The 72089-nt window shown below is 45.3% G+C and overlaps 2 long non-coding RNA genes across 3 annotated transcripts; both read right to left on the bottom strand.

Moving 5' to 3' along the window:
• Positions 1-16679: 16679 nt before the first annotated feature.
• Positions 16680-23712, bottom strand: LOC308041927. The gene is made up of 3 exons (XR_013922284.1): positions 23573-23712; positions 19750-19810; positions 16680-16812 (listed from the first exon to the last, which is right to left on the bottom strand). It is a non-coding gene; the product is annotated as an uncharacterized lncRNA (long non-coding RNA).
• A 12457-nt stretch (positions 23713-36169) lies between these two features.
• On the bottom strand, positions 36170-70402 carry LOC308041926. Of its 2 annotated transcripts, none has more exons than XR_013922282.1 (5): positions 70343-70402; positions 65645-65765; positions 52115-52221; positions 51400-51538; positions 36170-36266 (listed from the first exon to the last, which is right to left on the bottom strand). It is a non-coding gene; the product is annotated as an uncharacterized lncRNA (long non-coding RNA). The 2 variants fall into 2 exon arrangements; XR_013922283.1 differs by lacking the exon at positions 36170-36266 and adding an exon at positions 36910-37036.
• Between the last annotated feature and the right edge of the window lie 1687 nt (positions 70403-72089).

The raw sequence follows: 72089 nt of genomic DNA, 5'->3' as shown, positions 1-72089 counted from the left end.
TCCAGACGAATGGCTAGAGCAGGAGACCAGTAAACAAGATCCTTAAATTCGGTTTTCACTTCTCCCTCTGGACCGGCACATAACACTGCACAAGCCCTGCAGAAAGGCCCAGCCTCCAGAAAAACTCAATGCAAAAGTCCATCTGCCCTTGGGAAAAACAGTTAATGCCGTCCCAGCCTCTGCTTTGTACAGGAGATGTCTCCCAGTTGTCATCAGGGACAGCTGAGAATTGAAACTTCTTCTCCTGCCAAACTTTGCAAGCAGAATTACCTTTCAATGCAAGCATTTCTGATGAGGGTTTAGTTTTGTCCTGGGTTGACAGTTTTTTCTTTTTGTTTTCTTGCTTCTAAGAGCTCCCAGAGAACAATGGCAGTGGAAAAATAGCCACTCAAAATGAAACAGAAACTTGTTCTGCTGCCCCTCCTTTGTATAAGTTTAGCAAATTATTGCTAAATCTCCATGTCCCCAGGTTCTTTGAATGTCACTACTGCTGGACAAGGCTTTCCCTTCATTAGTCTGTGTATTGCAACTCTGACATGGTTTGGCCTAGCAATGTCATATCCATCATGCCTTAATTCCCATCTGACAAAGCCTGTTTGGAGATGGCAATAAAGCCACCAGCTCTATGGATGTGAGTGCTCCCCCAACAGGGATTGCTTTCTGCACCTCCCGTCCTGCTCTCCTCCCTCTTCACACCCTTCCCTTCACAGTTACTGGCACTTAAATGCACTGAACAGGGAATTTCTTCATAAAAATGTGTCCAAAACTAAGCTGAAACTGCCCTATGAGCACATCCACTCTTTCCAGAGGGCTGGAAGGACCAGCCCCACCATCGCTCAGGATGGGACCCTCTGGAAGCTCTCCTCAGCAGGAATATTTTAGGATGCACCCAGCATCTCCATGTTTCACTTAACTATTTAATTTAAGCTGTGGAGCTATTTATTTTGTAAGAGCACTGTGCTTTTATTAGCCATTTATTTACAGTACATGGCATTCCCCACGTGCATGACCTGCTGGTGAGTGGAGAAGGCAGCTATTTATTTTGGAGCCTTGTCCAATTTACACAAACCACAGAGCAGGGACCCATAAAAAGGCAGGTGAGGGAGCAGAGCCAGCCCATGGGCTCCGACAACATGGCCATTATAAGGTCCTACAAATCCCTCCCCCACGAACATGCGCACCAGATGGCCCAGGTAGATGTGGTCTGGGAACAAATCTGATTTAGGTGGGTCTTTTTTTAAATGTACATCCCACAGGGGCGTACTGAGCCGGTGACCCCACATCACCAGTCCCTATTGCATCCCTTCCCACAGGGTGTGCAAAGCTGGGGGAGAAGAGATGCAGGTAAACCTCATTGATGGCCATCCCTCAGGAGGGATCTGGCTGTAGGGACATGGAAAGCACTGGCTTAGGGATGGAAAAGAAGGGTTGATCCCATGTTCAGGTTTGTTTGGCACTGTGGGATGTTGTGCCTCAGTTTCCCCTCCCTGCAATGTCAGATGGTCCCACTTTGCACAGAGCCCCACAAACAAAAAGAAACGATGCACTCACCAAATGCTCAGCAGCATCGTGAGCTCCAGCAGAAACTTGCTGCTGTTTCATCCCACTCTTAAATACTCATCATTTTGCTTTATGAGGACAAAACTAAGATTTAGGAATGGTTTTACGGTATTAATTTCCCTCTGTGGCACCCCAAAGTGCTCTTAGGGAACCCTGAAACACTGAACATCTGGCCACAGTAACAAATGATAAGAAACAACAGTACATTCACTGTTTAGCGGCCCTTTATAATCCATCCAATGATTTTTAAATAAACTGGATGAAAAATAATGGAAATTTCAGGCTCTGTAACCCATTATTCCTGCGTGCCAAGCCCAGTGCCACTAAGTGCAACAAGGACCCTGCAGTTAATGAAATTCCTGCCTGAACAAACTTTTATCATGCTGTTTAGTAAAATGATTTGTGCATCATAAAAGCAACATCACTCAAGCTGTTAAAATGTCTTCTGTGGAAAGTAAGGCAAAGGAGCAGGAGGAATATATTTGTTAATTTACGTATAACCAGTAATACATATTTAAAATACATATTATTAGGTTACTGGAGGATGTTGAGTTAAAAGCACAAGGGTGAATTGATCAACTGCTGTGCCAGCAAATGAAGTCTCCCATTTGAATGGGCGCCTGAACAATTTTAATACAAAATATTGATCCATCACCCCATCATGCCTGGAAAGGCTTTGTTTCCAGATCAGTTTTCTGTTTAAAAATGTTTCTTTGACAGTCAAGTGAGTAAATAACCAAATCACTTCTAATCCCCCAAAGGAGCATTTTGTTTTGAGAATGTATTTTAGACGTCATCTTCCTTCCCGTTCCCAAAATTCCTAATAATCTTCCCATTATGACCAAAGATCTGTCTTGCACGAGAGGAGCCTTGCAGAGAAAAAAAACTTCCAGCCAACCCTAATTAAGTTCTGCTTTGTCCTGATGAAGCACATTTCTAGAGATGGATTTTCAAAGCCCTTGTATCTGCTCCAACTTCCCTCCAAGTGGAAGAGAGACTGAGCCGGCAAGCGCTGATCGCTTTTGGAAACCTCGCAGGTGATATATAGTGATTATTGACCTCCTGTCCTGCTTTTTTGCAGGGGACATATGGGACCTCCCACCTCCCCTCCCTCCCTTAAAGTTTTTTAAAGAATTTAGGTGGAATGTATTTTCAAGGTCACTTATGCACAGTGCCTGTGAGTAATCTACCCTGGCTGGATGGAAAACTTTGGGTACCATTTATCATTTTCTCCTCTTCTTCTAATTATAGAGCTGATTATAGAAGTGCATCCAGAGTCATGGGCTCCCTTGAATTCCACAAGGTTGTGCCATGTTACACCTATAGAGGAGACAAGGGAGATGATACAACCCCAACGTGTTCCCAGAAGGACTCGTTGATGTGAGAAGCCTTCTCCTGCAGGGAAAGGGCATGACAACATCCAGCATCCCTTGGCTTTAAGCATGTGCCTAACCACTAACAAAGTGCAGGGGATTTAGACTCGTGCCCATGTGCTTTTTGAACACAGTTGCACCTGTGCAAGCCTGGATCCAGGCTCAGAAGAGATGCAAAGGCACTTGCTACATGGGTAAGATCAAGGTAAGGATGTTCAGAAGCCTGGAGAGGGTGCGAGGAACAGCCATCTCCCTGACATGGCTTGCATCGGGGTGCTGGCAAGCTTGAGGGCACCTGGGATAGATGATGGGAGGGTATTTTGTGTGAGATGGTGTAAAGAGATGTCTAGATTTCAGGTTGGGATAGAGACCCCCACCCCTCAGCAAACACTCCCCAAACCTGGCTGTTGCCTGTGCCTCTCCCTTCCCTGTGAAACTGCAGCATTTCTTGGGAAGAAAACCATTTCCCCTGGAGAAGGCTGGTCTGCTGTTGAGCAAGAGGCATGGGAAGTATTTTGGTCTAAGGGAGGTTTCCTGGAAAAAGTAATATTTTCTGTTCCACTGACATAAACATGGAGGGGCCTTGCTGCATTTTTTCCCCCCCAATTAACATAATTGGAGTTGTCACTTCTAATCCCATGCCTTGGAAGATATCAGTGCTGTGCATTCCTGGACCCAGCTCCATCCCACCTACAGGTTATTCAGGTCTCTGAGTGTTCCAGTAATGCCCTGTTACCCTTCTCACCTGTCCTACAGCTTGGGATATATGAGCTGTGGAATACAGGCAGATGGAAAAACACCAGCAGGAGGGTGGTCAGTTGATGTCTTTAACACCTGTGGAGGCCTCAGCTTGGAAGACGGGTGGAGGGATGAACACTTTGTGCTGTCCCCGGGCAGAGGCGAGGATAGAGTGTGCCTGAGATCACAACATGGCCATCTCCATGGGCGTCTCTCCAACACATCGTAACTTTTGCCACAGGCTTAACGTACCGGCAGGTCCTTTCAGTCTTCACCGTCATCTCTGAAATTACCTGAGGCTGATATCAAGCAGCCCTCTTTAGAGAATACTCTTAAAATTCCAAGGAAGTTCTACCAGATCACGGGCGATCGTAACCTCCCAGATGACATCTGTTGAAAATAAAAATAAAAAAAATAAAGAAAGAAAAGCAACAGGCTGGGCACATGCCACCTCCAGCAACTCTGGAGCAGACTGCTCTCTCATGGGTAGTGACAATCACATGAAACATCTGCAGCCCAGGGGCTGCTCTGATGGGACCGGTGACAGCCTCAACACAAAGCAGAGGGGCAGTTCACCCAGCCTGTGTTCACCACACACTGAAACCTCTTGTTCAAACAAGCCCTCCAAGATATTTGCTTTTGCAGCAGTGCCTCGGGTGGCTCCCATGTGGGGGTGGTACAATTGCCTGTTCCTCCAGATTTGCCAGCAGTGGTTTAAGTCCTTCTGGGCTCAGTCTTGGATGATTGCTGGGTTGCATTAGAGTTAGCACGAGCCTGAGGCTCAGAAAGAAATCACCAGGAGGGAAGACAAGAAGATGGGTATGTGTTTACATATCAACAAAAAAGCATTGTTGATGCTGCCTCTCCACATTGCTGTGAGCACCAGTCCCCTCTCGACTGTATAAGGCCCAAAACATTGCAGGAATGCCTTGGCTCGCCAGCAAGATGTTCTGGACCTGATGTCAGCTCTGCTTTGCTGCCGGGTCTCCAGTGTAAAGGCAGAGCATGGCCAGGGGGAGCTGAGCTCACTTGCATCCCATCAAGTGGAGGCAGGGCGGCCAAGTGAAGGAAATAATTGTCTTGTTTTCCAGCTCTGCGGGTGAGGGGACTGCGTGCAAAGGACCGTAAAAGCTGACACCAATGCTTCTGAGCAGCTGCTCCCAGGAAAGCTGCCAAGAGCTCGGCTGAAGAAAATGCATGTTTCACCTAAGTTTGAGAAAACAAGGGATTTAGACTCTGTGTTCAATAGGAGTGAGGATCCCTCACCTCACACCAAAATCCAGCACTTTCTTTATTGGGGAAGATAGAGAAAATGCAGTTCTGTGTTGAGTCCTTAACAGGGCTGACACACAGGTCCTTTTGGGGATGGATGGATGGTTGGAGGATGGATGGACCCTAATCACCTGCTGTGCAGCCTCCTGCAAGCCTTGGCTCTCCATGCAAATGTGGGCATTTCTGGGTGTACCCACATATCGCTCAGGTCCCACTGAGGAGTGTCCTTTGAGATGCAATGTCCTGGACATCCCCTCTTTGTACTGGGAAGTAGTTCTGCTGCCCCAAGGCCTGTCCTGCTGGTTACTGGTGCCAAGAGACAACATCTCTCCTCTAGCTTCTTGGTACTATCCGAGTTCATCTTAAACACTGACCACACATAGGTACAACACCTCAGAAAGCACATGGCTGAGAACAAAACTGGGAATACAGTTGCAAAAAAACCCTCCACAACCATACACAAAAAACCATAAAACAAGCCCAAACAAGAATAAACCACCCCCCGCATCAGTGTATACCCAAAACCTTTCTCCATTCCTAGCTGCCTCCTAAGGTTTCTCTGAGTCTTGTCTCCCTGTTCCAAACTGCTGCCTACCTGAACTGACCCCATCCCTGGATTTCTGTTCCCTGATTCTCCTCAGCACTTACTGAACACAGATAAAGTCTGGAGCCCAGTCCTGCCATTTCCCTTCTCATCAGGCCTGTGCCTGTTCTGGAAAGGCAAACGGAGCCCCTTTTTGTGTGCCCAGCTCTCTCTGACTATGCAGAGCTGACCTTCAGGCTCAGCCATCAGACACACTGCAGTGAAAGAGCTGACTCTGTAGAACTTTGCAAGCCATTATCTCACAAGGAGGTTGTTTTGCCCTGTTCTTTTTTTAAAAACAGAGAGCACACGTGGCATTTAATGAAACAGATGGCTGGCTTGGTGCTCGGACCACTCTGTCCCTGCACGTGGGCTTGCAGCAGTGTTGGAGGTTCATGACCTCACAGATGGTCTGGGTAAACACGGTCCAGGGAAGCAGGAGGGATGAAGGGATGGATGGACGGATGGATAGGGGAAATGATCCAGGTCCTCCCTGCCTTGTACATGGTGTCCAAGCATTTGATACTCCATGAATTTGGGGGGAAAAAAGGGCTTCATGTCTCAAGAACTTATAAGTGAAGCAACCAGCCACCATGCTGCAGCTTTATATTACGTGAAGGCAAGAGTTCCAGCTGGGATGTTTCACACTTGCACTGAGAGTCATCAGTGTCCAAACATTAGAAGAGTTTCCAGAAAGGGCAGAGGAGGAGGTAAATGTACTTAAGGTGATCCTGGAGAGCATCAGGTACACAAATGGGGACCTCCTCTGGAGACCTCCATTCTCCCTTTGCTGTTGAGCTTCTTCTCCCATAGCAAGTATGTCTGACAGCACCAGGCAAAGATCCATCCTCAGGCCAGGTGTCTGGGGCTTCCCAGCCTGACCCTCAGCTGTGCTGAGCAGCTCTCCGTGCTGGCTCTAGAGCAGGTGTGCTGAGACAAAACCATTGACCCTCTGCTCTCCCCACAGTCACCAAGGCAGGATCCAGTGTTTCCTGAACAGCATGTTCCCTGCATCAGGGTCATCCCTGGCTTGTCCCAACGTGGCCCAGATTCACAAGGCAGGTCCAGAGAGGGGCCAGCATGCGAAGCGGCTGTGCGGGCTTGTTTCCAGATCGGTGCAGCTGGGGAATGTTTGTTTTTCTAAGCTGCTACTGTCCCAAGGTTATTAAAGGCACACTTGGTGCATTAGCCCCTATTTAAGCCATGCTGGTGAAACACAAGATGGGCCAAGAACCGTGGCAAAGCCAGGAAGAAGTATCTTTTTGTTTGTTTGTGGTTTTTTTTTGCTAAGAAAGCCTTGGAAAGATGCACTGCCCCATTGCTCCAAGGCTGATTCATCTTAGACCCATCACTCATGTTCTTGCCACTGGCACCAATTCCAGTACCCTGAGCAGCCGATTGCAGGGGCTTGGCCCCACATCCCTGGAAATAAACAGCCCCACAAGTGCCATGCTGGGAAATTCACGGAAGCAGCCTCCCCTACATGGGATTCCAGCCCCTGGCACCAGCATGCACTGGCCTGCAGATTAAAATCATGCATCGGACTTTAATTAATGTAACTTGATCCCAGCAGGCTCCAGCACATGGGGAAACTGAATCCCCTCCCTTCCTGCAGAGTGGTTTACACCATCCAGCCTGGGAAAGCCCTTTACTGGTTGCTGCATCCCTCGGGCTTGCAGTGGACTCCAGGGTTGGCTGAGACCTTGCAGAGGCATTGCACTTGTGGCACTGGCACAGAGATGCATTCATTTGCTTGGGGCTTCCTTATCTGCCACCAGCAGCAGGAAGCTCCCAGTGCCGGGGCCACCATGGTGCATGGTCTTGTGGTTGCTGTCACAAGTCTCCTAGGTAATTTTTTCTGTGCTTTTAATGTCTGTGTTAGGACATGCTGGAGTGGCTTACCCTTAGCCCAAACTTTTGCAAAATCTACCTTTTTGAACCATGATTTTATAGTGGCTCATATTTATAAACCCTGTGCATATGGCTGATGCTGCCTTCATCCATAGGAACCTCTGGTTCTCTCCTCAAATATGCTTGTACAAACCCTCAGCTACCTTATTAACTATGAAAAAAGATTATAACAAAGAGTAGATATCATCCCAACAGGACAGCCAGATGCCTTCTCTGACAATCCCTGTATTTGTGTTTTAATCAGTCTATTTACCAAATCAAACACCTCCAACAGCCTACCCCAGGGTAACACCAGAAGTGAGTACAACCCCTTATCTCCATGTAGCACCTGCTTTTAATCCTTCATTCTTGAGCATCTTCAAGTGCATGTGTTCTCCTGCTCTCCACAGACCTGCAGCTTTTGCATGAATATTAGCTATGGGCTGTACAAAGCGCATCCACCACAGCTCAGATTCAGAAGCAAAGAACCACACAAGGTCAGACACTGCAGGAGCAGATCTTCAGATGATGGACACCTTTGAACCCAGATGGCGATGTAAGCAGACAAGCAGATAGATGATAATACTTACAAAGCCACAAGCTTTGGAGAGGAAGAAAATGAATGCTGAGTGACATACTACATCTTAGGCTGCCCGTATCATGCAAGGAGCACAAATCCCACTGCAAAAAAAAAGCAGCTGTAACCATGAGACAGCAGCTATTCACCCTCATTTCAAAGAGGGAGACTCAGAAAAGCCCCTCAGGTAAATACATCCACTGCCAGAATTGGATAGCTGGATACGTGTAAATACATGCCAGGATTAAAGGTAAGTATCTCTGTCTATATATAATAGTTTAACAAATCACTTTGTTTTCTTGTTCTTGCTGCCCTCTCTGTTTGATTCATTGCCTTGTTTTCCTCTCACTTTCTGTCTGCACTGGGGATCCAGAGCTGCTTTACCAACAGAACTATTTTGAAGCTTTTTCTTCAGAAAGAATTTAGAAATGCTAAGTATTTTACCATTGCTGTTTCAGTACATAATATTCCCTTTCTGACTACATTCCTTAAAAAAAGAAAAAAAAAGTAAAAAACCAAGCATTGCGAGTGGGTGGGAGACAGCATCTGTCCCCAGCCTTCGGTCTGGCTGTGGCAGCTGGTATAACATCTCAGTTCCATCCTCACTGTGGGGAAAAAGGGGCTGCAGGAGCTGGCAGGGACCCAGCTCCAAATATAACTTTGGAAACTACTTAGAAACTCCTGTAAATGAAATTTAGGGAAGAAAGCTGCCTCTGAGTCAGTCCTGGCAAAGAGGAACCTATCTCCAAATGTGGCTTCTCCCCCCGTGTTTTCCTTCTGGCATCATTCTAATATGACAGCAATTAAAAGCCCTGAAAAATGGATGGAAACAATTTGGAAGAGGTCTCTATTAGATTCGCTCTCATTAGCACTGCAGGCTATTTTTTCAGCTGCTAATTGACAGCTGCCTTCCATATGCAGTGTCAAAAAAACAAAAGCCCCGAGGCATTATACCAGGGTAATTTTAACTGGGGCTGTCTCGTCAGCCATGGGAATGAGCACAAGAAGGGAAACACCCACATGAGCCCACTGTGGACAAGCTGATGCCCAGCACATCCAATTTCAGGGATGCTACAGCCTGGCAAAGCAATGAGATGGCGTGTGCATGGGGACTCAGGACATGCCAGCTCATCCCACCATTTGCGGGACCATGCTTGGGGGCACTGTGTGTGTCCAGGCAAAGAGGGGATGCCCACAGCACCCAGAGGATTTTGGAGCCTGAATATTCAACAGCTCCCATGAAAGCACCAAGCATGGCTCCAGGGATTTGCCTGGCTGCCCTGGGGCTGTCAGGGCAAGTGTTATCATGGTGGCAAGGACCATGACCACATTCTAGACTTGCCCTACCTTGTGAAAGCCATGTAAGACCTCCAAAGCCAAAGGTTTCCACCTACAAAGTGGACCCAGGATCAATTGCTGCATCCAGGCAAGTCCTTTGAGCTCCTTTGATCTTGCAGCGGTGGTGCTCTGCCTGTCCCCACCACTCCATGGTCCTGACACCTTCCCCAATTCTGCAGCAAGGGCACAGCACTTGGCCAAAAGAGTGCCCACCCAGCAGCACGGTACGGTAAGGCAGATAGCACCTCTGAAGCAGAACCAGCTTTCTTTTGTCACCTGGAAAAAGCAATGAAACTCTTGTGTTGAAAGTCAACAAAGTCAAAACCATAATTTTATTAAGAGCGCGGTGGAAGGAAGCCCATGTTACTAAGCACTGCCACCATTTCTCAGCGAGATGAAGAAAGAGAGAAAAAGGATTAGCCCTTTCTGTCATGACTTTGCTGGCTGTTGTGCTCTCTGTGGGTGTCATGGATGCTCTTTCCCATTCCAAGAAAAACATGGGACTACACTGAATGCAGCCAAGAGATGCATTGCCTTAAGTTTTTGTGAGGGATGCTTACTTTGCACTGTAAATACACATAGAGGGATTAGCAAGCAGAGCTGGACCTGAAAGGGAGATGGAGGCATCTGGATGGATGTCCAGACTCTGGGATGTCACACAGTGAGCAAGTGGGCAGTCACCAGAGACATTTGCTCAGTGGATTTACACAGCAACAGACTTGGACGCGACTGAAAAGCCAGAAAATGGAAAAATGACTGTATGCCAATGTGGGCATTTCACTTACTTGTTGTTTAAACCAATCATTCATGAACTGTTGGTTTTACTTTAGCAGCATCTCTCTGGCACCCAACCCAGACTTAATGCTTACCAAGAGCATTGATTGCAAAAGATTTTTACTGAAAGGGCTGACAATGTTCCCAAATTTCAGCATGGGAGCCCACACCGAGTGTCTCTTAGATACAGAAAGCTCCTGGACAGCTGAACTTAGATCTTCTTCCTTGGGGCAAAGGTATTGGACATGCCCCACGAGGATGTCCCTGCATTTGGCTGACATTCCATGACCTGGGAACTTTGCTTTGGTTTTTCTTCTAGCTGAACTGCATAGGTCAACAGTGGTAGGAACAGGGAGGGAAAAGCCACCAGTTTGGGACAGTGATAATCCAGCCCAGTTCTGGTGATGCCCTAGGAGATATGTCAGGTCAGTCTACCTTTTCTTTGGAAAGAAATGAGACTGGTATGGGAAACGCATGCTGAAATACTCCAGCTCAGTGTTAAATAGCTGCTGTCAACTGTGCCTTTGATCTTCAGAAAATTACAGGTCTGATCACAGCCGCTGACTCCGTTAAGCAAATCCCAGCATTACTGCGTGTCTCTCATTTCCCCTTTGAGCTTTCTAGGTCACCCCCAAAAAGGGAGGGTTCTGTCCTCAGGCTATGGAGTGACCCCCAGGTGTCCGAGCCGTGGCACCATCACTTGTCCCATTCCTTTCCAGACAAGAGATGACTAAAGACAGATGAAAACCTGGAGGAGCAGAGGAATATGGACGGTGAGATGAAGACCACCATGCACCTAAGTCAGGGGTGTCAAACTCATTTTCACCGGGGGTGACATCAGTCTTGCAGTTGCCTTCAAAGGGCCGAGTGTAATTTTAGGACTGTATAAATGTAGGAGCAGTCACATGAGTTGGACACCCCTGACCTAAGTCAATGCTCCATCCCCAGGCAATGCATCCTGGAAAAATTCCCTCCTGGATAAGTAATGTTTTCAGATGCTAGTAGAAGATCTTTTTTTTCCACCAGAAACTACAGCACCACCGTAGAAAATCAGGTCACTCAGCACTTGAGCATCTACAAACAGGCTTTTTTCATCCACTTGGAGTGATGCAAGTTAGTTTTCAGGCTCCGAGCACTCACTTTTGGCCCATCAGCACCAATAACCACAACCTTTGCTGGTGGGTGGGAAGAGCCCATCAGCCCGGTGCATGGGGCTGGTTGTGATTTACGGATAGCCCGATGAGTGCAGATCTCACATTACTTCAAGTAGGAATATTTTTTACTGTTGTTCCACACTGTAAATTTGTCTTCGTGTGACATAATTAACAGCATCGCCTCATGCAGGCAAGGTGATTTACAGGCATGGAAATAGCTGCAGTAAGGTCATCGCTGGGGAATTCAAGGAGAGGCGATGCAGGGGCAGACGAGCAGCCTGAACCGCATGGGTGGCTGAGTGTCCACGTGCTGCCCCACGCTGTGCCCAAACAGCCACGATTTAGGTCCATGTACCACAGCACAGCAAGAAGAGGGCTCATAAGACCTGGATACAACCTCTGCCACCTCAACCTATTATTTTATGGTAGTTATTAGATGAAGAGACCATTGCATTAAACAAATCATTTCTTGGGCGTAAGGGAGCAATGAAGGTTTTCCCCAAACCGAGGTCAGGGATTTATCTGAAACATAAATAACCACTATGTCTGTCGAGGGCTCTGTTTCTATTAAAGAGAAATATGTAAGAGATCAAATTCTGCAGCTAACTTAGCTAATAGTTGGCTGCATCGCTGACATCTCTACACAGACTCACCCCTAAATAACTGAGTTTCAGAGCTGCCTGGGAGTTCTCCTCTGAAATAGCTCTTTGGGGCAGGCAAATGTAATTTCTGAAAACTTTTAATTTTCTGCAGGAAACCATTTTGGAGAATCCATTTTCTCTTGGGAGCAAACAACAAAAAAACCCACATGCCAAGCAATATTTCATTTCAATTCAGTTTTCCTGGGCTGAAAGCCCTGCAGCTTGTGAAGTTGAACTGAGATGCTAAGTTTCATCCATTCAGCATTAACCAGAATTGGCAAAAATTTTGCTGTGGTGCAATTCCTGAACTGTTATTTGGGTTAGCTTCATTTTCCATGATAATTTGTGTAGTTCTGTTTACTTGGGGTCCTTCTGACTTAGGACAGACATAGTATATCCCAGGAATCTGATGTATAGGGGATATTTAGCAAGGTTTGCAAGTCCTTCACTGCTGCAGCCTGGGGATACAAAGGAGCCCATTAAACTTGAGCCTTCCAATTTCCTAATTGCTAAATGATACAGAATGTCAAGATGTGATGCAAAGAGCCAGACACGATGGGAGTGCTGGGATAGAGACTGTTTTATTATGTTTAAACAGACCCACAGTCTTGAGAAAACTATCTAAATCAGCTGATAGCAACACTATAGGAATCACACACTGGTCCAACAGGGCCACAGCCTGCCAAGTAGGAAATTACTGTTATTTAAAAATATATAAGCAATGAGTAACAAGAAGAGGAGCCATAAGACACTATTTCAAACACAAGTAGCCTCATTCAATGTACACAGAGTAGATGGGATGTCATCTCTGTGTACTTGTCTATATGGATTAGCTAAATATTTTCATAGATCACAGAACTGATCTAGGACGTGATTTCTTGGTCCTCTGGATGTACTGCTGTAACTTCCCACATGGCACTTCCATTCTGGTATACAAATACCTATTTTCATGCAGATGATCTCAGTTTGGTGGAGTTTAAAATAAAACTCTATTCCTACCCTGGAATGAGCATTCCCCTGTGGGACTCTATTTATACAATTGGCCTGGATTAGCTACCATCATAACAAAGAGGTGCCTACTTTTGGTGAGGAAAATACGTTACACCGATTTGTAGCCCAGAGAGCATTCCTAGGTGCCCGGAACCAATATAAGGTAACATGCCTACTCCAATTGCCACTTGTCTCCCTATTACCCTCTGTGAAACCAAGCTCAGGTCAGAATATGACCCATCAGTCACTCATGTTTAACTCTCTAAAACACAGAAAAAGCGCTGTCCCTTCTAGTTAATATCCCTAACGCAACAGACAGAAATCCTTCACACCCTCTGGAAAAGACTGCTCCATTAACAGCATTTGCTCAGAAAGCAGTTTGCATTAAGAGCAGGTTTTTCCATTCATGGCAAAGGAAACCTCACTAACTCCTAGCCCACAGCACAGGCTGCCTGCTCAGTACTGACCAGCAATAAGCACTCTATACATTAAATAACCACCAGCTACTCCCAGGAGTCCCATCACCCTAAGCATGTATTGTAAAGTCCTCAAAAGCTCTGCCAGCGGAAAAGTAACCTCATCTGGGCAAGCCCCAGCTCAGGGCTGCCTAGCATTTTCTGATAAAGCAAGTGGGAGAAAATCCAGTAGAAAATCAGTGCTTCAAGCTCACTTTACCTACCTAGTTGCATCTGTCTGTCTGTCTGTCTATCCATCCATTGTTGCTTGTTGGCTTCTGCAAGCAGCCAGCCTGCCTGCCCAGCCAGCCTTTCATAGGCAGCTGCAGCTGCCAGATCATCTCTGCCCAGCCCTGCCTTCATGCAGAGCACCTGGATGAGGTGCTGCCACCTCTCCCCTTGCTGCTGCAATGGGGTTTGCTGGGTCAGACACCTAAGAGCACTGCTCATGCTGGGGTTTCTACAGGACAGCTATCAACAGTCTCCCAGGGGCTTGCTTGGCAGTGTTGTGCTCAAGCATACTCACAATTGTCTTTTTGGTGCTTTTTAACACTGCATTCTGCTTCAGAAAGCAAAGTCCTTTCATGGCCACCAAGAAGCCAGTCAGCTGGAGAGATGAAGCATGTTCATGGGGTCCCATCATGCTCAGAAGCCATGGTCACATCAGTGTTGCTGACCCACTGGATTTGTTGTATCTACTGTCATTGTGAAATGCACACACTGGAATAATCATATATCTTCCTTTAATAAATGATAATCAAACAGCCATGAGGCTGTCCTAGTGCTTTGAAAAGCCAGACTTCCCCTTCAGCTCTCTATCCAGCTTCCACCTTTTCCCTCAACACCTGTCCTCCCATACAGATCTCTTGACCCATGGTCTTTGCATTGACCAGTTCTGCAGAGAGGCTGTGAGTCGGCACCACCCCTGTGTTAGGTTAGTGTGATCAAACACGCAGCCACAACAGGCCTTGATCATTAACAGGTTGGTCCTATTTTGCTGCTCTTTCCAACACTGCACACCCCAAGCAGCTGCTCAAAAAGCAAAGCCAGAAATCCCTGAGTCATCTCCTTCCCATCTTCCCTACGAGTCAAGTAGCGCTCACCACCATGTTGCAGACTTGCATCTTCCAACAGCTGACAGAGAAAAATCAGACCTGAATCTTCTGATAGTGACAGATCAGAAAGGGCTTTGGGCTCTTTGTTCCTCAACCATTATAATGATGTTTTCTTCATCATCCCTCTGAGACTTTGCTGGCTGGGTCTGCGAAGGCTAATCCACCAGACTTCTCAGGCAGGGGGTTTTGAAAGAATGACTTTGTTGGGCTTTTTGTAATCCCCAAACCATGAAGTTTTGCAGGACATGCCATGGCAATTGCAACAACACATGATAACTGGGTGTAGCCTGAAGATTTTACTAGCACTCCCTCAGCACAGCTAGCAAGAGTCAGTGCTGCCAGCCTGTGAGTTTTGTAGCTGTGGCTCATATTTTTGTAGAAACCATCTATTGTCCAGTCACTTTGGTTGCATGGTTACCTCTCCTTGTAGAGATTTCTTCTCCAACTGGGAAATGTGGGGGAGGAGAAGAACTGGAAGGTAAACCTCACTTCCCTGCATTTTCAAACTTCCTTACAGAAATAGCAGGATGTCCCAAGACAGACATTTCTGACCAGGAAAGTGAGGGTTTCCCGTAGAAATTTCCATGAGAAAATCCCCAGTTTTCTGCTAAATGTTAGCAGCAAGTTGTGTAAGAGGATGATGCATTTTCTCTGCTTCAAGTAGGTCAATGGGCAGCGGAAGAAGGAATGGGCTCTGGCCGTGACTCTGCTGCTGGGTGACCTTGGAGAACTGGCTACCACACTGTGTTCCCATCTGTGAGATGGGGATAAGACAGTGTCATACAATAGCTCGTCAGGTTATTAATAGAGGCCTCTGGCTGGGATTTTGAGACAGCCCAAGGGGTTGAGAAGCCCATTTATTCTTTACACTTCAAAGCAGGCAAGTGACTCAGATTTCCTTGACACTTTTGAGCATCAAAGTTAGGAAAAGGCACTCTCAAAAGTATTTGTCTTCTGGGAAGCAAGCATACGAATACGTGACTCTTTTTTCCAAATACAAATGAGAGCAAATTACAAAAGAAGCTGAAATGTTTGGCTTGGTTTGACTTTTACACTAAAAAACGTTGGATAGAAATCTAAGCATCAACTGCTCTGCATATTATAGCCCTGATAGAAAAACAGCCAATGCAGTGGTCAAAATTAAATGTTTTGACTCTACGGGATGGAAATGTTTCCATAATATCCTGTTGAAACTGCAGGTGAAATTGATACATTCTCTCAAAATGTTTGTATTTCATTAGATTGCTATTTTTAGGTCAGATCCAATAGTAGTCGCAGTGTGGGTTTGGTTTAAAAATCTAATAGATATAAAAGTGTTTCTTCAGCATTGCTATGAATTACTTCCTAGGTCGACTGGCAAAACCCTGGTTAGAAAGTGGGTGATGAAAATGCCATGGGAAGGTTGTGGCAAGATCTTGTGTGGGATCAGGACCGGAGCAGAGCTGGAGCCTGGAACAGGGACCAGGGCAAAACCACCAGAGAACACCTCATGGTGTGGGATGGGACACTCCAAGGCAGATTTATAATTGTGCATTTCTAATTCAGGTCAGCTAAAATCCAGAGGACCTGAGGGCATGTAACTTGCAGTAGCAAAGTGATGTGAAAAGGGAAATTGCAGTTTGGGAGAGCAGACGAAAGCAAAGCAAAAAGGAATGTCAACATTTCTTGATGTTTTATCCATAGCCTGAAAATATTGGATCCCAAGAAGGGGCAAGGGAATGGGCTGTATAATCTTCCTTTCCCACTCTGTTTGTAATGGCAAAAGGGATACATCTTGTTTCCATTCTGGTTTGTTTTTTTTTTTTTAAAAATCTCATATGGTTCTACAACTTCATTAAAAAGACATTTGGAAACAAACAAATGAAAGAATCAACCAAAATCTTTGTGAGCTGATTTTTCATTTTTCTCCTGGAAAGTTTTCATTTTGACAAAGGATAGCTTACCACAGGGGTGAAAAAAAAATCATTCCCTTGGAAAGCATTCAACCACTTCTTGCTTTCCTCGGCTGTGTGGTTACTGCAATCCCAGGCGCAGCAGCAGCACAGCGTGGAGATGCCAGGATTACACTTCCACGCCACTGCTGCGTTGACCCCTTATCTCACCCGTAGACCCACGTCTCTGCTGCCCAAGCTGTGAAGATAGTCTGTAGCCCAGGCTGGGTGCAATAACACTTCACCCACCTTGTCATGCGTGTGTTCAGCAGATGTGCTGCTGCTTCCTAATCGAAACCCCACGACTAAGTGGAATTCAAGGTAAACATTTCCTCCCAGCCAGAACGGGCAGCCGTGATAATTGGTTCTCGCATGAGATCATTTTTATTCTGCAGGCCATTGGGCTGATGTATTGGAAACCCTAAAAAAAAGACGAAAGACGAAAGAACTCTATTTGCTAGCGTCAGAGAAGCCAAACTGGGATGGATTACTTTCGCTTGGATGCAATATAATTAAAAGGAATTTGTGAAAGAGAGACACACGGGGAAATTCCTAACAACATAAAAGGGAAGAAGGGATGGCTCATAAAAGAGTGATTCGCTCCGTTTTTTTTGGCAGCCCAGTCAAGCTCCCTAAACGCAAGGTTGTAAAAGGACTCCACGCTGAGCAGAAGACAATAACAGGCAGGTGTTATGGAAAATGACCCTTCCCTGAGCAAACAGATTTGATATTCCTGCCATTGCACTGCATCCTTCATCTGTTTCTTAAATCTGTTTTCAATGAGCAGATGCAGCCTTCACCTCAGGTCCAGCAAACGCTGCACTCAGCTGTTTTTGCAGCACAGCTTGTGTCTCAGCACCTGCACCACACCATAGACTTCTACCCACCACGACTTGGCCAAGGTGCCCATCACCTGGGACATCCATCCAGCAGCCCATGCTCCTTGCATTAGAAGCTTTGCCTCTGAGTCTGCACCAAAATCAGTAACTTATATCCCCCAAAAAAGATGGGTTGAGAATGAATTCCCCAACTTGCATAAACACCTCAAAGCATACAAGGATTTCTATTGTTATATCCAATAGGGGCAGTATGAGCACAAAATAATCAGAAAAATATTTTCCTGCCCCATGTCAATGTAAGAAGACTTTAAAAATGCTGGGTTTTCTCTTATAAGGAAGCAGCTGACCTTGGGTAGAGGCTGGTTTTGAACATGCAAAACGTGAAACTAGACTTAGTCCTAATCTGACTAAACTCAAATTTTGAGTTGCCCGATATTCAGGTTTGATTTTTACTCTTCAATTCAGTATCACTATGAAACATAATTCAGTCTCAGGAAAAAAAAGCAAAGCGGAGGGGAATATCCTGGTCTTGCAGAGCTATGCAAAACTCAATTATACTCAGTCCTAGTAGTGAATGGAAACCTTCTTAATCTAATTTAGCTTTTTCTTATTACCAAGTTTCCCTGTTTTTAAAATAAAAATACCAAAGATGTAACAGCAATTGGAATCCAGAAAAAGGAAGACCGGCCAAAATTAGCAAGTTTGGCTTGTATTCATGCTGCTGCTCTCTTTTCCAACACTTTCTCCTGAAAACCACAAATTAGCACGACACAACTGGAACACCCGCTCCTCAGACGGGATCCCCATGGCAGTGATGTTCGTGCAGCCTGGGGGATGAGCTTCGCAGCAGAAGCTGGAGCAGAACAGCCCAGCATGCTGACTCCAAGTGTCTCCAGTCCCAGAAATGGGGGAGATTTGCTTCCCGATCTTCCCCTCCCTTGTGCTGGCTCTGCCCAAGGCAATAAACTAAACCAGAGGGATGGAGAAATCTTCCCTCTTCCTTTGCTTGGTCCAATGCTGTTTTTTGTTCCATCACAGCATAGACAAGAAAAAATTAAATCAATATTTTTGTTATTTTTATTGCATCTGAGGAATTTGAAAATATCTTCAAGGCCATGCCTTTAAGGTGTCCTTGTCTGCCACTGAGCTCCTAGGAAAGGAGGACAAAACCTTTGGACTAAATGGGAAGACCTTAGTTGGAGGCACAGGCACAGCTATTTAAAATGAGGGTTGTGTGACATACAGGTGGAATTTGCCTGGAAAAAAATGAGGTTTAATGGAAAAAAAAAAATAAAGTGTGGTGGGGGAAAGGGCTTGAATAAGCCCTGCATTGCTCTAGGACTGGGTTTCTCAGAAGCATCCAGGACTGTCCTAAGCCTGCTGCAATCAGTGACAGCCCAGCTATCAGCATCACTGGGCACAGAGTCAAGCCAAGGCTGAACACTTCTCATTTTTCTGGGTTGGGTTTCCATCCACTTCCTACTCAGCCCCGGCTGCTTATTGTTTTCCTGCAGTCCACACAAGTTTTCTCATTCATGTGCAATATCCCTCTTTCTACTGCGGAAATAATAATCATAATTAAGAACCAAAACATGAACAACAACAATGAAAAAACAACTGCTAAACCCAACAGCAAAGCAGTTCTTGGAGGAATCTGCTAATCTTCTGAAATCAAAACATTCCCACAAGGTGGGATGATGAACCTTTGACAGAACCAGGCAGGTTTCTGCCCAGATGGCCTGGTGGCACCTGCTCAGCAGCCAAGAAGGGGAAATGTCATCTGCCCTCGTGGTGACCCCACATGTCATGAACCCTGCATCTCCCCATCTCAGCAGACCTGGGGACTAGGCCAGATCTGGGCACTGCAAAGCAATTTAAACTTTTAACTACTGCGCTTCAAAGGTTGGTTCCGGTGTGGGTTCAGCTGCAAACTTGGTTGTTTCGCTGTGGTTGTCTTTGAGTTCAGTTTCCCTTCATGGGGGAAAAAAACCCGTGGTTCTGTCTGCATTTGCTTTGACTCATTGCATCAATTTTAGTTTCTGCGTAGCAGGAAATCATGGCGAAACAGAGCTGAACACAGACACTTGGGCATTCCCCACCACAACTGCACCACACTCATAACCTCTCCTGCCCAAGGTGCTTTTTCAGGAAACAGCCCTAATCCTGCCTGTGTTTATTTGACACAGAAGCTTAGATCACACTAGAGTCAGATTTAAGCATGTGCTTAAGTGTGCTCAAGTTAAAACAACAACAAAAAGAGATACTGTGCAAGGACTAACGCACTCCAGGTCCTGTCAGCTGTGGGAGTTTATGCGCTGACAAAGGTTAAATAGATGGAAAATAAATCATCAGGCTGTTGAATCTAGAACAAAACAATGAAAGTACCTAAAAATCAGAGGAAGGAAGAATTTGGATGGAAACAGCAATGTTAATTGCAGTCAGCTTGGTTAAAGTACCTAGAAGCAAAGTTTTTTTGTTTTTCATTATAAAAAGCGACAAGTGTTCTGAATTGCTTTTACCTGAAATGAGTAAGAATCACGCACAGGTTTTAAGCAATGAGATGGTTTCACTATGAATAATCTGTAAAAAAAAACACACAGAAAATATTGTTTAAATAAACTAAAAGGCTACAGAGAACCTTCAGACAAAGTTGAAATGAATCTGTCAGAAATGTTCTCTTTGGCTCCAATAACTCACAGAAATGAGGAAATTTGGGGTTTGGAACAAAAGTTGAATTATTAGCCCAAGGTAAGTGGTTAATGAGTGCTAAATATACATGTCAGTGAAAGATACACAAACTGAAAGTGGCACTTCTCAGAGATTATGTAGGGCAGGAAAAGTTGTAAATGAAATCTATTAAGCTGCCTTTTGGGATAGATTAGCGACATAAAATCCAGCAAACTGGGGTCGTGGTTCCAACACTTTTCCTATCCCTGCACCCACAGCCATCACACGAGCCCTGCCCTACACCCACCCAGGGCTGAGACCACTTCTGAGGGCTTCTCTGCTCCCCTTCTGTATTTTAAGAAGGGCGAGGGATGGGTTGGAAACACACACCATCCTCCAGTCCAATATTCCAGCTGCTGCAACGCCAGCTCCTTTGAACTGTGATTTATTTGCGGAGAAGGATAGGAGACCCCTCAGCCACAGTGTTTAAACCAGAGCTGCCAACCAGCCTTTCGTTTCGGCTCGCTCTGCCCATTAGACTAAACAGGTTAGGGCTCGGCTGAAAGACATTGCCCACGCCAGGTGATTTATCATCATCTGTGGAGCCCAGGGAGTCCAGGTCCCCCCCCGGCACAACCACAGCTCCCAGCTGAAGCCATGTGCAGGGTAAGGGGTAGAAGGACCTCAGGCGTTGTTTATTTTGGATGTCATGCAACAGTAATAAATAAGGCCAAGAAGCAGCACATGTTAGCACTGAGTCAGCTTTGGACGCCAGCAAAACAGATGATCTCAGAGCTGGAGGGGACCTCATGGGGGTGGCTCTGCTGGTTTCTCCAGGGCAGGACACCACAGCAGCGTCCGAGGACCCTGCCCATCAAAACTGTGGCCACAACTCCCAGGGACATCAAACCCACAGTCACAAGAGCCTCGCAGCTAATGAGATTAAACACGGGTTGGATTTGGGGACACTGATTTCTGCCTGTTGCTGTCTTACATCTCTCCTGCACTAGATTTTCAATGTTGTCTGAAGGATATGGCAAAAATAACTTTACCTGCTAACTAGATAGGATGTTCTCACTGTTCAGAGAAGGGCTTTTCAGCCTTTCAGCCCCTGTGATGTTCAGTTTGAGGATGAGAGGCTATTTGTACTACCACCCCCTCTGAAACAGAAAGGGAAAAACAACATTTACAGGCAGAAAATTATGACTGGAATTTTTCCAGCAGCAATCATTTTAATGGGAAGTGCCTGACTACTTCCATTTCAGGCTCACGACAAAACATGGTATCTCAAATTACCTGAGATTTTAAGATGATCAGAGCCAGCAAAGTGCAGATTATTAACTGTAGTAAGGAAGCCAGGAAACAGATCTACTCCAAAGGCGGGTTTTCCAGATCAGTTTTGAAACTGATTTTTGAGGTCCTTCAAAACTGGTAGAAGCTTTCAAATGAAAGAATCAAAAAGAATTACCCCAAAACAGAATATTTTCAAATACAAAACTGATATCACACCATCAAATGAGAGGAGCTGAGAGAGGGCTCCATCAAGCATCACTTGCCTGCCTGCACAAGTACGTAGGATGTCAAGCTTTGCCATCCCATCAGGAAAACCTTATATTGTGGAAGGTAAAGTCTCCAAAGAAATGCTTCCTCCCCAAAACACAAAGCTGCCGCCCCTGGGAAATGGTACAGAAAAATCTCCCCTGTGCATTGGAGGTTCAGGAAAGAGAAGCAGTAAGCAGGGACACTTTACTGCCCAGACTGGGAGAGACCTTTGGCCCCAAAAGTCTCAGCTCCAGTAATGGTTGTAAATAGGAGCAAGGAGTCAAAGCACAGCAATTTTAGTTGCTCCTTCTTTATTTTAAGGGTAGACACCTCTGTGAGCAGCCTAAGGAGGTTTATTTTATTTTTCTTTGTCTTTTTTTTTTTTTTCCCCGAAAGATGTAAGGGCAGAGTAGTATTACTCACCCTAGGTAACTTAACACAGAAGGGACACACTGGAAAGAGAACAGCACATCTGGTTGTGGTGGGAGAACTGCAAAACACTCACCCCTACATCCTGGCCACCTTTGCTGCACAGGAAACCTCCCTCTCTTTTTCAGAAAAAAACCTATTTACAAACCTGGTGTGGGATGTCACACGTAATTCATTAAGTTTACATGAAGGAAGGGGAGCTGAAAGGGACCTGCCAGCACATTGTCATTGCACTGAGTACTGACCCCTCACCATCTATGTGACATGTCATCTTGCCCATAACCACGGGGCTGAGATGCCCCAGGTTGTGCATCTTGTGCGCATTGTGCATGGGGCAGAGCTGGGGACACGCAGAGCCTGGGCAGTGACAGGTGATCCCGCAGCAGCGATGGGGACCCTGGCAGCATTGCCATCCTACAGCGTGGTTCAACATCACACAGTGTCAGGTACAGGATAAGAAACATGATCAAAACCCACCTCAGGCTCCCTCCATGCATTCTCTTTTTTTTCTATATTAAATAGGATTTTGACGTTATTGTAGTTTTCCTACTAAAGCATGACTCTTTAGCGAAGAAATCAGATGTGGTTAGAGTTTAAAAACATGAGCTAAGAGCCTGAACTTTTAATTTATGGAAGGGGTTTAACCAATTAAATTGGTTAAGTCTGTATTTTCCTGCTCTGCCCTCCAGGCTGAGGACCCCCAGTGTCAGGCTCTGCGTAAACCACGGCTGAGCAGCTGTAAACTCTTCAGAGCTGGGGAGGGGGGCAGGCAGCCATCCTAATAGTGAAGGGAAGCAAAAGGTGAGAGAAAGGAAATGTTATCCTGGTTTGGAGCTTCGGGGATTAGCAGCTAGGCAGGATTCAAGAAGGAGCTATGGTGCACAAGTAGCTACTTGCCTCTCCTGTAAGCACCTGGGGTGTGCGTGGTCTCACGTCCTCCCAAGGGAATAATGCCAGAGTGCCTTTCATAGGCTGCAGGGTAGGCAGACAGGTAATTCAGGTAACACACAGGGCCACTGATATTATACAGGGCTATGCAGGCTACAAGTGCTCGAAAAGTGTGTCTGAAGCTGGCTGCTGAGAAATAACAGCCCTGACTGCTTTCCTCCCTCTTCCCCAGAGCTTAAGCATTTTAGGGACTGCACTGCTTGTCCTGTCTTATGCCGACTAGCAGACAGAACAAGAGTTTGCATCATGTACGTCACAGGCTTTTAGGTCACTAAAGCAGGTGTTCCTCATGTTAGCTGAATTAAAGCATCACAGCTGTGCTGCTGTCACTTTGCCATGTTGAATAAGGCTCAAAGTCTGCAAAGATCCCTGGGCTGCAATGCCAATCTGAGCCCAGCTCTCCTGAGGTCCACTGTGGTTGTTCTATGTCCCTCTGCACCCTGCCATCCAGCCTGGGAAACCAATCCTCAGAGCAGCCCTTTGGTCACCAGCACCTCCAACCAGCTTTCTCGCATCTCACTCAGCCTCGTCACACCCAGTGTTGGGTCCTCTCCTCAGGAGCACTTACCCAAACATGCACCCAGCCTGAATGTCCACTAAAGGACATTTTGTCATCAGCTATGAACACCTCAGTGCCAAACCATTGTTGGTAACCATACTTGGAGCCTCTCCTTGCCTTGCAGATGATGTGGCTGCAGCAAGCAGAGCAAGGCATGCGTGGGAACTGGCAGGGGCAAGGGAAGAAAGCATACAGACCTTTCATCTTCGGAGAGGCTGAATTTCCTTAACTTGTCCCATGAGCCGTTTTGGTGGAGACTGCCATCACAAACAATGTGCTCTGTTTTCCTGACCAGGGTCCAAGTCAGAGTTGAAACCCCCTTTGTTAGCAGGCTGGGTTTTCTCCTCCTGTTTTCAGGAAATAAAGAAGAAAAGTAGCCCAAGGGCACACTGTGACAAACTGAGTCTCTTCCATCTCTCTTCCAAATCCTCCAGAGATATTATTTCACCCTCATCATGATATAGAAATAATATTTATCTCAGCTGCAGCCAATATACATCATCTGTAATGTGGTGCGTGTGCATGTGACACATCTGGATGCTTGGGATGATGGAGGTGAGTTCAATCACGGCCCTGTAACATGAGTCTAGCAGGAACTGCTGGCCATCACCCAAGGTAAATGGCCAGGACCATCCATACATGGAGCAAAGGTGGTGGTCAGCTGCTCATCTAACAATGCTCATGTCACACTTGCCAAAGCAAACGGGCTGCTTTGATCCTGACTGAGATTCCCAGCACAACCCCCTTCCTGCAAGACACAGTGAATCTTGAATTATTCCAAAACACAAAGTCCATGAGATGGGAAAGCTCCAAGAAAACATGCTTCATGCTGAATATCGGACAGTTGTAGCCTGGTTTGTACGCCCTCCTTCCTGAAGATACTCATATTTTCTGTAGCAGATTTGAAAACAACAAAAACCTTGAGATGATAAATGCTACACAGCTTTGCAAACCTGTTGGTTTTTGTATTTCTTTTTCCAGTAAATAAGAGGTACTCATTGGGTTGGGGGAAGAAATTACATATCGTAGGCTATCAATGCTAGTCAATACTGTTCTCATCAGAAAGTTTTCTACTGGGAAATGATGTTCTATAGAACTACCTTGCTTTTTGAGAGCATTGTGTCAGTACAGCTTGATTTTATCAGAGTTTACAGGCTTGATTTTATCTGAGTATTTTGGCTTTTTACTGTAAGTTTTGCATAAGCTTGGATAATTCAAACTAATGTTAAAAATGTAATTCAGACAACTTTTATCAGTGAATTATTTTTTCCTCATTGAAAATAAATCACTGTGTGCAAATCTGATAGTCCATTTTGACAAAGAAGTGAAACATTTCTTCCTTCAAATTCCTTTTCAGATTATGAAAATTTTCATAGAAGATAACATCTGCTTCCCACATGTATCTGATTTTTACCGTGGCGAAGCCTTCAATATGGTGTCTTTTCACATCACACAAGATTAATTCAAAGTGGCTTGGATGGGAATGGTCCGTGAAGGCTAAGAACTAGGTGGGAGAAAAAGCAAAAAAGGCAACCAATGGAGTATACTGTTGGCAGAGGTGGTAGATTCCATTGGGAGGTCAGTGTTAGGTCTGACTTTTTTTTTACATCTTTATTAATGATATGAAAATGCAACATGAGATGCCAGTAAAACAAGGAAAACAGAGGGAAAAAATAAAATTTAGTGAAGCCAATAGCAAAAAATAGTGTTTCCATGAGTTTACTAGTTAGATAACACCTGAAATAGCATGGTCCTTTCTGGGCACCCAACACTATGATTTGGAGGGAGTTCATAGAAGAGCAACAGAGATGGTGGAGATGGAGGTGTTGAATTTGGCTCAAGGAAAGGCTGGACAGAGGAACTGGCTATGAGTCCTTTAAGAAAATAAACACTCAGGGAGAAATCCTGACCTTGTTGAAGCTGATGTCAAGACTTTAATTGACTTCAGCTGAGCCAGGATTTCACACCATGGAGGAAGAGGAATTATTCAGTGGTGGAGAAGGCAACATGCAGGAACCATGGGATGAAGAGAGGAGGCAAAATGCAAGTTCAGTATCAAGGGAAGAAGACAAGGCAAGAGACTTCAGTTTGGTTTAAAGGCAGCAAAATCCAGAGTGCCAGCTAACTGATGCAGAAAGAGCTAACTGCAGTTTTATAACCCTCTAATTAAAACGAGGTTAAATAAAACTAGTGTTACGTATTCAGCTCTGATGAGAGAGGAAAATTTGATGCTACCAAAAGTGACGCTACACCCCCTGCAGCCAAACTCCCAACTGCAGCAAGAGACAGCATCTCCCCAGTTCAAACACAGATGGTTTTATATGGGAAATGTAAATAAGACATTACCATCTGGTTAATAAAACACACATCTACGCTACATTTGACTACATGTCCCCAGATGTAAACATTTAAAAATAAATTTTCAATGTATTTTTTAAGGTTTTCATCCAGAATGCCCACTGAGGAAGAAGAATTCCCAGTGACATCAAAAGTGTCGAACAGAACCATAAAAATGTCCTATAAATTATGAATTTATATTAAATCTCACTGCTGTCTGTGCAGAAACATAACCAGGCTTTATTTCCAGAATGCACAGCACACTGCTCAAGATCTGAAGAAACCTAGAGACTGTTGGAGAAGCTGGCTTCTCAAATGTGTAGCATATGTAAAAAATAAGGCATAAGTCAAACTATTTTCAGAAAATTTTAACTTTGCTGGAAAAATCTGCTTTGGAGATGAAATGTATTCATGCATTTGAGTTGAAATTGTCAATCAGTTGCGTGTTATAAAGGGAAACACAGTCTTGGGGAAGCGGAAACACCGATGGTTATATTTTCAAAAGTTTTTTTATTCTCAAATTGACATACTATTAAAGGAAAACTCAAAAGGTTTACTTCAGGTTGCACAGAAAGTTTTGAGTAACTTACTTAAATGAAAGGTTTTTGTCTTTCTCATTTTCTTGCAAAGAAACCAAGGAATTTCCAGTTTGGCTTGGCCACCCACCCAGGTAGTCCACTACATCCATCTCTACAGTGAATGATAACTCCAGCTCTGCCAACATCTCCTACAGTTCTCCCCACTACTCCTGATTAACATTGGAATAAATGAACAAGATGAAAAATAGGAAACCATTTAGATGAAGGAAAATGGGCATCACCCAACACCTTCTCAAGTCAGAGGAGAGTCAAAATGATTGCAGGGGCTTAGATTAAGTTGGAGGCAACCAAACAGAAATGAGAAAAAACAGCCCTGGACACCCACTCCTACCACACCAGCAAACTAGCTGTTGGAGTCCACTGCCAATTTTTATCTTTACAAAGGGGCTGATTTAGCAGGAGGACTGCCAGAACGCAAAAGAAGGTAAGATAGCATCGCTCTAAGTCTCCGTGTGCATGCAAAGAGGAAACACACTTCAGCAACAATATTAAGAACCTGCCAATTTCACATGAGCTAAACAACTTGTGTTTCCCTCTGGTATGTGTGCTCTGGAAGTAGCTTTAGCACTACATATATCAGCTTTGCCTGTTATAAAACTCTTCCCTTCCTACTTAAGCTCTGTATTGTATGACTAAGTTTTTATTGTCTTTCCAATCACCATGAGTGGCAAAGCTGTGGAATAACAGCTTGTCTCCTCTGTGTGTCTCAGGGACCTTCACTGAAAATGAAGCAACAATAATTTGGCTGTCCAGGTGAAGAAATCAAGAGGAAGATAAGAGGTTACTTTTGGGGACCATACAGGAGGTTTCTAGCAAGGTTTGATTCAAATCCAGACCTTCTGATTCACCAACAAGACCACCACAATCTTTTTATCTCTTTGGAGATGTAAGCTTTATTACTGTGACACTATGTTACCAGGACAGGACAAAAATCAGATGCTACTGAAGACTCTAGCAGAAAGACATAAGTAATCAATGCTGCCTATTTATCATATTTGTAAAAATATCCTTCAGGTTTATTTCCTTTTCATACACACAATTTTAAAGCTCAGAATAGCACACTGAAATAATTCTACTGCTTTTAGATATAAGCCCTCATGTCTACAAGAGGAACTAGTGAGGACCTCAGGCCTAATGGTCAAGAGTTGGTCAAAGGTTGGACCTGGTGGCTCCAAGCAAACCTTGGAGAGCTCCCAAGAAATCATGGCACTCCAGTGCTTGAGCTGGTGGTTTAGTTCTCTCTTTTCAACAAAAATCTCCATTTAGACACCAGAACTTCAAAAGGAGACCTCTAAATAATCCAACAATACCATCCTCTCAGCTGAGTGCACGGTTTGTTAAGAACAGTGGGAAAGAATCCAACAATACAACAGTTGCCTGGAAGCATGGGTAGCGTCCAGCAGAAGTCCATCAAATGTCAGGACCTGCATTTCTGGCTGGAGCTCAAAGAACCACTGCAATGTCACCAGCTCTCCTTGGATCAGGCGAAACACTACTGATGGCTTGCTGCTTTTGATCACTCAGGATATTTAAAGATAAATCATGATGTGAAAAAAACCCCAAACCTTACTCTTGCTTTGCTGCTGAAGTGGATGAAAACATTTTTCAAGACCAAACTGCTCTTTGAGCCATTCTACATTTACAGAAAGTTTTTATCTTTTGCTTTAATTTTTACAGTTGTTATCCTTTTTTAAAAAAAGGAAGTTGAAAATGTTTACTGACACGAACCATACTTGCTTTGTGCCTTTTCAAGTACCAGAAATGTTCCATTGCAGGCACTCTTTGAAATGTTTTCCTTTTTCCTGCACACTCTTGAAGGTTATGTCAAGCTTCCTCATTAAAAGTAAGAGGTGATTTCTTATCAGCTGCCTGGCGTGGTGCAATGTTTGCATTACACAGCAAGATGGATATTACATTTTATTTAAGTGCTCAAGACTGTGAGAGTGGATAGGAAGACTGGGACCAAGGGACTGGCATTATCGTGGGGTCGTCTTCCTGCCTTGGTCCCAGCCAAGGACACACACAAGCTTCTCTAGTCTTCCCCAAAAGAAAAACTATTTTTTAGTAATTCAGTCACACAAGAACCATGGCTAGACTGAGTAACCATTTAGAGTACCCATTTACCTTCCTGAGCAACACAAAGAAATCAGCCATTCTAATGAGGGGAATTGCATCCATCTCTCTTTAACAGTTCCCAAGCTCATCTTCCTTTTCACTCCCATGTGTCTCCCCAGAACGTTTCACCACCCAGTGTCCCTTTTTCTCCCCAAAGCCAGATCACTTGAGATGGGGGACCCTGGCTGGGTGTACTGCCAGTGGACAAGTTTGGCCCTTGCGCTTACCTTCTCAGGAGATGCTCCCCCTCACCAAGCATCACCAGGACCACAGATCTTCATGGGCCTCCACAAGCTCATTCTCTAGAGCTGTTTTTTGGAGGGAGGTGGTGAGGGAGGAGATGACGTGAACTGTTTTCTGGTTCCTTCCCCTTCCTCCAGCAAATGAACCCCAGTCTACATATGGCAGGGTATGAGCAAAAAGTCCTTGTGAAGCAACTCAGACAATGCTGGAGCACATATGGAAAGAAAGCCTGGAGCTATGTGCAGAAGAGGCATGGAAAATGTAAATGAAAAGAGCAAAACAGGGAGGGGAAGAGGAAGGAGCACTCCCATCTTGACTGTTGAAGCTCTGTGTGTTGGCAAAGACTACAGACATCTGTGCCCAGAGAGAGAGGACATGGACAACCACCTCCAGCTGTGGAGGGGAGGAAGGGTTCGTGGAGCATTTCTGCTCTTTTAGTCCCGTGGCCAGTCACAGCACGCCTGCTCCCCTGGCGTGCTCATGGGGGGGTGATGACAGTTTTCAGTGGTACCAGCTGGGTTTTAAATAGCCTCTCGTGGGGCTGCGAGTCAAGACTATGGGGCCTTCTGCTAAATTTATGGGACTAACATCTCAGGTGTAGACAAGCTGGAGCGGAAACGGTGAATCTGAAAAAACAATTAGGAGGGGAAATGGGCTGCTCTTTCCTTAATTAGGGGGAGCATGAGGACGGTTAGTTCCCCTCTCCCATGAAGGCAATGGTTACTAACGCACATGCTTGCCAGCTCCTCTCTGGGGCTGATGTGCACAGAAAAGAGGGAGTTTTGCTGCATTTTGAAGTTGTCCCAGCACACTGAGCTCTACTTAAAGGTCCATGCTGGGAAGCACTGGTGGGTTAGGTGGATCAGGGCAAGCAGGCCACCAGCTGACCAGGGCACATTGGACTGAGCTGGGGATGGCTGCTCACTCAGGTACCCACTGCCACCCAGCATCAAGCAAGCATGGTGGTGCAATGGCAAAAGCTATAGTTAACAGAGACAATGGTTGAACCCTGTTCCTAGAAATGCAGCAACACACAAGGTCCACATGGTGACGGTGCACTACCTCAGTTTCCTGGAGGAGTTCAAACCAGCCCCCAAGTGTTATTTTAGTACAGTTCCTTGTGTATAAATATTTATAAAATGTTTGCTTCAAATACCCCTTAAAAAAATTAAATAACCCTCCAAACCCCACTATTGCTTATTGCATCTTCAGCAAAATATTTTCTTAACCTTTCCTATCTTCAGCCTGGGGCTTTTGCTAGCTGAGCAAACCTTTCTCCTCCCCACACCCCAGCCTGCCTGTTCTGCTCCTGCAGGGATGCAGACGGCTTGCTTCATGGTTAATGAAGTTACATAGCATGGTAGGAATGTCAGGATTTGAGGGTAAAATGAGATGGAGGGAAGAAAGTAAACTTTTCCAATTTATATTCCTACCGTAAGTACTTGGTTTGCACCAACAAGGGTCAATGGAAGCAGGAAAGTTCGTAGATGGTTTACTAAGATGCAGCATATTTGACTTGCAAGGCTTGAGACTTTGTGCAGGGCTGAAGGCCTGCTCTGGGTGTCCTGGCATGGGAGACCTCCATTTTATCTAACTCTGCCAGCTATCAGCCAGTTCTGCACTGGGAGTGGGCTGGACATCATAACAGAAGGGCCATGGGGTGATTCCTTTTTTCCTTGGGTCTGGGCTACCTATGCAGTTGTCCCGATACAGGAGAAGTATCACACCACCCCAGAAGCACCAAAGGTTCGGCCCTGAGGGCAGCAGAGAAAGCATCTGAAAGGGTCAAGTTCAATGATGAAGGTCCTATGTCTTGCTGTACGGCTGGAGAGTGCCACAGTGAGGAGAGACCTATTGGGAAGCTTTCAGGATGTGGAAACAGCATTACTTACGTGATGCCCAGAGGTGCACGAATCTCTCAATCCTCTTTTTCCTCCTGGCTGGCTACCGTCCCTGGCTGAGGACTCTGGTTCTTCCCAAAGTGACCACACTCCTAGCTCATCCAGGGCAGCAGGGCTACAGACTGTGGCTGGTGAGACTCAATACAAACTGAATCAGCCCATTTTTAAATTCATCTTGTTACTTGGGATAACATAACTCATTTTATGTCCGTAGCATTTGCCTTCTTTTGTTCCTAAAATCGTCTGGTTAGCAAATCCCAAGATAGAGCTGTCAGTCTGCCCCTGGCCATCTCTGCTGCTGCACATGAATGGGGACAGACTCATTTTGAAGTGTTCCTGGGGTAAGGGCGACCTACTTTCATGGCTGTGGTACAGTTCATTACAAATTCCTAATGATCTCATTGTTCCATTAAATGAAGGTTGCCACCTGTCCTGAAGACTTTAGATCAAGCTGGGATTAACATATCTGCTGACCCATTTCCCTCTTTTGTAGGACACAGCTTCATGATCAATAGGGTTTTTTTTTTCAGACCATCTAGGGTTGAACTTTAGCAGCGATGTGGTGCTGTGTCCCATTAGCAGGGGATGTTGAGCAGCAGGGCTTCTGCTGGTGCTGAGCACTGCTGAAAATCCTGCCCAACTGATTTGGGCATCAGTTTCCACCTCTCTAGATCCCACTAGAAAAATAAAGTCAAACCTTGTGAAAAATTTGCTATGGGGAAAAAAAAAGTTGAGAATTGCCAAGGTTGCATTTAGGGCAAATGAAATGCTTCCAATTTAAGAGCAAGTCTGTAAGAGACTCCACCAAGGACCTGGAGGTTGCCTGCAGTTTTGCTCTGGGCAGTCATCCCTACTGCTACACAGGGTGTTTTGAAAATATGGACCCAATTTGAAATCACCATGCTTTGAAATCAGGTCCATCTTTTCAAAACACCCTGTATTAATGTAACAAAAAATCCGGGGTTTGCACCCAGCAGCCATTCTGGCTTGCAGACCCTCGCAGGGATGCTTGTTCAGACAGTGCATCCTGGTGCGGGCAGCAGCCGGTTCCCTCCTCGCCCCTGCCAAGGACAGAGCCCAAAAGCACTGGAGGCAGCAGGTTGGAAGCACAAGCCATGCAGTATGAAGAATAAAACAAATAAAGAAAGAAAGTGAGGAATAAATTCCCATGGACAGGCTCAGTGAGCGCATTGCAGCCAAATGACCTCAAGTGCACTGCTTTCTTCTCTCGCTCGAGGAATGCAGAAATACAGCTGCGTTTTTCATAAATAGGAACACCCTAGCTTGATGTTTTTTAAAGCTGTCTAGACAGTAGAGCAAGACCTTATTTCAAGTCACATAATCACTTTCCCATTTTTCTTTGCAGCAGAGGACGTTTTCCAAGATTAGATAGAAGCTGGTGGAGCAACACGTTATTAACCTTGGGTGTGCCTCCCTGCTTTAGGCTCTCCTTGTCCAAGCTGGAGGTGCCGTTCTGTCTGATCACGTCTCCCCTTTGTTCATGCCTTGCCCCTTGACAGAAAAGCTGCTTCTTTCACTGGCTCGCAAAAGTGAGATAAAATTACACACGGGTTGCAGACAACTGGGAACACAGAGGGTGCTGCTGTAAACTGCTGGCTCCCTTTGGCAGGAAGCAAATATTTTGTACTTCTCAACATAGCACTGATGCCTCCACCTGAAAACAGTATTAGAGGAAAAAAAAATTAAGAACTTTGTGCTGACCTGCACCAGGCCAGTATGCCCCAGGCTGTTGGAAGGAGGTAGCCAAAGCTGCTAAATGTGAGAGATTTGCTGGGAAAAGATGCTTTCGGCAGAGACATATCCCTCAGCACACCTTGCTTCCCACAGCCTACACCTTCCAGAGCTGACCATCCCTGGACATTTTTCTGTACATTTCTCAAGCCTTTTTGCTTTTCTGTGTTAAGACTGCAGCCCATTCCCATGCAGAAAATAAGGCAAATAAAATACTCATGTGCCATTTGACTGCAGCACGTGGCCTGACCCAGCAGCAACGGCTCAGCCCCGCTGCCTGGGGATAAGGGGATGACATGGAGATGTTGCATCAGGCACCTTTGCTGCAGAAGAAGTTCCTCTAAGACCAAGGATGAGGCTTTCTGAGTGTGGATGGCATGATATGGGTGTGCAATTAGCATCCTGTACCCGACATGGACCATTTTTTACTGCAGTGATGTGCAGTGATCTGTGCTCGGGTTATCCGAGGGAAGCAGATTCCAGCTTGGCTTGTTATGTTGAATTAAGTCAGCAAAAGCTGAAGACAAATAGACCATTGCAAATTAGATTATTTCAGTTTAAAGAGCCAGGCTAAGAGGTTTGCTGCCTCACCAGAGAAGCGCCAGGTCAGTAGGATAGAAAGTTAAGCGGTTTTGGAGGAAGCAAGGAGGTGTTTATAGCTGAAGCGAAAGACTCGTTGCTTGCTTGGTGTTACAAGAGCGATGTTGACCCTTTTCCTGAGCACTGTGTATGTAGGGTCACCCATCAGGAGTAAAACATACGGACTGGGAGAAGAGGAATGGCCTCCCTTAAATTAAATCCCACCTCTCTACAGGATTGCCACGTCTCCCCGTGGCTGTTAAAGTGATTATCCATGCACAGTAGCAAGCCTGGGCAGGGATCTCTCTTCTTTTTGCTTGCTTAGCATTTTGCTTTAGAGGACGCAGAACCTCACTTTGGGAATAATTTCAGCTTGAGAGTATCCAGTATTTCTCTGCTCCCTAAAATAAGCAGTTAAAATCATCCAAGGGAGCTGCCTTTCCTTAAACAGATTCTCTACTGCTATGCAAAAAGTGAATACATGAGCTGCCTGTTATTAATGCTTCACTTCACAGTTTACATATCAAGTGCTCTAATGAATTGTTTTCAGTATCATTGTCCCTACCATGAATAAACTTAAAAGTAATGGATTTGTAATTAATTAAAATTTAATTACAATAGTTTGTCATTTTATTATTTGCAATTATTACCATAAAGGTAATAAAAATCGCAGGATGTCACAACTGAATACAAATCCCTAATCAGAAGCAATCAACTCACACTGTAACCTTGAACAAGGGTGATATTTTATTAATGCACCAACTCTGGGGCCTGAGCCGCTGCCTTGCCCTGGTGTCCTCAATGGGCTGCATGGTGCTTCAGGTGATCCTGGTGGGATCCTCTTGCCTCAAACCTTGGGCAGCCCTGGTCATTCGCCCCCTTTGAATCTTTCTCCACAAGCTGGACAGCCAACTAAAGATGCCTTTGCCTACCTTCCCCTCAAAGACACTGATTTACTAAAGCAGTTATCTATCATAATTCTCATTTAATTATTAGCTGTTGTTTCTTCCAGGTCCCCTGCATGAATTTTTCATTTGTATCAAGTTTAAAACTTTGCATTAAATCCTAATTTGTGCATCGTACTCTTCTAATATCAGATTTTCAAACAAAACTTTTTAGTATTGTGAAAGGTCATTCCTAAACAACTCCAGTACTCTGCCTCTGACTTGGTGACCCCTGCAGCAGAAGTTCCTTTGCTCTGAAGTATGAAGGATAAAAGGAGAAGGGTTAAATTATATCTGTGCTTGCTGCTGCTTCTGTCCCCATGACTATTTTCAGGACTCACAATGCCCATGTTCACATGCAGTTAACTCTTCCCACTTGAGGGAGCAAGATATGCGTTTCCTCATCCCTGCATCTTGATAGGCTCCAATCATACCCATGACTCCCTGGCATATTTCCTTTGGCTTATCCCTCTATCTTAAAAAAACATGTTTTAGAACAGTTTTCCACTGGCCAATCTCAAGACTTCTTCAAAAGGCATGAGAACTGAACTCAGAGCAGCAATTAGGTTGTAATTAAGCAGAGACTTTCCCAGTGAATGCCCCCAAGGGGCTATATCTGTGATGTGGGAGGGGGTCTTCAGGTTGGCTCATCCCATCCTGCTAAATTTATCTCTTCTCACCATCCTTTGCCAATCTTTTCCACAGCCCAAGCCCTCGGTCGGGTTTGTTCTTTGAAGTCCATTTACTGGTTGGGAAGGAGTAATTCCACTTTTAGCTTTGTTTCCTAGGCAAAGCCTATGTACATCTGCTTGTCTCCCCTTAATCATTACTGAATGTATTGGCTAACTTCACGCAGAACTCAACAGAAGGAGAGAGGTCTTTTTAGCATCCTGGGCCTACAGCTCACACAAAAAACAGGCAGCTGGGAAGAGGCAAGAGAAACCCATTCAATGTCCCCAAATCAGAGGGTAACTTTCACAACGCTTGAGAAACCCAGCACACGTACAGGCTCCAGGCAGACCGCACGCCTCCCAGCCATCATATTTCAAACACAAAACATCTCTGCTGCTTCTGGTTGGGAACTCAGCCACCACTTCATAAATCAACAGCCCTGCTATCGCCTTTGCTCTGCCCGCAGATGGTTTGACATGAAACAATGCTGTCCTGGAGGCGTCAGCTTCCTTGTGTTATCTAAGTGGAAGGCCAGTATCAGAGACACACTTTATCTACTGGGACGGTGGTATTTTCAAGCTCCTCACCTCAAACTTAAATCCCTTGCATGACACCTTGAGAGATCTAAACGGCCTCTATTTTTAAGCTGTGGTACAACAGCATTTTCAAAAAGCTTAAGATCTCTTATATCTCCACACCTCCATCTTAGAGAGGTTTGGAGATACGTTCAGCTTCAGGCATGCAATGTTTCAATTGCCTTAGCGTGAGTCGAGCCTTGAACATGTACATAAAACCTGCAGGATTAGGGGCTAAACTTACGTGAGGAGTAGAAAATAAACCACCATAGTCCTGGGGTATTTGCATTTCTTGTAAACTTGCTTGCAAAAGCACTTGGCAAATGAATGTTAATTGTTCTGCAGAAATCCCACCCTGTTCAAAGTAGAAGTGGAAAAAAAAGCCCTGGGTAAATGTTGCCAGTTTTTCTTTTGATTCCCTCGAATAAAATTCAGGTGATCTCATCTCATATTGATCAGCAGAGACTGAGTAACAAAATAAAAAGGAAATTACTTCATCTTAAGTTCCTATTAACTGATGTTAAGCAATAAAACCAAAAAAGCTGCGTTCAACAGTAAAAATTCATGTGATGAGCCCATGAATGCCAGAACAAGCTGGGCATAGCTGGAACTGTCAAAGGCATGTAACTGCAAACCTTTAAACCAATTTAAGTTGGGTTGGTGAGACAATTACATCCTGAACAAACATTTACATGAAAAAGGCTGCGGGCCTCTGCTTTTGTTGTATTTCCAGCCCAAGGCTGGCTGAGCTGTGAGTATTTTACACAGACTGCAGCTGCTGGGGTAGCAGAAATAGATAAAACTTGACAATTTAACACAGCATATACCAAACAAAGAGACAGACCTTTGAACTTCAGCCTTGCGGCCACAAGGATACTGATCCCAAGCTTAACTCAGAGCTGTGCTCTGGCTTTTAGACTTGCCCCCACCATTGCATCTGGTCTCGGTAAGGTGAAATACAGCAGAGATGCTGGTTGAGAGGCCAGGAGCAGGGACAGATTTGAGAACTATCCTTACCTGAGGCACAAAGCAGAACGAGCCCCAAAAAGTAAGTGCATCTCCTGGGATTCAGGGGTTGTCATGATGATTCAGAAACCCTCACTCCAGAAACTTGTTAACTCCAGCCCTTTTGCAGTGGTTTCAGGCATTGTTTCCTCAGAGCAAAGTAATTATGCTGTACAAAAGCAAACTGAAATTATTATCATAAGCCAAGGCATAAGCAAGAACACGGAGTCACTTTGGGGAGAGTTCAGGCATTAACAGCTGAACTTGGTTTGACCTACTGACTGCATGGACCAGTGACTCTCAAAGCAGCCGAGGACGAGCATCCCTCTGGGTCTTTTTTTCTCAAACCTTCCTACAAGCTGTCCTCAATTTTTTAAAGCCTTCCTTGGTGAAGGTGAATTCTGCCTGCCTTTTGCCTTGCCCAGCAGCCCCACATCAGGAGTTCTTAAGACAGGAGGGAAACCTCTTCTTCCCTCATTTTTGCAGGGCTTTCCGTGCTTGTAATACATTAGCTAATCCATTGTTCAAGCCATAACCTTGGCTCTTGTTGTGGAACAAACAGGAACTGGGGTGGCTTGACAGCTCTGCTGCTTTCTTCTCTCCAGATTTAGACTTTCATAAATGGCCCTGTCAAAGCTACGCCTCGCAATAACACAATGCTAATTGTTTGCGGTATGGATTAATGATACCGTGTCAAAGCCACTTGGCAGGGATAAGGTTTGACTTTTTGTGTTCAGATGAGCAGCAGCGTGGATGCTCCAGCAGAAAGAGCATCACCTGGCTTGTCTCCATATCTGGCCACCAGCGCTTCCATAAGCAAACATCTCTGTGGTCGAGTGCATAGAATCATCTCAGGGCACCCTGGAAAATTTTCTCCTTCCTGAGATAAACCTTCTGTTTCAGACCTTCTTCTTTATATGGAAATACTCATCAAGTTCCCTAAAATATAAACAAACAGGAAATTCTTTATATGCCACTAAAATAGAGTAAAAATTCTCACTAGATTGACACAAAGGTAAACAAAACGTAGGCTATGTTAAAAAACATACTGCAGATCTCACCAAATAACTCACTTCTTTAAATTAAAATACTCACTGTTCCAACGAAAAGTATTGTCAAACTTTGTGGCAGTTCTCATTTTCAAGAAAGGGACCCATATGACCATCTGTTCTTATTTTTTTAAACCAAGTTTTGTGCTCATTCCTGTTCTGTAACATTTTTGGTTTACCCCCTATGTCATTCAGTTTCCAAACAGAAAAAGGCAAAAAGAGAAGATATAAGCACATCACCCTCTCCTGCCAAGGGAAGGTATGACTGGGAGGGGTTGCACAACAGCAGATGGAGGAGACGGACCAGCCGCAGAGCCGGGGGGGGTCTGGGGATCCTCCCACTCCTCATGTCCCATTACGTCTCTCAGCACTACACACTTTGAGCGCATGGTGGTCATGCTGTGAGGTCTGGACAGATTCATGCAATGAGGACTCTGCTGAGGATTAGTAAATACAGAGCAACTATGAGACCCAGAGCAGATGTTTTTGTGGGATAATGCCTTAAAATCAACATCACCCCTTCAAGGTCATCCCCACAGGTCCTACCAGCCTTGGCAGGGGTAGCATGGACTGAGGCTGGGTGTTTCTGAGAGTCACCGTAATCCCACAAAGACTCTCTTCTTTCTTTCTTTTAAGTCTCCTCTGCCAAAACTACGTGAGGCTTTCACTTATTTTCGGCAGGGAAATTCGAAGATCTCTGCAGGTTCCCTCGTGCCGTGCTGAGAGAGAGGAGCGATGACTGATTGATCTAGGTTTCTCCCATCAAGAACACCAAAGGAGGCACTGAAAGTATCCGTCTTCTGGAAGAAGGTTAATTACAGAAGCTCAGCTTGCACACAGGAGTCCCACCAGTCAACACAAGATAAGCAGCCTTGGGAGTATAAATTATTGCAGATGATAAGGCAGAATTTCCCCTTATACAGCTTTGTACATACGTTCCTAAGATTGACTCCAGAGATGCCTGTCATCGGATGTCAAACAAGAAGCTACAAAAATTACAGCAAATCAATTTATTGTATTTTTTTTTTTTAAGCATATGACACTTTTTGCCTTGTTTAGATTAACTGAACAATTTCAGATCCTAACAAGGTGTGACTAGATGATGGGACCCGGGAAACGGAACTGATGGGCGTCACCCATCACAGCAGGTGGTGAGAGCTCCACCACTCCATCATGTTTGCAGAAATGGGGGCTGATTTTAGCCCTAAAAATAAGATAAATCACTGGCACCAATTGCTACGATTTTTGTTGTGACTATCTCTTCTGCAAGCGGTGTATAAACAGGAAACCATGGCCAAATGGCAGGGAACTGACTCAATACTGGTGAATACTGATAGAAATCAGGTCATATTGACATCCTTTGTTTATTCACTGCTTTGTTAACACTGTTTATCCTTAGTGTCTTGGCCACATATTTGGAAGAACTCTCATTTTGCCACCCACCTGCCACTCTTTCGTCCCCCTCAAACTGTGCCTCTCACCATCACCAGTAGCAGATCCTTCAGACCCAGACCTAAGGGGACATGTGCTTTTGGGGTACAAACCAAATTACTTCACTCTTCCAGGAAGTTTTCTTTCTGATGCCTAGGAGCTTGCTATTAGCTTTTGCCTGCAAGCAGGAATTTCTCTCCTATCAAGGAGACAAATCTATTCTAAGCGACCAACCTGCTGAAATGCAGCCCAGCACAGGACAAATCTGCAGCCTAACTGTGCATCAAAGAGCAGCCTACGTTTGGCTGTTGATCTCTACCTGGTACTTTATTCTAAGCCTGAATTCATCCTACTGCAATGAGGAGTTTAAATGCATTATAAATTTCTTCCAACATTATCGACATGCCAACATCTGCACTATTGCACTATTGAGATTGCACTCATTCACAGTGTTCTGTATTTTACAGCAGTAGTTCATCTGTCCCTAAATGCTCTCTTCCTCCCCACTCCAGATATACCGGAAATATCAAGGTAGCATTCCCACCATCAGCTCAGGGACATCAGAAATAGATGACACAAGGAGACCCCTGAATTCCTGCATTCATGTTTGAGGGATTTCTTTACCCAGCTGAGTCCATAGCAGGTCACAGGCTTCTGCTGGTGGCTCCTTCTTTGACATACCCTTGGCCTTGGAGGAGGAAGGATATTGCAAAAGCCAAAACTTTTGAGCTGAGAGGACAAAAAGATTTTGAGTCGAAACTCTTATTATTCCACCCTCATTTTTACCAGCTAAGAAGCTCCTCCTCCACCCCTGCATTTCTGCTGTATCGCATTAGCTCTTAGTCTTTGCAAGCATTTTTAAGTACTGCTTCTATCAAGGAAGGTTTTATCATCCACATAACACGAGGAGTTTCAGGTTTACTGTGGGTTAGTTGCAGGCTGAATTCCTCCCTGCAAAGCAGCCCCCGTCCTCTGCATTTACCATGAGTTAACCAGGCTCAGCCCTGGGGATCTGCCCTCTGCGGATGCGCAATGTGTTGCACGTTGGCACCCAAAGGCATGGATTGCATGAGGAGGACATACACCCGATTATTGACTGGGGTCACAGAGCCCAGCCCCAAAGCAGAGAGTTTGGTACTAAACAGCTCAATGCCTCAGGGGTCATAGGATAAGGAAGGGGATGAAGGATGAAGTTTTCCCAATATATGACACTGGGAGATTAACTGGACACAGAATACCTTGAACACCTTGCAGGACTTCATGGTGGATTTTTAAAACATAAAGAAATATGAAGAACCAGCAAAGTTTGGAAAATAAACACTAAGACCTCTACACTTTAGCATTCAAAAATAAAGATGCCACCTCAGGCTTGAGGACTTAACATGTGAAATGCCTTAGTGGTCCTGGCCAGCACAAGGCCCACCTAGTCCAGTGCTCAGTCTCCCACAGCAATAGAAGCTGGTTTGGGTGGTCTGTGAGCTCTGTTTCTCTCTGCTGCCCTTCCCCTCGGATGCCTCTGGCAGCCCCAGCTCCCACCTGCATCCGTCGAGGAAGCAATGTTGCCCCGTTCGCTTTTCCCACTGCCATCACAATTTTGCAAACCCCCACCATCCCCTCCAGTCTGAGCAGCCCCAGCATTTCAGCCCCTCCTGGAAGGGCTCTGTCCCCTCTGCGGTTTCAGCTGCCCTTCCTGGTCCCTGCTGTACTTTCACTGCCCTCCTCAAAAAACTCCACCACTATTGTAACTCTGAGTTGACATATTCTGGGGTAGGGTCTTTCAGTTCTCATGGACAACCACACACAGTTAAAAATCTTACGGCTGTCCAGAGCAGCCAGATGTTACTGCTGCAAGTTTCCTCAGCCCTGTGTTCCTTCGGGGTAAGGGGAAAACTCTGGCTTGAGCTGCAGCCATAGAAGGGTCTGCTAAAGATACAGGGTGGGTTCGGTTCTGTGCTCCTCCAAGGCTGTGCTGGCAAGAGCAGCTCTGCAGATGCTGGGGTATTCCCAGCTGCATCCCAGCTGAAACAGTGATAACTGGGAAGCCAGGCTCAACGGGGCTGTGTCCAGTCTCCATTCTGAGCATCCAGGAAGGTTAAGAAGGTCCATGCCACCATGCAGGGCAGGGTTTCATCCTGTCCTCAGTTTGCCTGTGGGATCCAAAAGGAATTTTTTCCTATTTCTCTGCCAGGCAGGAAAAAAGAGAACAAAATACTTTGTTGTTGTTGTTTATACTGGACAGGATTAAAGTTTTCAATATTTGTTATATTTAGATGTCTTTCAGACCCAGATTCAGGGAAACATTACACATGATTCTTGCTCTGTTTACCCTTCACTCCATTCCCTTGCTTTCATCATTCTTCCAGTTTATTCCTCTTCCAATTTAGGTTGCGTTTCCCAAGGACCATGGCATAACCCCAGTTTTCCCAGGGAAAACAGTACCTCTCAGCAGCAGCAAGCAGTTTTGTGGCTCCAACCAGACCACCTCGGTCCTGTCTAAAGTGCAGTGCATCCTCATGGCAGAAGTTTTATTGCCAGCAATCAGCCAGGCAGAGACAGGGCAAATCACTCTTTCCTGAATCACAGCCTAAATGACCCTTAAAGTGGATAATTCACCCCAAGACAAAGTCATCTATCCACTTGAGGATGGTGCTCTGCCTAGGATCCACCAACCTGCCCTTGCTCCCCCCTCAAAAAGGGACTCCCAATGCCTGCAATGCCGCAGGGTTGGAACCAACCCTGGCTTCTCCAGGGACTGAGGAATTGTTGTTGCTCTTTGCCCTGAATTTCTTGAGGAGAAAGTGATGCTGATCAGCCCTCCAGTGAACGACTTGTGAGCAGAGCCCAGGCTGTAATATATTGTAAAAACCTAGCCAAACAGGAGGAAGTGAACGGTTGCTATATAGACAGGTTGGATGGGAGAGAAGTTTACATCCAATGCCCATTTACCGGTAAATTACTCCCTTCAATCTAGCTGAAAAAGCAAGTTTTTTTCTTCTGAACTCTGTGTCCATTACAGTTTTCCAGAGCAGACACATGTTTTAGTGAGCTCTGCTTTCACCCTCCCTCACAGGCGAGGCTGGACCGCACGCCTGATACCCGATCTCTCTGCTGTGCCCTTGTTAATAGGAAAAAGCTGCTTCGCTTGGAGCTGCTCTGATTTATTCTGTAATAATCTCTCAAGCGAGGAGTCTTTGACCTCCCCACAGAGTCTCCATTAAAACTGAGCCTGGTAGCTGGTTAAGGACAGGTAGTTATTTTCTGCTGATAGCAATGGTTGTGCACAGTAATGTGCCATTTCTGCACATCGTCTTCACCTGAAATATAAATGCAGCCATTGCGGCAGAAACGTATTTATTAATTTTTTAAGATCTGGTCCAGAACCTGTCATTTGCTTTAGCTCAAACCCTGTACGTGGATCCCAGCAGAGCTCCTGCATGTGTTTAATTTGAAAAGCACAGAGTATCCATGCTCTCAAAGCTGAGCTTGTGCAGAGCTGCACAGAGAAGCAGGATGCAAAAGGCACTTTGACTCCAGCTAAGCCTGACCTATCCCTTCTGGCCACGGGAAACTCAGGAACAGATGTTTGGTGCTGGGATTTTTCTCCCAAAATATCTCTGATGTTTAATTCACATTTTACAAATTTGCTATTGCCATGTATGGCCTGAAGAAGAACATGCTATCGGTTTGCAGGGCAGCGAAGAAGGTTCATCCCCTTTTTAAAGATGACTCAAGAGAAGTTTGTGTTTGCAAGCAACGGGCCATTTTTCAAACATATTCACTACTATTTCCTTGGAAGTCTTTACTATCTTCCACATTTAAAACAGCGTTATTACAGTCTGAATAGCTGAGTGTTGAGCTTTTACAGAGAGAGCCCAAATGATGTCACTGGGTAAAATAACCAGATGAGCTTTCAAGCGCAAAATTCCTTCTGCGGGTCTTATGTCCGATTGTTAGTCGAAAGATCACTGGATTATTTGGTTGGTTTGTTTGTGTTTTTTTCCCCTTCAGTCTTTACACTGATTAAGTTATTTCAGACTAGATTTTTGCCAGCAGCTGGTTGTCGCATTTGAAGGAGTCTCTGCTACCGGCAAATGTTGCAATTTTTAAGACCTCCCCACTCGCTGCATCCCATGATTTATTTCATTTGTGCAGAAGCCCACCTCTAAGCTGGCACAGAAATATTAAGGTGCCTGGCTGGTTTTCTTCCTTTTTGACCCAGGAAGGAAAACTGGCTGCGTGCACTAACAGTGACGGAACGAAGCCAGAGTATTCAATCAGAAGACAAATGATGTGCAGGAAATCTCTTAGGTGACCAACTATTTACCGCACTAACGAAACTCCACTCCAAAAAAAAGTTCTCACTCAAAAGTACTTGAAATTATCAGACTTTTTCCCAATTTTTCTCTGCATGAGTAGTCAAAAAGTTTCCTCTGGGAAGTTCTCACAGAGCTGCAGCTGTGTTCCCCTCCTGCTGAACAGCCGGGAGCATCCTCTGGACATGGACCAGGAGGCACAAAGAGGTGCAGGACTTCACGCTTCTGCTCCAAACCCGTCCCCCAAGGACAAGGGAGTCTCACAGCCCTAGCTGGGTTTCTAATTTCCTTCTTTTTCTTTTTTTTTCTTCTTTCTTTTTTAAGGTAAATAAATCAATGCTAAAAGTCGCTGAGGGTCAGATAGAGCCTTGCTGCACCTTCCCATCAGGGTTGGAGGGGGTGTAAGCAGCAATGCAGAGGAGCGCTGGCTGGGTGGTGGGGCGCTTGGACATCCTGCTCCCCTCGTGCAAGCAGTTTCTTTCCAGCGTGTGAATCTATGAGTGTTGTTTTCCCAAGCACTGCAAAAAGCCAGTTGTTTTCACGCCCCTCAGCTCTCCGATCAGGAGAATACCACTGTCAGAGTGACCGCCATCCGCCTCCGCGCAGCTCTTGGCTCTATTTAAAGCCCCTGTTGGGCTACAGATGTGCTTTAACCTCCATGGCAAAGGCACCAAGCACCCATTCTGCTGCCACTTTGGCTACCCGGCTGCTCAGACAGGCAGTTCCTGTTCCCAGCATCGCTCAGGCTCCTCACAGCCATGCCAGCACACAGCCCAGCACCAATGCTGCTGCTGGGCCCATGCACCCTTTGCACACCTTTGCTCTTATTTGCAGGTATCTTTCAGACCATTAATTCCTCACGGGCTGGACAGGCTGTCTGCAATTACAACATTTTTGCAGGGCGTGAAAACCGTTTTCTGTCAAACCCTGGGGAGCACAGACGTCAGCGCTGCTGGGGTGGCTGGAGTTGCGATGTTTCCTGTCATTCCCTGGCCAGGGGGCTGCTTGTTTCGATCGCTGGGCTCCAGAGAGGGCTGACTTGACAGCTTTTATGTGCTGCATTATCCACACAGAGCTGAGCCGCTGGGGATCAAGCCAGGGGAACCCCAAAGCTACACCCAGGTGCCCACAGGAGTGACAGAGCAGCCAGAGGAGTTGCTGCCTGCCTACGTGCCCTTTGCTGCTCCCCACAACAGCTTTTGTCAGACTGATGTGCGGGGGGGATGGATACAAGTGCAGGCAGCTGCCAGCACCCGTCACAGCTCCACTAAGGCTTGGAAACTTGCTAAGGGTGTTTGAGCCTTGACAGCCAAAGGTGAGAAAAGTAGGGGCTGCTCTTCTTTCCCGGCTGCTCCCATCAGACAGCTGGCCATGGTTCCATCCCTATGGACGGTCTCACACTGGCTGCTGCTACAGCCTGCCCCTGCCTGCTTTGAGGTGCCCAGGCTGCATTTCCTTCAGGACAGGGTACTGACTCTTCACCCACCTTCAGGATCCTAAAGCCTCTCACAAACGTGCCCAGACACCCATGACCTGGCTTCACACTCCCCTTGGACCCTGCAAGCAGAGGAGCCCGGCATAGCCAGCCAAAAATGTCTGGACCCAAAAAGCAACTAAATACACCCAGGATCAGAGCAGCTATGCCAGGAATGCTCTGGTGGGCTGCCAGCCAAAAACGTGAACTCCTCTGGCAATGTGGTACTTGATAGTTTGAACTGGGTGTTTTGCTGCTTCGATCACTTTTTTTTTGCCTCAGTTCTGCTCCTCAGTAGTCCAAGTGTGCTCATCACCTCTTTGCAGTTCCTGTATGCAGGTGATGGACCCATATTTCCATTGACCAGAGTGAGAACAAATCAGAGTTAAAAAGCTCGTATTGTGCATGTGAGCAAACGCAAAGCAGAGAGCAAGGGAAAGCCTCAGCCTTCCTTTGCTCCATGGCATGACTATAGGGATGGGACCTTACAGAAAAAGTCTTTGAAGCTTGGGAAAACACAGGATTTGGGGACCTAACCGAAACAGAAGACAACAGCAAAAGCCAGACCTCTAGTTGTGAGGATCTGAGCTCAAAGCTGGGACACCAAGTGCCACTGGGAGCCATTTCCCAAGGGAATTAATATCAGCCCCATCACAGCCCTGCATACAACTGAGCCCTTGCTGTACATCTCACTCTGCAACAAGGAGAAAGATACCACTTAAGGTGATGTACAGATGTGGAGATTAACACCCTGATCTCCCTCCATCCCAACAGAACATCTGTCCTGCCAGAGACGTGCACAGTCCTGCCACCATAACTCCCACCCCGGATCCTCCACTAAAAGTTTCACCCCCTAAAAATGCTGCATTTCAAAACAATTCCTCCTGCCAGCATGTATTTATCTAGTATCAAGCACTGATGCCATTTAACAACCCCCTCCCTTTTCTTGACATTAGCTTAGACTGTATTGCCAAATTAAGCAAACCCACTGCCCAGCACATGTTATTTCTCATCTTTTCTCTCCTTTCCCAACTAACTGCCACCACTGCCATTCCTCAAAGGGACCGAGTACAAATAATTCAGCCTCTGCCACTCAGACTGGTTTTAATCAAAGCATTTGCTAGGTTTCTACCATGTGGGACACCTCATTAACAACTTCACACCTTTAAGAAGGAAAAAAAGTGGCGTTATCCATTTCAACATTGCTGCACTTAATGCTGGTACCCGGCGTTTTGCACCAGGGTCCCCTCCCGGGACAAGTTTTATTTTGGTGGGTAACAAAACAACAACAAGGTTTTTAAAAAGAAGCATTGCTGGGCTGAAAGGGCTTAGAGATCGGCAGGAGCATATTTGTCAGAAAGGAGATTAAAGCCTAATGAAGTTTGTCTTTGTGCGTGTGTCTGTTTCTCTCTTTTTTTTAGGGGGGGGTGGCGGGGAGGGCTTTGTAAAAAGCGAGGCTTATTAAAATTCAGGGAGAACCCCACACAAAAGACATTTCTTAGGGACCAAAGGCGCGCTTATTAATGCAGAAGTTTTCGATTCAAATTGTACAGAGCATGTCAGTTTCAGGAGATTTTGGGTATTGTTTGGGGAGAAGAAAGCAAGCCTCACTAATAATTTTCTTTTCCAGTTTTAATCACAGCAGCTGAAGCAAGCAGGTGCTGTGATTCAGAGCCCACAGAAAGGGGCAGGAGATGGGTAGGGGGTGGGAAGGGAAACGTCAGGGCTAAAAACTCATCTGCATGATGGATTTTTACTATTTTGGCTCATCAAACTGCAGCACAGTGATGCTGTGTTCACATTCCTCACTTCCTCTGTGAGAATGGCAAGAAACTGCTGGTGAAGCATTGCAGGGGCACAGCACCAGAAGCCAAAGCCTGCTTTAACAGCAATAGGTTGGCATCCATCACCAGTGATTTTACCAAAAGCATTTGTTTTCCCATGTACATCTCTGATGATGCTAAACTGTTGGTATAGAAGAAAATAAAGGGTTGTGGCCGAGATACTGCACAAGTCTGATTTCTTTCATCCATTTCAAAACACGCTCCACTGCGGCAAGCACATGTGAATGCTGGTGAGCAGCACCCACAGCAGCATAGCTGTAGAGGGACGGTTTATTTTAACAGGTTTACCTTAATAGGGTCTTAACGATGGGAAAATATGACAGTGGCACTCTGCACATAGAGCTTTTGCACAGTCATCCATGACAGAGCGACTACAACAGCAATGGCAGCCCAAGAACATTGGCATAGGTGTGGGAAAAAATGGATTTAATCCTCTCCTAAGGAGGACTCTGGCACAGGTCCAAGAAAAAGTTTGCACAGTCACTCAGCTCTTGGAAAAGCAAACCCAGGGGTGGGTTGTGCAAGGGGTTGGGACTCCCCCAAGTACTCACTTGCAAGAGGGGAAAGACTTGAAAGTCTCCACAAGGCACGTCTAGCGCTTCCCATGACTCTCAACCCAAAGGGAAAAGCCCACATCAACCTTCAGGTTGGGAAACCTGCCAGAGGCTGCCACTAACAAGTGCTTCTGGAGCGTGACTTGTTTGCTATCAGCAGCAGAGCCCTTGGGAGTGTTTACTCAAGAAGAGCAACAGTAGGAGTTTCTATTAACTAGCTTTTGACACTTTGACAACAGAGTTGGGTCCACCCAGCTGGCTTTTTTTCCACCCTGCTTGCACATTTCCACCTGCTTTGCTATGAAAGCTATGAGAAAAATGTCATGTGTTTTCTTATGAGATTTTTCTTCTCAGAAAACGTAGGAACCGGTCCCATTCTGTTTCAGCTAAGAGTGTATGGAGGGTAAGCACCAAAGAGGACACAAACGGAGGATGGAGCAGCGAGCCCTAGGAACCAACCAGCACAGAAAACTGACAGAAAAGCATCCTGGAGAGGCACAGCTGCAAACTCATACTAACTTCGTAATAATTTTTCTCTTTATGCTTGATCTAAGCTCATTGCAACAAAAAACAGCACCAATGTTCAGTACAAAATACCATAAGGTACCGCTGCTATTGAATAATTCACATGAATTCTGATTCTATGAAGTGTCTGATGGCTGTGTAGAAACACAGCGAGTAATGACAACAAAATTCACTGTATGTGTGTTGCGAAACATCATCCAACTTGTTCTGCAGAGCCCCAGAGACAGTCACAGTGCATGCTCAGGAATGCCACCCCATTAAGATATAACCAATTTGTGGGTTATGTTCACTTATGTCTCCAGTCAAACTTCTGCCAACTTCTCCTTCACCTCTTGCAGGTGCAGGAGCAGATAAGACCATGGCAAACATCTTTGTTTATTTTCTAAAAGGAAAGAACACCCTGCCATCACTCACCCGTTGCTGCCAGCCGAACAAGGCACCCCATGAGCAAGGGAAGCAGAAAGATGAGGCTGGGCTAAAATTGCTTAATAAGTCTGATTGTTTTCACCTTTGCTCGGAGGATATTTTAATGGAAATCAGATGGACTGAGTCTGGGGATAGGAGTTCAGCTCAGAGAAGCAAGAGCTTCTCCCCCTGAGGCTGGAGACGGCTCGAGACCTCACAAAATCTTTATTGTTGTTGTACTCCTCACATTGCAGCCCAGCTCAAGTTCCTCCCCTCAAGCCGATGCCTCCAATTTGCACCAAATTGCACAAGTAAAAAGAAAGAGGAGTTCCCTGACAGCTCACACATAGGAAACTCTTTGATGGATCAGAATTTATATGGTAATATTAATAGACTGAGGTCTTAAAAATGGTGCATTGTTTGCATGGGGTTTGTCTGCATTTTGAAGGTCACCCTTTCTAGGTTCTGTACAGGACAGAAAATGTAGGGTCTTTGTAAGAGTTAATAGGATATTACAGGGCTCTGGACAAAACCATGAGGACCAGCAATATCGTGGCTGGTGTAAGTAACTCAGGCCCTGCTAAGTTCCTCTCTCACAGGGAAAGGCTACAGATGGTAGCATTGAACATCAGCCAACTTAAAATGGATATATATTTATATATACATGGAAGAGAAATATATATAGTCACACACATATATATACACAAAATCACAGACCCATGGAACTTATTGCCAAACAGAACTGATTTTAAGATTTTATCCATATTCAAAGAAAGGATGGATATTTATGGTAGGAGCTCAGTCATCCCAGCTGGGGATTTCTCCACACCTCAAGAAGCACATCAAGGTCTGCCCGCTCAAAGGCAGGAAGAAGCATTGTTTGTTGATCTCTGCCATAGGAATTATTTTGTGTTTCTTGCGGCTGCCAGCTCGTGGCTGTGGGAAGCCAGACCAAGTGGGACACAACCACTTGATGGCCTTGACCAGATGCACTATATGTGTTGCTTCAGGCCCCAAGCCCATCCCTGGCTCCAACCTCCTGCATTATCCAGCCCTGTAGCCCACCAGATGGTGCTCTAGGTATTAGTTAATACCGAGTTAATCAGCACCTTTTCCTTCTGATGAGAAACTCCAGCACAGGTGGGGTGTGGAGAAACACCACCAAGAGCAACAGATTTCTGCACTTTCCTAGACCACCACGTGGCTTCATCCTAGGAGTAACATGGTCCAAAAAACAGTAATGTATTTTTGAAGCATCTGGAGGCAATGGGGGGTTATGGTCACCTTCAAGCCCAAATGTAATGCCTGGGCCTTTGGATATACCACGGTGTTGAATCAAAGCACTGGGAGAACTGGGAGAAGCAAAGGTAGTGGGGAATATGAGCACTCCCCAAAACTCTGGACATTGTTCCACAAACTAATGGACCTCTGAGCCCACTGAAAACCCTCTGATGCATTGTTTCTGTAGGCCTCCTCTACGGGACCATTTTCATGAGCTCTTCAGGAGTGATAGCTCACAGCTGAGAGAGCTGGCTGTGAAGTCAGTGGACTTTGGTTGCTAGAGATATGAAACATGTGAGTTTTGACAAACTCTGAGGGCCCTTTCAGCCTTTGTTTCTCCCCAGTTTTCTACAATAGGAAAACCTGCAGTTCCCATGCCCTTTGCAGACTGAAATGCCCATATCAGATGCAGAGAACTGGGCTAATGTCACATGGCTGATGCTGAGGCCACCTCTTCGGCCCAGCAGGACAGACTGTTTTTCTTCCTTGTTTCCAGTTTAACAAGTCTTTCTTTAATTTCTCCTTAATAAAACTTGGGGCAAAGAGGACCATTTAATGTGCAGTTAAATAAAAAACAGTAAGTGTACCATACTGCCTGACTTCCTAAAAAATAAGTGCATTTTCTACAGTTATCCATGGGACGTCAACAATGAAATAAAACCTCAAGCACAGAAGCCTGACTCTAAAGCAAACTGGCAGCTAAATCTGCGGCTTTTGTTTTTTACCAGTAACGCATTTTTATCGCTGAGAAGCCGGAAAAGGGAGAGCATTAAAGGCTGCCTGCATGGGTACACGGGAGCGCTCTGGCCATTTACGCCCATAATGAGTTTTGCTGCCTCTGAGCAGAGCACAGGTAATAACAGATCATAAAGTGGGTTTACCACCCGAATTGCCAGTCTCTGAAGGTTACTAAAAGCCCATTCAAATGAGCACAGTCAGATCCGCCTGGCTGTTTTGAAATCACCACTTCCTCAAAGGTTTACTGGAAAACTGTTTCTGCCCCCATTGAAATGGGTGAAAATCAAGAGTAGAGCAAATGAAGCCAATCTAGTTCTACCAGGTCTGGCCAAAATCACTTAAATTTGTCTGATGATGCTATTTGTTTGCTTTGTCTCAAGCTAACCCATCAGCTCACTGCCTAGTTATAAGGCTTCTCTGTTTTAAGAAAACTTGTTATGAAGTAGTTCCACATTGGACAGGGTTAATCCAAGCCTGGAATGTATTTTTCAAGCATCATGGCTAGAAGACCTTGTGGTGCCCAGAACCTCCTTGCGGCAACAGGGGTGCCCCCCTGTCAGCAGGAGTGATGGAGGCTCTTTGGATAAACAGCTTCCCACTCTCCTTGCTCCCCCTTGCAGAAAACTGCCCCAAAGGGCAGTCTATCATTGGTCTTGAATTAACGGAAGAGGTAGGAAGGCTACAAGGTTCCAAGACACAGCCAGAAGGGTGTTTGGCCTGAGGGAAGATGTGTAGCTAGTTCAGAATGAGATGTTTTTAGCATCAAGTGGTCAGTGAGATTAAGGGCTCAAGCCTGGTCTTGCCCCAAAGGATGGTGCCCAGAGCCCTGGACCACCTTTGCAGCATCCCATAGTGCTCTGGAGGCAGGGCAGGGTATGCGCTTCTGTGCATTTTATCTAAAAACAATTTCACCTTTTGGAGAACGCAACTCCATCTTGTGCACATGCTTTTTCATTTACAGCCAAAAGAGGGAAAAAAAGCTGCATTTCAATTGTTCATTTAGTGCTTTGATTTCTCTCCATTTTCCCTGCCTTTGTCTGTGTGGGAATGTGCATTTGTGGGAACGCATAATATAATTTAATGTTTTCGTCAGTTGTTTAGTGGGTCCCCTTCTGAAGCCTTATGGACCACCATGGGCTGAGAAACTGGGATGGAAGATCCAGAGAGACAGCCTCGTGCAAACCCAGTGTCTTCCCTTTGAAGTCCTTGGGGCTTCCACAGCAGCCAGAAGTAATTAGTGAGAGAAGGGGATTTTAAGAGCCGCTCTGGCTGGCCGTCAGGGCTTCCCGCTGACTTTGAATAAAGCGGAGCTGAGCCAATACTGAGCACTGTCGGAATTACGATACCAAACATCCAACCTATTTATCGAGCACATTGTGGGGCTTGGAGATGGTTCTCCATGGCAGGACTCGTGCTGTCAACCTTGCACCACTTTAGTGTCATGCCAAAACTACTGAGACAAAACACACCAGGTGTTCAGGTGCTGTGGCTGAACGAGTCACATCATCTCTGCTACACCACTGTCCCTTCAAGTCAGGGGTGGCTGTAGGCTCCAGTTTCCTGAACAGACCAAGTCCAAGGGAGACCAGCACAGCTACCAGCACCAGCAAGAATTACCAGGTGACCATACACATCTCCTAGACTTGCAGAGAAAGTCACTACTGGGTAATCAAAATGTTCTTTCTTACCTTACTAAACCTCTCGATCTGCCGTGTTCCCTCTGCCATGGGGTGCTGAGCCTCAGCAACTAGGACAAATCCTCCCTCTTGCTTCATGCAATGGCTCCTGCCATGTGATTTGGTATTTCTGCTTGTTGTTTTCTCTCCTCTGTTTAAAGCAAAGTGGGTGAAATTGAAGACACTTGCCTATTGTTTAACTAGTCAACTTTCCTGTGCCTTTCCCATTAAAGGATGCTCCCTGCAGTCAGGGAACCTAGAAAGATACATGTACTCTTCTTGCTTTTTCCACTCTAGGCATGGCTTTGAGAAGCACATTCCTCCCCCCATTATCTCTTAGCAAAGTTACTATTTTCAATGGCAAAGACTGTGAGCATCACTGAGGTAAGAAGAGACCTCAGGAGGCCTCTAGTACAAAACCTTGCTCAAAACTGGATCCCAAGTTTTGTGTGTGGTTATCAACTCTGTGCTACAAAGACGAGCACAGACGCAACAATAACCTGTGTTTGGGACAAACTGCTAAAATTCCCGGAGCAGTTTTTCAACAGTAAATTCTGATTCATCCAAAAATAATTTGACTCGTAGGAAAATTTTGACTTTGAAGGAGTTGGACAACAAAACCTCAGAAACATTTAAGTTTGAAACCAAAAGCTTCATCTCAGCTTTTTAATGTTGGTTATTTTACTCTTCCCTTTCATTCTGACACATGTGTTTGATATCACTTTACCTGGTGTTTAGACTGAAACTAAATGGTCTGCTTCAGGTCGCTCCCACGTTTCTGACTCCACACTTTACAAGAAATTCCACTCAGTGAAAAAACTTTGACTTTTCTTCCTGAATGGGAACAAAAGCAAAGAGAAAAGTGTCAGAAAATTCCATTCCACGCAACGGGAATTTGACTTTCTAGATAGCTTTCGTTGCTGTCAAGAAGAAGAGTGGCTGGCTGAGACAGCTCATGAAAGCTTTGAAAGTTCATACAAAGGCTCTAAGCTGGCAACGTGTCCCCCAGTCCTTGCATCGACTGCCAATATTGTGTGGATGGGATTTTTCAGGGTCCTCTCAAAGAACTGACTATACGGCTCCCAAGACGCCTGAGGTCTCTAGTTCTGCTAGGCTCCTTTTGAAGAGTCCTAGCCCCTTTTTTATTTTTTCCTTTTCATTCTGCTTTAGATAACCAGAGTGGGCCTCTCACTCATGGGAAGCATTGTTCAATGTGTCACCTCCCACCAAGAGAAGCGAAGAAAGGGGGGAAAAAAAAGCCACATGAAGATATTAAAATAAGAAACTGGAATGTCTACAAACTGCTCGGAGAGTTTGTTCTTAATTCATGTATCCCTATTTACTATTGAAAATGGCTATTTAGCTATTTATGGCATTGTAAGCTATCACTCTTGGTTTCCACTTAGCCCCAGACGGATGGTTGGCCCATATGTCTCATGTTGTACATTAGCAGAATGGAGAAAAAAAAAGAAGAGAGGGTATAGAAACGAACAGATCTTTTTGGATGGCTACATCTGGTCCCCATGTGTTAGTCCAGCCTCACAGAAAGCCTGCTGACAGAGAAAAACTGCATGCTGTTGTTCTAGACAAGCTTCTTTTATAGATATATTCCATACACACACACATCCATTTTATATATATGTGTACATATTTATACAGATAGATATTGAGCAAGAAAGAGCTTTCAATATTTTCTTTTCTTGGCCAGATGTGGACCACTGCTAAGCACTGATTTATTGTGAAGCAAGGATACTATTCCCATCACGCTGGCAAGAGGCTGAGGAGCAGAGAGGATCCATGAACACCCTCGAGTTTGGCAGGGAAGAACCCGGGACAGAGAGCAGAAGGACTGATGTGAAGTGTTGGATAGGTTAATGTGAACTTCCTAACCCACATTCCTCTGCAGAGCACAGGTCCTGGGGATGAGTGAGATGAACTCTTGGCCATCCAGCCAGATGCACCAGCCCATGCCCTGACACCCAAAAAGCAGAGATGGTGCCACATTTTGGCCAGGAAAGTCCACGCTGCTTCGCTCCTGTGGAAAGGGGATGTCTGGAGCTGCTTCCACTTAGTTTCAAAAACAGCATCAACATATATGTACCTCCTTCTTTAACTCAAGACCTCCAATTCACTTAGAATTTTCTGGATGTTTGCTTTTCAGCCATCTTGCTCTCATCAGCTGGGGAAATCCACACCACCAGTCCATTTTTTAAGGCTACTTCAGTGCTGACACCCCTTAAGACCAGAAGCCTCTCCCTTCTCCATCTCCATAGCAGGGTCGGTATCTTCCTTCCTGAGCACCCCAGGACCCTGAACTCGACTGTGACAGAACAAATAACACTGCTGGGATGTTTTGGCTAATCAGCAGGACATCTTTAACCTATTATTAATTTGGACGGCAAACAAAATAAACAGCAACAAAACCAACTTGTCTCCTTGCTCCAAACATTTGTGTCCCAAGGAACTCATGCTCAATCGATATTAAGAAGAGAGCAAGCCATGAATGTGCAAGCACTGCTGATGACCTGGTGCTTTACTGAATTGTGGCAAACAGCCTCCTAAAATTAAAACCTTGTCAGAGGAGAAATTGCTGCTGAGACTGAAATACACTTGGATAAATTGGAGCATGAAAAGGGCACTTAAAGGAGTATTTTTCCTTGGCAAGACTGTAGATTTGTCCATTGAAAGGCCAAAAGGGATCCACATATCTCTGTAAATTGGAATTTTTGTGGCAGTCCAGGGGAGAGTGGGATAAAGCACTTCTTTCCCTTTTTGCCTTCATGTTGGAGATGGATGTCTGATGTCCCTCTGTCTTTCTGAACCCCTGTCCTCAGCAGACCTTCTGCATGGCCCCATCCAGTGACCCCTGCAGCAGAGAGAATTAATCCTCCATGCCATACAAACACACACACAGCAAAGCTCAATAAACCAGCCCTGAGCTAGCAATTACACTTGGAAGGGCACATCAAGCAACGAGCCCAGCAATCCCAAGTGACGGAGCAGCCTCCAGCCCCCAGGGAAGCTGACTCAGGAGCTATTTACGCTCGCACTATCAAAAACATTTCATCTCATCCTCCAGTTCTCCAGGCGCCATGGTATGGAAGAGGATCTCAGCCATCTCCATGGAGGGAACAGCTCCTGTGGATGCCATGAATCCTCACCCCAGCCTTTGGGGACAGCTAAAAGCATCAGCATGAGCTCCTGTTTTCCCACTGGAGTGCAACAGAATATTGTGAGTTCTTGCTACTTTGGGAAATATTTTTTGGTCGGATGGGGATGGCACAGCCCAGCTACTACCCTTTGCAAGGGCAGGGATGTCACCAAGCTCCCGTCTTCCAAACCCAAAATGGGATGAGTGGAAGACTTTGCAAGCCCAGGGGACAAACAGAGACTCTCACATGGGAAAGAGAATAGGCAGAGAGTAGAAGGGGTCCGGCAGTTGGAAAAGAGTGGAAAATATAAACAAAAATAGCGGAATTGGTGGAAAATATTACAAAACACCGCCCACTTCCTTCCATAGCCAGTGACAACAAGACTTTCTTCTCCATCTATCACATTAGCTGGGATTTTTATTCAGCAACCCATCCTTGAACTGTGTGGCAACATCTTAGGGCAAGATCTCAGGAGGACCGGGTTTGAGTGGGCTGGTTTGCACTATGCCCAGCGACTTGCTCCAACATGGCAATACTTGCCTTACCTTCGCACGCACCGAAGGGCCAGCCTGCCCGCAAGGCATTTTCTCCATCTCCAGCAGCTCTTTTGCACTCCTGAGCAAGTCTGCTATGGAAACTGGGTCAGGAATTCACATCAGCGAGGATGCAGGCTTATCCATCACCTGCTTTTTTGGGAGAACCCTGCTCACAGAACCTCTTTGTGCTGTATTGGAGCAAAAGGGCTGATAACCGACCCGGTTTTCTCTGCACCAAATATATATATATATATATATATACACATACATATATATATATATAAATTAAAAAAAAAAAAAATCATATCTTCCTGTGAAAAGCTGCTACTTTGAGGCTCCAATTTAAACCAGAAACCTTTTTTCCCTCTCGCCCTGTTTTTTAAAAGGACCTGAAAATAATCTTCCAATAGGGCAGTGATAAATACCAATGAGTCTCAAATATTTGCATTAGAAACTATTTGTTGTATATACAAATTAAAAAAATCCCAACACATGCTCAAAGCTTACATTTTCCCCCTAGCAAACCCCGGAAGGGTTTTCAACATTTTTTTGAAGTTTTACAAGTCAAATCAGTCTCATCTGAAATACCATATTGCTGCAGCATCTACTGATACTGAACATGCTGATGAAATAAGCCACTTGTAAGCAAGCAATGTGTATTAAATGCTGCTGCCTTTTTCCAGGGACAGGAACATGGTTCCACAAGGGCATTAAAGCAAACATTTCCTGAGTGTTTGCTCTTTTTTATACTACAGGACACCAAGTAAATAACAAAAATACCCATGCCATTAAGAAGTTAATTAATTATTACATTTTCGTTTCTTTAGATCAGGACATAGCAGTTGCAACAGGGGGAAATTTCTGTGGCTAAACATGATAATGAGAAACAGGGTTTCAATAAATGGTCCTTACACCCTAGAATGGGTGTGTTTGCAGAGCATTTGTGGACCCTCTGACTGGGAATGGAGGGCTTCTTTGGGAGTTCTTATCAGATGGGCTTTGTTCATGTGCAATTTTTTTGGCATTTTCAAAGAACACATGCAACCTTTTCCACTTTTCTCTAGGAGTCAATTTGACTCAGGTGAAGGCAGAACATAAATAGGAGTTGAAGAGATCTCAGATTCTTCCCCCCCGCACTATGCTATGCACAAATCTGGAAATCAGCAGTTTGCAAGATAGAGAAATTCCTGGGGATCATCCAAAATAAAAGTCATTTTCCCATTATAAATGGACTGAAACTAGAACTGCAAATCCAACCCTCTTAAAAACTGAGCTGCGGTTTGGATGAGACAGCCCAAATCTGGATCAGTTGACTCTCATTTTGATGTGGGAACCCAAATCAGATCAGTTTCATAATACTGTTTCAGATGTGGCTGAAAAACTCCTGCAAGTGACATATCTTCCAATATTTTCCTGCTTGCAAAATGGCTCTAAGTCCTGGTTTAAGCCAAGAAGCATGAGTGCTGCTAGCAAAATCTGTCAGTGTCAAGTCCAGGACCATTTTTCAATGAAGTTACGAGACTTTCTGAAACGTAATTCCCAACCAAACTACACCACAGCAGCTTTCCATGGCTTTCTTGGAGGCTAGATCAAGCACAGAGCTCTGCATCCTATTGGAAAGATGGTTTTGGAGACAAGCGTTTCCTTCGTTTGCTTGGCTTTCCTTCCAGTAACTGCTGTTAATATTCTCGTTTGTTCTGCAAAACGTTTCCCATTTGCAAACCGAGCAAGTTTTAATTACTCCCATAATTTTGCCTGGAAGGGAAGATTCAACCATATTAATCAGATAATGAGAGAAATTTCTCTGAATATCATACTCCCAAATACACAAGTCAGGCTATGATCTCAGAAAACAAACCTAAAGCACTATTTTGATTATATGAATGTGCATTAAAACAAAGGAAAACTTACTGCAGAGCCTTCTCTCCAACTTTGTGTCTTACATTCCCTTAAGGGATGCCTTTGTATAACTCTATTACCTCTCTTTCCCCCATCCTCATCCTCTATCTCGGCAACAAGGACCTTTGCCAAATAATACTTCTAGCTGTATCTGAAGGATAAGGCATACAAAGCTAGAGTACACTCAAATAAAGACTGGAAATAATTTCCTTACAGGAAGGAGCTATCCCAGTTTGTCTTCCTTTCCTTTTGATTATACAGCTCAGATTAGGGACAGTCAGGAAATTACATCGTCTTCGGGGGAAAAAAAAAAAATAAAAAAAAAAGAGAAAAAAATAAAGAAAAAAATAAAGAAAGGAAAAAAAAAAAGAGAATATCAAGAAAAAGGAATTTTTTTTCATTTCCTGCCAAAAAAAATCCCACAATTTTTTGAGGTTTCAAGGCTCAGTTACATTACTTTACAACAACAAAAAAGAAAGTTTTAGCATAACAAATGCCACTTTGCACATGCTCCTCACTTTTAAACAAAACACAAATCACTAGAAGAACATGTGTACATTTTCAACTTAATATTTTAATGTCAAAGATGGGTGGATACTGATGATGAAGCCACCAAAAGCTCCCTTCTGCTCCATGATCTAGAGTAGGTCCCAGGCACTGCTGAAAGAACTAAACTTGGCTCTGTGTGTTTATGACCAGAGGGGAGACTTTTTTTTTGGCTTCTATAGAAACTTATACCCGGTGCTTTTTGGTGAACAGCTGACCTAAAGAAAAGCACATTTGTCACTGCGGTGTGTGACCTTTGGTTTTTCTAACCTGAAAAGCAAGCAAGCCAAGCATCCTCTGAGCAAAGGTGAGCCTTTTTAGGTAATAAAGTAAGAAAAAGATAAATCACAGTGAAACATGATGTGCCTGAACACGGAATCTGTCATTCTATGACCAATAAATCATTGGTCAGTCAGCACAGACAAACCTGTTCTTTTACGTCTGCTCCTGAAAAAACTCTGTGGGGGAGAGGGAAAGAACAGACCTTTCAGACAGATGGAGATGAAACACACAGCTGAATTATTTACTTCTAGTATTAGATTAACTGCGCTATGGGAACGACAGGACCAGGTGGTTAAAATATTTGCATGAAAACGATTTATGTTTGGCTTTTGTAAGAAGATATTACATGACAGGCTATACCATGCTCAGTTTAACTCGACCTGGATGGTCTTAACACTGCTGATTCCCTGCAGTTTACACACACACGTGATTTTTCTTTTATACCAACGTGGCAAAAGAGCGAGGCAGTTGTGTGTTTCTGCAAACAGGATCTCTCAGTATTCCATCACCCACCCGTAGTTATTTGCTGCCATCATGTCCATAGGCCCACAAAATCTGCTCAGAGATGGTCACCCAAATCCTTCCTCCTTCTGAGTACAGAAGAGGCAAACCTGGCCCAGTTTTCGAGGCTGAAACTGCAGCGAGGCAGGACAAGCCCTGTGCAGAAAGTGAAGTGAGGCGAGTTGTCAGCACTGAGCTGGAGAAAGAACAAATCTTCCTTATGGAGATAATCAGATCAGTCTTGTCCGACAATACAAAGCCAAGGGCGGCACGTGCGAGGCTGGATGCACGTGGGAGAACCAGGAGCAGCGGGGACTGGAAACACAACAAAGCTCATACACAGCACCTAGTCAGATTTTAGCAGGGGATCAGAACTCAGAATAATGACCCTACGGGACCATGCATGGTGTTTACCTTCAGACCTTTCCCTCCAGGCAGTAATAATTTGTATATCATAGCCCTGTTTACATCCAGCCTTAAATACACACACAGTCACCATGCAGGAATTAATTCCTGACGCACAGCTGCCAAAGGGGATGCCCTTACCCCCAAGCACCAAAACTCTTCTTATGGAGGATAGCCACAATACCGGTGAAAAATCATTACAGCACATCCAGAATTTGGCAACACGATCACTTTTCCATGCATAGGGTAATGAATTTCTCTGACACAAACCACTACTCCCTTTAAGAGCAAGGTATCGCTTCCATTGCAAGCTGCTGGGGAGGCAGATGTAGCTCAGCGAGCTCCCAGCTGGGCAGCAGAACAGGAGAGAGCAGCTCCCCAACTTTCTGATCAACTTTCCCAGCTTAAGCTTTTGCAGCTGTCCCACACTTGAAAAATACACACCCAAAACCTTTGATGTTGCTGCCGCTTTGCCCTTTGTAAAGAGAGGCATGCAGCCTGAGCTCCCCAGTTGGGTGGAAGAGGGATGCCCCATCTCATGGCTTATCTAAAACTCGTGGGCAATCCCATTCACTATGGCTTTGGAAACAGTTCTTTAGTGCTTCCCTGAACAATTTCAGTTGTGTTTATCATTGTATTAAGGCATCCCCAGCTGGCTCCACTCTGCAAAGGGTCCCTGCATCTTTCAAGGCTCCAGTGGGATGCTCTGTTGTCGCTTGTGTTTGGGGGAATGACAAGAGCACAGTGACCACGAAGAGATCCTTTCTTGCCATGCCAGCAGCTGCCAGCCATGCTGGGAAAGGAAAGGGCATGAAGGGGAGATTTCATATCTGGAGCCGCAGAGAAGACACTGAATCTGCCTCCCTCCCCCTGCTTTTTTTTAAATATTTGCCCTGGCATGGAAATGACTGAATTGAGAGGGGTTCTTGAAACAGCAAGGGAGAAGGGAACAATTGCTCTTAAAGTCCCACCTGACAGGGTAAATTTTCCCCCTACAGCTCATTTTCTTGCCCAAGGGCTGCACCAGCTAGACCCTCCCATGTGGTCTTTGGGCTCTAAGCGTGACCACTTGCGCCCTTCTGGAGAGCAGCCCCAGCTCTCTAATCCCACCCTGGTTTTACAAAGCTTTGCACTAAGCCTCAGTAATCTATAAAACACCTGATTTGGCAGAGATGGGGATTTCCCAGAGGTGAAAACGCACTGATGCCAGCATAGTGCTGTGACAGGCAGCGATGGCACAGCGGTTTGTCCTCCCTGAGCGGCTCCCACTCCCTCCATCCCATCCCTCCTCCCTCTGCTCTTCTCCCAGTCCTGGTGCTGCAACCCACTACCCAAACAACCCTTTCCAGAAGCTTCTCGTTATTAATTTTAAATACCCCTTCCCAGGGACCACTCAGTAGATACAAATCTTAGAGCACCACCAGTAAAGTCTTCCGTGAGCTTTGGCACGTGGGCGTTTCAGGCAGGCTGGAGAAAACCCATCTCTCATCCCCAGTCTAATGAGCATCTTCAGACCAGGGTAAACACAAAGCATCAGTTTGTTTTCTTTTGTCATTACTGAAGATCAAAACAAAGCCAAGAGCATGGCAGAGGGTCTCCAGTGTCAGCAGGGAAACGGGAAGGGGTCAAAGCAGCATCATTAGCAGAGCAAGGCACCACACACCAGGTCCTGCATTGGAAGCTGGGTGACCCAGGCTGGGAACCCCCTCTCCCTTACAACCCTCCGAGTGTAACCCACGGGTGTCCCAGCTCCATCCTAGAGCTGCATGCAAAACATTCTTAGCCATCTTCTAAAAGCTCAGCCTTAGGATAGGTATAAATCCTAAAAGTCTTGCCAAGTAGAGGCTGAATTTCCATATCTATCAGAAACTACTTTGGCTGCCTCCTGGAGAAGGCAGAAGCCTATCCTGAAAACCCTTGAGGACCATGAAAAAGTGCTGCTACCAAGGTCTGGGCACCATCCATCCTAACATCATCACTCAAGAACAGCTGTAGTACTGACATAGACTTCCAAATCATCTTTCCTCCCCCCTTAAATGTAGTATTATACATTATTATATATGAATATAAATATTATTTAATATTCCACCCCTCCCTTCGAGCAGCATCAAGCACCCTGTTAAAATATATAAGCTGGTAAATACCTTCTCTGCATCACTCACTATTTCATAAACCCCAGCAAGGTACCCTTTACTCTGCTCCTCACTAAATTAAACAGCCCTAATCTGTTTAACCCTATCTTCCTCTGCCTGTGGAAGAGTCTCCATGCAGTTCTGGCAGCTCCTGACACATGGGGACGTTCAGGGAGGGGATGTGGCAGGAAGTTCAGTTTCACTAAAAGGATGGGTTTGGCAACCCTTCAGTCTCTGGCAGCTGCTCTGTCAAAAGCGTTTTGCCATGCAGCATCTCTATAGCTGAGAGAATAATATTTTCCTCTTCCACATCATTTTTCCACTAAGAAAACAAACTGTTTTTTAAAGAATGAAGTGAAACCAAAAGCAAAATGATTTTGCTTTCCTCACAAATCCCCCTTCCCCTTTCTTTGGTGAGAAGATAGAACATTATACGAGAGGTGGAAATAAAATAAGGAAAGAGTATTCTTCAGAATAATACTTTTTCTGCATGAGAAACTGAAAAAAAAATCCAACTGAATAAAAATGAGCTGAATTGCCATGTCTTTGCTGGGGTCACCTCATCCCTCTAAGCCTCTTGCCTTGCAGTGATCCAAATATTTGCATGTCTGCTCACACTGCAGTGTTCAGTCTTTCCTGCAGTACAGTGGTTTCAACCAAAAAGGCAGAGGTTGCAGACAGAGAAAGTGGAAAAAAAGAGCAAATTGGATCCCTCCAAAGATAAATACTGCCTTGGATGTCTCTAAGCCTCTTGCAGCTTATTGCTCCAGAGCAATTGAGCTGGTGGTCTCCATTCAACAGTGGGCAAATATCCAACCTGCAGAGCCCTGTCCCAAAACAATGGCAGCTGTTGAACATTCTTAGCAGTGTCTAATAGACAGGGAGAGCACTCAGAGATGGGACACATCCACGAGCCCTTGCCATACCCGAAGGAGGACAGAGGAGGCCAGCACTCTTTTGGCAGTTGCACAGTAGCATGCAGCATGATGAAGGTCATCCCCTGGATGTGTGCCAGCCAACCGCTTGACAAACTGCTGGTTTTCTTTAAAAGGTAACAGAGCTTCCCAAGAGAAGAGCGTGTGAAAGAAATTAAGGGCCAAGTCCAAGATCAAACAGGGTCTAATGAGCCCAGCTTAAATGCTGATGTCACATCCAATTGGGCTTCATTCCAAGATGGAATGTGTTAGTCAAGCTGATCTCCAGGACATTAGCGGGGTAGACTGTCCCACCTCAGACAAGGCAACACCCCAAGATCACACCACCAGCGGACAGGCCACTGCTGCCTACAGCTCTGGGGCCAAGCTGGTGAGACCTGCTGCATCCACCCACGAGATACCACCGAACGCCTGGAGTGATTTTTCCAACCTGTCACCAATCTATTTCCCAGTGTATGGGGATTTCCGTAACTTTTCACGCATACGGAGATTTTATTTTTCCCTTCTTTTTCAATTACATGTTTCATTAACCCTCTGCACCTTCTGATTTACCAACGACTAGCTGAGGTATCCAGACTGAAGAAATGAAGAGGGAAACAATACAATGATCTATTACCATTTACAGCTGCCATGGGATGATACAAAACTTAATCAGTTGTTTGTAAAATGCTTTCATGAGCAGGAAAAAAAAAGCTGGAAAAATAGCAGTCCCTTCCTGAAGATAATTTCCAACCCATCTCCCTCTCAATTCTCTTTTAAAGAAATACCTGGGGAAATGGAAGTCCTTGAAATGTGTCCCACCAATGATAGCTCTAGATTTACTGCTACAGAAGGCTCCCAAACCCCCTCTGGCAATGCCATGGCTGCTGGCCCATCCCACACATCATTAGCCTATGGGCATCACTTTTCTCCTGGCTACACACAACCCCACTGCAAGCAAAAGAGTCACCCTTGAGGGTCAGAAGATCTCACCCCTAGCTTTGTCCAGAAAGGAAGCACTAGCTGTGGTGGGCTCTAGCAAGATGTGGTGTTACTTGCACCAGAGACCATGCTCTGAAGTCAGTCCCTTCAGCTCCCCACTCGGTTTGCCTCAGGTTCAGAAGTCCTCTCTGGTCAGCTCTGCCCATGACAGAGGGGCTTAGTCAGCACTCTTCCAATGGGCTTTTTGAGGACAAAGACATCTGACCCATTTCTAACAAGATCAGTCCAACAAGATCTGTTGACCTGATGCAATCCTGCCAGCCCCACATAGCTCTTCCTCAAGGAGAGGGACAGCAGACAGATATGGGCCTCTGAACAAGCCAGCCCCTCTGTTGAACCATGTGAGGAGTGGCTTCAGCTCAGCATCAGCCATCACCACTGTCCCAGCAGTATCAGAGGAATTCAGCTGGTCCCACACCCGTGTGTTCCTCCCTGATAATACCTCTCTGCTCCCAGACTCAGCCCACGTTAATTGTGTACGATGTCTTAAAGACCACCCAGCTTGAGCTGCAGAGCATTCAGAGATGGATAAAAATAACAATTGAATTGAGTGAGGCTACACTCCTTGCCAAAAAGATTAGCAGTGGGAAAATTCCTCCTTTAGGGAGCTTTGCAGCCAAGGACAAACCCATAGGGTTCATGACCGACAGCGTGCCCCACATACGTTTAAACAGCTATGGGTAAAATGTGGGAAGAATTATGAGTCTGGTGGAAGTGCTAAATCTTGCTTTTGTCCTCATTCCTAAAAGGAAGAGTGTGGTCAGGTCAGTGGTCCTGGCTGGATGATACGCAACTGGCACCAACGTTCATTTATCAAAGATGTAACAGGGGGAGCTGCTGACAGTACAGAAGGCTCTACAAACTGGAGCATCACCTTTCCCTTCAGTCCATTTGTTCTTAGAAACAAAACAAACCAAGCAAAGGCTATTGAAGAAGCAAGAAGGATCCCCTCATTTGCTTGTCAAACAGATTTCCACTGAGCATCTCTAAGGACAGGTCCATAGGTAGCCATCCCAATATGCCCATGAAAGGTAATTTGTGTAATGAAGAGCCATGGAAAGGCAAGAGCCAGACTATGGATTACAGAGAAAACTGTTCCCTGGAGGTGAAAAATGAATACTGTCCCTACCTTAAAGTATTTTTTATCTTTGCAGAAATGCAAAGAAAGGAAAAACGGCACCGAGACTTCTGTTAGATAAAATTGAATTAACCTGTCACTATGCTGATAGAGAGATACTGCTATAGTACGCGGAAAGGCTATCATGATCTTTCCCACTGCCTAAAAAGGTGAATTAGAGACCTAAGACCTTTGGTAGCTATGAATATTTTGAAGTCTGTTGAAAATGCTTCTCTTCCTTGGGTATCTCAAAGCAAAGGACTGTTGAGTCCAGCCTATTTAGAGAAGGTATTTGAAAGAATTAGTGGTCCTGGTGTTTGCAACTTCAATGATCCTGCTAGAGGAAGGATTTGGGGTGGGCACAGAGAAGCTTGTCCTCTACACAACCAACTGTTGACTGTTAAAAATTGCCTGTGGGGCTTAAATGATATGTCCATTTTCCAACCCTTTCCAACACTTGCCCTTAAAATAATTCAGGAAAATCTATTTTATGGTCTTATATCTGTTTTTGCTGGAAAGAGCACTTCAACGCTTGACTACAAAGGACTTTATGCACAGAATTGGATTTGTTTGGTTATCTTTCATCCTTTAAGTTAATCAGAAGTTACTTGGCTAATCTGGATATTTTACAGTGCATTGTGGACATCAGTTTCATGTTACATAAAAATAGATGTGTCACACCAGAACCATTAGGTTAGGATGCAGAAGCCCACGTCTGCATGAACTACTCACATTTTTCATTTGATTTCTCCTTTTCATAGATTAGAATAGAGTTCTCCTTTCCCATTTGCAGTCAGTTTCTAATCACTGCTAAGAAGCTGCCCACCTTGTGAAGGAACAGTAAAACACTGGGACAGGAGAGCAGGCAACAGTAATACTTTATCATTAAAACTGTTTCTCTAAACCTCAGACTATCACGAATTTGCCAAAAAAATCTTGCAAATTAGTTTAAAATTGCATAGGATGACAACAGCATAGAGAAAACCATGACAATAAAAGTCCTCAAAACACTTTCCTAATTAATAAGTCCCCCCACCCAAGCCTCCTTCTGAGAGCCCCAGGGCCCAGTTTTCCTGCTTCTGTTTGATTTTATTTAATCACAGAGCTTGTTAGCCTGTAGCAAGCACCCTGAACTAATGGAGCTACTGCATCTTGCTTGACCTCCTTTGCATTCCATGCATGGGATTCAGCAACGGTGCCACACAGCCAGATGTTTCCACCACGTTTTGAAAAGAAATGCATCTTTTCTTTTATTGGACACCTTGGCAAGAGAGCCCACGTGGAATGTAAACTCTGTGTGCAGAGATATATATATTTCTCTCACTGTTCATAAACACATAGAGATCGGTCCTTCCTCCACTGGGGTTATATGAGCCCTAAATTTACCAGCATTGGAGAACATACTCCTGATTTATATTGAAGTGAGAAAGCAAATTTTTGCAGGAGAAAAAAACATTAGGCAAGCAATCACGGCTTTGCATATAGATTTGAATACACATACAACACAATATTTAGATTACTTGCAATAAACAAACTTGCCTCAATATCCACAAGAGCAAACCTCAGATCCAGAGAGGAAGTCAGGGAAAAACACCCTCGTCTTCCCCAGCAGGAAGGGAGGATGGTCAGATGTCAAAAACGTCCTTGGCAACACCCTGATTTGGCATCTGCTTTGACTTTTGTGAGCCAGCCCTCAAATTTTCTTTGCTGAAAGGGCAGGGCCAGGGTGTCACAAACCATACACTCACAGGTCTACAGAAGTGCTTCTCACCAACTTGTTCTTGCTCATCTGTAGCTACAGGGTCCCTCTCCTTGCTGCTTCTCCTGCCTTGCTCCTTGGTCTTGTTCCGCTCCATCCCATTTTTGCTGACTCACAGGAGTGCAGGCTGGTCCTAAGAAGAGATGAAGGCAGATTGGTAGGCTGGGTCTATTTTCTCCTACCCAAATGCTGACCCAGCCTCCAGTACCTGCAAAACCAACCTGATATTCTAATTGAAGCAGGCATGTGATTTCTCCTTGTGAGCTAAAAACCACAAAATCAAAGTGCATTAATTTGACAGCTGGCGTGCATGTGGATGAGGTAATAAGGATGGTTAGCATCAAGTATCCTTACAAGACATTAAAGAAGCCACTAATGTTTTGACATCAAAAAATTTATGATACTTGTAAGACTGAGCTCTGATAATGATGCATTTTCTGGCCCCAGCACTGCTGTTATTGTTGAAAAAACACGAACGCACTGGTAACGGAATAAAGCACTCTATATATACACAGATGTTTACACACACTCATATTTATAGATGTACACACACATATATAGGAGGAGATAGATAAATATCTGTAGTTCACAAATGAGCAGTTTTAGGAAACAGCAGGACATGAGGGAGGATTTTGTTTGGAGGACAGTTTCCCCTTTCCTCCCTCCAAGACAAGATCTCTAACATCTGCCACCCATCACCTCCCAGCCAAGTCAAAGGGGTCACAAGTGCAAAACAGACACCATACAGAAAGGTCACGCTTTAGTAGGGTGTTCACTCAATTTCAGATGGATGATGAGCACTAACTGTGCTCAACCCCTGCAGCTTCTGCCTGTCAGGGCTGCAAAGGTCTATCAGGGTGCTGGTCCTCTGCCACATCTATTTAAAGGGTTGGGGATACCTCTCGCAGTCAAAATGAGTCAGAAGTAGGTTTAATCACTGATACTAGACCTCTCTCCCTCCATCCTCAGGCACCATTTCATGACTGCATCTGAATATGGCTGGAGACGCCTCACTCCTTCTATCTATTTTTTTTTTTAAAACTGTTATGGAGGGAATCTGAGATCATCAAGCTTAATAAAGCTCAACATGTTTAGAAAAGCAGAGGAGGGCAGAAAAAGGGCAGATAAACATGCATACATTCACACACACCAGAAATCCCAGGAGGAGGACAAATAAAAAGCTATGTTACAGCAAAGGAGCCCTGTTAGCACGAGATGAGTGCACACATTTCCAGGAGCAGAGAGATACTGAAACACAGAGCTCCTAAGCATTAGTGCAACCATGTGTCAGGACAGCATCCCTCCAGGAGCAGGCAGAAAAAAACCAACTGTTTTAATGGTGGAACTGGCCCAAACTGGTTTCTCAAAGGGCTTTTGGGGGAGAATATGGAGAGAATCTCCAGGCCCAGGGACCCATCTCAAGGAGAAGCCCCAACATCAAGTGCCATGTTGGAGCATCCATCACCACTGTGCACAAGGGAGCCACTCCTGAAGTAGCACGGATGCAAGGCTCCCCTACATCACTTGTGCCAGGGGTCTCTGGCCCACTCATTTATTATTTGCCCAGCAGCATTTGAAAAGCACCCAGTGGGCAGCACCCAGCAGAGCCTTTTGTTGCTTGCAGGACCTTAACGCTGGAAGAGTTTGAGTGGCTCCTTGGGAACTGACTGCCCATAGCTGCGGGATGCAGGGCTGAAACAGCTCAGCACAGGGGCCTGTAAGCAGTAGCACCATGAATCCCAGTTAAGCCTTTCTTCCCACAAATCGTTCTGCTAATGCATCCCGCACTGGACACGTGCATAGGTACAGGCGATTCACCCAGGAGCAGCAACAGTCCGAATATCTCAACCTCTGGTAGCTCACAGTGCTGCATGACAGGATGAGTGGATGGCCATCAGCCAGAAGGCAAGGGCCACCCCTAGAAGCAGAGGTTACATTAGCAAAGGTGGGTATACATTGAAAACCAAGAAGGGAAGAGCTATCACAGCTTGACTTGAAGCCCAACTGCTCCTTCTGGAAAACAAATCCTCACAGCATCAAGAAAAGATTGATATCAAACATTTTCCCCTACTCTGAGATATTCCTTTAGGAAGGTGGTGCCAAGCCACATGGAAGCACACCCTTCCTTCACATCAAGCCACAGGGGACAACCTCCAGTGTAGCTGCTCCAAAATCCCTCCTGGGGCTGAGCAGCAATCCAAACCATGAATCATACATGCTTAGAAAATTCCTATCATAATTGCCTGGCAGCTTAACTTATACTGGGCTTCTGCAGAATGAGAAATCCATCCCATTTTTCCTAGAAATGAAAATCAAAAGAGGCCTCTTCTTCCTTCCATTATCCTTTTGAGAGGGTATGGGGAGTCTGAGCTTTCTTCTTCTGTTCCAGGCTGTCTGGGGGGCATTATGATGAGAAGAAAATGTGAGAATAATTAAAAACAAACAAAAGCATATCAACAACAACAAAAAAACATTGTCTGTACTTATGATAGTACTTGACAGTTGGCTCTTGATCCTTGCCCAAGACCCATCTTTGTTATAGCCCAAGAGAATCATCACAATGAAGTCACGTTGGCTGGTCTATTAAGAGAACAGACCAGAAGATGAGCTGAACAAACATAGTAAATGCTTTCACAAACATTTTGTCTACAAGGCTTGTTTGTTTCCCAGTGTCTTTGAGTAGTTATTCCTTGGAGCCCAAAAAGGACGGATGCATTATTCCACAGTACCTTGGGATGTGCTGTGAATCCTTGGCATCAAACGTATGCACCAGGGACAGGGTGGGCACTGCAGTCTGAGGGTTATTCTGCAGAATGTTTTCTCTCAGAATCTTGCCAGATTGACACAGGGGGTCAGGGGTGTAGCTCGCTGCAGCAAACTGTGCTTGGGGACACTGCCAAGCACGCCCAGAAAGGTGGTGAGAGCAAACTTGATGTGAAAGCCAGCTAGAAAGCTTCTGCAGGAGAAGTTTTCCAACTTAAAAAGCATAAAATCAAAATCCTTCCCTGGACAATATCCCTTTTGTTTAAAGGGGAAAGTAGTCTCGAAGAAGGAAAGTTTTTCTGTTGGAAAACTTGAATAGTCAAGCCCTGGGAGACTGCTGAACTCACTTTACACAAGCATCATGAGGAAGGTGAAGCTAAAATACTCGGTCCAGAAAAGGCCCTTGGGAAAATAAAGCCTATTTGTTTGTTGCTGCTTTTCCTCCTCTTTCTTTATGGGGAGCAAGGTCCTTTTTCTACTTGGCTCCACCTGCCACCAGTTTACACACCCACACACAAAATCCTTACCCTGCCGACACACGAGCTGCACTGTTCAGCCCCATTTCTGTGTCATGTGAAATCCCCTTCACTCCAGGTCCAGCCACCTGATGGAGGCTGCAAGCCCAGCCAGGCAACCTTTCCTAGTTTAATTAACATAACCTTCCTCATTCAGACCCTCCGACCACACTGCAGCAACAGTAGATGCGGGAAAAGAACCAGAAAAACATCATTAGCTCCCTCGTGCTCCAGAAAAGCCCTTGGGGGGTCAGAAGCTGTGGAATACTGAGGTACCCAGCCACTGGAGACGTGCTCACATTTTGAGAACTAGATATAAGATTTGGGGATATTTTTCCATGGTGAAATGAACGGCTCCACCCGAATGCACGTCAGTTAAAAATAAATAATAAAATAAAATATCTTTCCAGACCAGCTTGAGGTGGAGCTGGAGATGCTCCTCTCCCTTTTAAAGCAGGGGATGCGGGGGGAGAACCCAGCTTTTATATGAAGCCAAGCTGTAAGTTTGGGGTCCTGGGTCCACTCCCTTTTGAAGCCATCAGGACTTTTGCCAGCAAGTAGCAGCAGGCTCCAGAGATGGGCTCCTCATCTAAACTGAGCTGTTTTAAACTCACACACCCAGCAGGGAAAAAAAAGAAGTGTTTTTGTTGGATCCCATTTTTGCCAGGTTAGTGAGTTAAATCAGGGTCTGACAAGCACTGAAGCCAGCACTAGATAAACAGAGGGAGTGCAGGACTTGAGCGAGGATGATAAAAAAGGGAAACCTTTACATTTTTTTTAAAGGCAATGATTGTTAGATTGCCTCCAGCTGCCTCCCAAACCCAAACCCTAGGCGCCAGGGAAGAACAGGAGAGAGGAAAAGGGAAGCCACACACGAATTGATATGAAACCTGGAGTCATTCACTGTATTCCTGTGCATTGTAGGGTGCAATGCACCACCATGAAGACAGGAAACCAACCAGCAAGCATGAGGAGAATTGTCAGAACTACTGGCAAGCACAAAAATGGACAATTTTTTCACTGTTTTGCCTTGAAAGTGGTGGAGAACAGGCCACCCCAGGATGGCATGAAACAGCCAGCTGCTATCAAAACCACCACGCAGTAAATACAAGGATTAAGAGAAAAAGAAAAGTGAAAAAAATATAACCAGCCCAAGAATCAAGTTCTGGGCTAAGCAGCCTAAGAGCTTGATAAAGCCAGCTGAAGAGATAGCCCACGCAGACACATTCACAAAAGAGGGTGACGTCTCAAACCATTGCATGTGGCCTCAAGATCCAAATTCCAGCCCAAAACTCTGCCTGTGGGAGGAAGAAAGCAGCCAGACAAAAGCAGAAGGTAGAAGTCTCTTCGCATTTTTCAGATTGACCCTCAGAAAGAGAACATACGAAATCCTAAAATGCCCCTCTCAAAACATCCCCAGGCACCTACTCACATGTTCCAGAGAGCTGATATCTGATGATTGTGATGGAGACAGTCTTGCAAACGGTCCTGGACCAGGAGGGAATGTGGAATCCAACAGCCATTCCTCTTCCAGGTTCTGGCACGCACATGCATGACAGCTAAGCATAAAATAAGTCTTCTCAAAGGGGTTGTAGACAAGATGCTCTCTTGTAGTGCTTCACATGAAAAGAAATTGCTAAGCTGTATTCAAAGCATCAGCCATGACTTCTGAGAGAGGCGAAATAGTGAAATAACTTCAAAAATAAAGAAGAAAAAGAGTAAGAAAAATGTTCTCAAAGCAGTTGGAGCGGTTGTGTCTCCTCCCTGGCTTCCTCTGGTTTCACCAGGTGCACCCACTTATCATACACAGGGGCTGGTGAAGGACAAGCCCACATCTGCCTTTCCTGCTGACATTGTGATTTTGCAAATTCCCCTTCTTTACTTCTCCAGACTGAGCAAATCCAACATTTCCAGTCACTAACTACCTTCTACCATTTTACCTGTACCTACTTTTACCATGCTCCTCCTCAGAAGCAGAGGCAAAAAGTGCCCTCAAGTGCTCAAGATCCAGGAGCACCAAAGCTTTTCTGGCAAATAGCACCACTGTTCTGCTGTGATCACTCTCTTCTATGAGGCTAAATATCTTAAAGCACCTGGTCCCAACACCTGCAGCCCCACTGCATTTGCCACTACTGAGCAATGGACAAACACCTCCTGAAATAGGTCTTGGATAGCACCAGAACCCAATCCAGAAAGGCATGTTTTCTTCTGAGTTTTAGGACTGTAAAAGTTCCTCTCATTTGTAAAAGATCCATGGTTCCTAACACAGTGATATCCCTGCTTTCTATGCTGAGATCCAGCTTACCTTGTGTGTGTACATAGAGCCTTCCTATGGGCAGGTGATCAGACACATCGTGGCCTGGGCAATAAACAGGATGACCCCCACTGTGTCAGGGCTTTCTGCCTGTCTCCTGAGCCACGGATATTTGCTTTTTAAGATAATTAGCATAGCTTCCCCTCTAATGAAGGTAACTGCTGTCTTTCCCTTCTCTGTCCTTATTAACCTAAGCAGGAAAAAGCAAGGTGCAGCATAGCTGAGACAAGCATAGCCAAGATGGGAAGAACAAGAAGCAAGCTCAGCTGATGTCCTCAGTAGCCCCATACTAATACCAACAGCTATAAAACTCTCCTTCTCCTTCCTTGCTATCCCCATTCCCAGACTTTCAGTTGGCCCAGCTCCTGCCCTATATCCCCTCCTGAGCCAGCTCCACCCCATCATTAGGATGAAGTCTCACCTTGCTCAGCCCCATCACTCCCCTTGAAGTGGCAGCCCCATAGTGAGCACCCAGAGTTGCCCCTGCAGCTGGTGGCCTGCAGGCAAAGTCCCTTCCCTTGGGGCAGCCCTACCAGCCACATGTGTTCTGGATTAAAGTCGGGGTATACTTCCAGCGAGCAATGCCCATGTCTCCAGAGTAGTACCATAATCTGAGACTAACTGCAACAAGAAGTCACACATATTGTACTGCTGTTGGCTTAACTGAATTGCAAGGGCCCTTGAAAGCTCAGAGGCAGAGGATGACCGCACCTCCGAGCCTTTCCTCAGGAGTCTTGAAGTACCACATAAGAAAGAACATCATTGCTGCCATTTTGGCAACTGGGGAAACTGAGGCACAGGAGGTCATGTGACTGTTCCTGCTCATCCAGCTGGCCCATAACAGAGAATCCATTTCTCCAGAGTT

The sequence above is a fragment of the Nesoenas mayeri genome (genome assembly GCF_963082525.1).
Source record: "Nesoenas mayeri genome assembly, chromosome: 6".
NCBI lineage: Eukaryota > Metazoa > Chordata > Aves > Columbiformes > Columbidae > Nesoenas > Nesoenas mayeri.
The sequence above is the reverse complement of the archived record's forward strand: the minus strand, read 5'-3'. Positions and strand labels throughout refer to the sequence as shown.